We start from the raw sequence: 72089 nt of genomic DNA, 5'->3' as shown, positions 1-72089 counted from the left end.
TTCTTGTGGGAGAACAACTCCATTTGGCTCACTAACTTCACACACCATCAGGCTTCCAAGCAGCTCTCAAGGAAACTCAGATTTCACACTCTATGCTTAGTGCCCTTTGAGTGCCTAGGACTGAAATGAAGCTTGGTGAGCATCCCACACAAACGAATGCTCCACATGCGGGTTTCACATTGCCCAACTCCACATTCACATTCACAGGCAACTTCAGCGCCACAGGTTTGTTTTTTTTGTTTGTGTCAATGCAAAGGCTCTAGACGCAAATGTGGGTGTGTGGTGCTGTTTCTGTCTGGAAGGAAACACTGCATGTTGGTGAAGGGCATATTGAAGAAGGATCAGCCGGGTTGGAGGTGGTTCTTGTGGAGAACAACTCCATTTGGCTCACTACTGTCACCACCATCAGGCTTCTAGAGCTTAGGACTCTGTTACACTCTATGGCTTAGTGCCCTTTGAGTGCCTAGGACTGAAATGAAGCTTGGTGAGCATCCCACACAACGAATGCTCCACATGTGGGGTTTCACATGCCACCAACTCACATTCAACAGGCTACTTAGCCACAGAATTGTTGAGATCTAATTCTAGGTTGAGGACACATATTGTGAGAGCTATTCAATCAAGGAAACACTGCATATTGGTGATTGGGAGGACATATCCGATTGGATCAGAAGAATTGAGAACTCATTTGGCTCACTAACTTCACACACCATCAGGCTTCCAAGCAGCTCTCAAGGAAACTCAGTTTTCACACTCTATGCTTAGTGCCCTTTGAGTGCCTAGGACTGAAATGAAGCGTGGTGAGCATCCCACACAAACGAATGCTCCACATGCGGGTTTCACATGCCACCAACTCCACATTCACAGGCAAATTCAGCACCACAGCCGTTTTCAGATAGCCCTCAATGCAAAGGCTCTAGATACAAATATTGGTGTGAGAGCTAATTCAATCAAGGAAACACTGCATATTGGTGAAGGGCATATTGAAGAAGGATCAGCCGAGTGGTTCTTGTGGGAGAACAACTCCATTTGGCTCACTAACTTCACACACCATCAGGCTTCCAAGCAGCTCTCAAGGAAACTCAGTTTTCACACTCTATGCTTAGTGCCCTTTGAGTGCCTAGGACTGAAATGAAGCTTGGTGAGCATCCCACACAAACGAATGCTCCACATGCGGGTTTCACATGCCACCAACTCCACATTCACAGGCAACTTCAGTGCCACAGCCGTTTTCAGATAGCCCTCAATGCAAAGGCTCTAGACGCAAATATTTGTGTGAGAGCTAATTCAATCAAGGAAACAGTGCATGTTGGTGAAGGGCATATTGAAGAAGGATCAGCCGAGTGGTTCTTGTGGCAGAACAACTCCATTTGGCTCACTAACTTCACACACCATCAGGCTTCCAAGCAGCTCTCAAGGAAACTCAGTTTTCACACTCTATGCTTAGTGCCCTTTGAGTGCATTATCTAGGAATGAATCTGGTAGAGCATCCCACACAAACGAATGCTCCACATGCGGGTTTCACATGCCACCAACTCCACATTCACAGGCAACTTCAGCGCCACAGCCGTTTTCAGATAGCCCTCAATGCAAAGGCTCTAGACGCAAACATTGGTGTGAGAGCTAATTCAATCAAGGAAACACTGCATGTTGGTGAAGGGCATATTGAAGAAGGATCAGCCGAGGGGTTCTTGTGGGAGAACAACTCCATTTGGCTCACTAACTTCACACACCATCAGGCTTCCAAGCAGCTCTCAAGGAAACTCAGTTTTCACACTCTATGCTTAGTGCCCTTTGAGTGCCTAGGACTGAAAGGAAGCTTGGTGAGCATCCCACACAAACGAATGCTCCACATGCGGGTTTCACATGCCACCAACTCCACATTCACAGGCAACTTCAGCGCCACAGCCGTTTTCAGATAGCCCTCAATGCAAAGGCTCGAGACGCAAATATTGGTGTGAGAGCTAATTCAATCAAGGAAACACTGCATGTTGGTGAAGGGCATATTGAAGAAGGATCAGCCGAGTGGTTCTTGTGGGAGAACAACTCCATTTGGCTCACTAACTTCACACACCATCAGGCTTCCAAGCAGCTCTCAAGGAAACTCAGATTTCACACTCTATGCTTAGTGCCCTTTGAGTGCCTAGGACTGAAATGAAGCGTGGTGAGCATCCCACACAAACGAATGCTCCACATGCGGGTTTCACATGCCACCAACTCCACATTCACAGGCAACTTCAGCGCCACAGCCGTTTTCAGATAGCCCTCAATGCAAAGGCTCTACACACAAATATTGGTGTGAGAGCTAATTCAATCAAGGAAACACTGCATGTTGGTGAAGGGCATATTGAAGAAGGATCAGCCGAGTGGTTCTTGTGGGAGAACAACTCCATTTGGCTCACTAACTTCACACACCATCAGGCTTCCAAGCAGCTCTCAAGGAAACTCAGTTTTCACACTCTATGCTTAGTGCCCTTTGAGTGCCTAGGACTGAAATGAAGCTTGGTGAGCATCCCACACAAACGAATGCTCCACATGCGGGTTTCACATGCCACCAACTCCACATTCACAGGCAACTTCAGCGCCACAGCCGTTTTCAGATAGCCCTCAATGCAAAGGCTCTAGACGCAAATATTGGTGTGAGAGCTAATTCAATCAAGGAAACACTGCATGTTGATGAAGGGCATATTGAAGAATAATCGGCAGAGTGGTTCTTTTAAGAGAACAACTCCATTTGGCTCACTAACTTCACACACGATCAGGCTTCCAAGCAGCTCTCAAGGAAACTCAGTTTTCACACTCTATGCTTAGTGCCCTTTGAGTGCATTATCTAGGAATGAACCTGGTAGAGCATCCCACACAAACGAATGCTCCACATGCCGGTTTCACATGCCAACAACTCCACATTCACAGGCAACTTCAGCGCCACAGCCGTTTTCAGATAGCCCTCAATGCAAAGGCTCTAGACGCAAATATTGGTGTGAGAGCTAATTCAATCAAGGAAACACTGCATGTTGGTGAAGGGCATATTGAAGAAGGATCAGCCGAGTGGTTCTTGTGGGAGAACAACTCCATTTGGCTCACTAACTTCACACACCATCAGGCTTCCAAGCAGCTCTCAAGGAAACTCAGTTTTCACACTCTATGCTTAGTGCCCTTTGAGTGCCTAGGACTGAAATGAAGCTTGGTGAGCATCCCACACAAACGAATGCTCCACATGCGGGTTTCACATGCCACCAACTCCACATTCACAGGCAACTTCAGCGCCACAGCCGTTTTCAGATAGCCCTCAATGCAAAGGCTCGAGACACAAGTATTGGTGTGAGAGCTAATTCAATCAAGGAAACACTGCATGTTGATGAAGGGCATATTGAAGAAGGATCAGCCGAGTGGTTCTTGTGGGAGAACAACTCCATTTGGCTCACTAACTTCACACACCATCAGGCTTCCAAGCAGCTCTCAAGGAAACTCAGTTTTCACACTCTATGCTTAGTGCCCTTTGAGTGCATTATCTAGGAATGAACCTAGTAGAGCATCCCACACAAACGAATGCTCCACATGCGGGTTTCACATGCCACCAACTCCACATTCACAGGCAACTTCAGCGCCACAGCCGTTTTCAGATAGCCCTCAATGCAAAGGCTCTAGACGCAAATATTGGTGTGAGAGCTAATTCAATCAAGGAAACACTGCATGTTGGTGAAGGGCATATTGAAGAATAATCGGCAGAGTGGTTCTTTTAAGAGAACAACTCCATTTGGCTCACTAACTTCACACACGATCAGGCTTCCAAGCAGCTATCAAGGAAACTCAGTTTTCACACTCTATGCTTAGTGCCCTTTGAGTGCATTATCTAGGAAAGAACCTAGTAGAGCATCCCACACAAACGAATGCTCCACATGCGGGTTTCACATGCCACCAACTCCACATTCACAGGCAACTTCAGCGCCACAGCCGTTTTCAGATAGCCCTCAATGCAAAGGCTCTAGACGCAAATATTGGTGTGAGAGCTAATTCAATCAAGGAAACACTGCATGTTGGTGAAGGGCATATTGAAGAAGGATCAGCCGAGGGGTTCTTGTGGGAGAACAACTCCATTTGGCTCACTAACTTCACACACCATCAGGCTTCCAAGCAGCTCTCAAGGAAACTCAGTTTTCACACTCTATGCTTAGTGCCCTTTGAGTGCATTATCTAGGAATGAACCTAGTAGAGCATCCCACACAAACGAATGCTCCACATGCGGGTTTCACATGCCACCAACTCCACATTCACAGGCAACTTCAGCGCCACAGCCGTTTTCAGATAGCCCTCAATGCAAAGGCTCTAGACGCAAATATTGGTGTGAGAGCTAATTCAATCAAGGAAACACTGCATGTTGGTGAAGGGCATATTGAAGAAGGATCAGCCGAGGGGTTCTTGTGGCAGAACAACTCCATTTGGCTCACTAACTTCACACACCATCAGGCTTCCAAGCAGCTCTCAAGGAAACTCAGTTTTCACACTCTATGCTTAGTGCCCTTTGAGTGCCTAGGACTGAAATGAAGCTTGGTGAGCATCCCACACAAACGAATGCTCCACATGCGGGTTTCACATGCCACCAACTCCACATTCACAGGCAACTTCAGCGCCACAGCCGTTTTCAGATAGCCCTCAATGCAAAGGCTCGAGACGCAAATATTGGTGTGAGAGCTAATTCAATCAAGGAAACACTGCATGTTGGTGAAGGGCATATTGAAGAATAATCGGCAGAGTGGTTCTTTTAAGAGAACAACTCCATTTGGCTCACTAACTTCACACACGATCAGGCTTCCAAGCAGCTCTCAAGGAAACTCAGTTTTCACACTCTATGCTTAGTGCCCTTTGAGTGCATTATCTAGGAATGAACCTGGTAGAGCATCCCACACAAACGAATGCTCCACATGCGGGTTTCACATGCCACCAACTCCACATTCACAGGCAACTTCAGCGCCACAGCCGTTTTCAGATAGCCCTCAATGCAAAGGCTCTAGACGCAAATATTGGTGTGAGAGCTAATTCAATCAAGGAAACACTGCATGTTGGTGAAGGGCATATTGAAGAAGGATCAGCCGAGTGGTTCTTGTGGGAGAACAACTCCATTTGGCTCACTAACTTCACACACCATCAGGCTTCCAAGCAGCTCTCAAGGAAACTCAGTTTTCACACTCTATGCTTAGTGCCCTTTGAGTGCCTAGGACTGAAAGGAAGCTTGGTGAGCATCCCACACAAACGAATGCTCCACATGCGGGTTTCACATGCCACCAACTCCACATTCACAGGCAACTTCAGCGCCACAGCCGTTTTCAGATAGCCCTCAATGCAAAGGCTCTAGACACAAGTATTGGTGTGAGAGCTAATTCAATCAAGGAAACACTGCATGTTGATGAAGGGCATATTGAAGAAGGATCAGCCGAGTGGTTCTTGTGGGAGAACAACTCCATTTGGCTCACTAACTTCACACACCATCAGGCTTCCAAGCAGCTCTCAAGGAAACTCAGATTTCACACTCTATGCTTAGTGCCCTTTGAGTGCCTAGGACTGAAATGAAGCTTGGTGAGCATCCCACACAAACGAATGCTCCACATGCGGGTTTCACATGCCACCAACTCCACATTCACAGGCAACTTCAGCGCCACAGCCGTTTTCAGATAGCCCTCAATGCAAAGGCTCTAGACGCAAATATTGGTGTGAGAACTAATTCAATCAAGGAAACACTGCATGTTGGTGAAGGGCATATTGAAGAAGGATCAGCCGAGTGGTTCTTGTGGGAGAACAACTCCATTTGGCTCACTAACTTCACACACCATCAGGCTTCCAAGCAACTCTCAAGGAAACTCAGTTTTCACACTCTATGCTTAGTGCCCTTTGAGTGTCTAGGACTGAAATGAAGCTTGGTGAGCATCCTACACAAACGAATGCTCCACATGCGGGTTTCACATGCCACCAACTCCACATTCACAGGCAACTTCAGCGCCACAGCCGTTTTCATATAGCCCTCAATGCAAAGGCTCTAGACGCAAATATTGGTGTGAGAGCTAATTCAATCAAGGAAACACTGCATGTTGGTGGAGGGCATATTGAAGAACGATCAGCCGAGTGGTTCTTGTGGGAGAACAACTCCATTTGGCTCACTAACTTCACACACGATCAGGCTTCCAAGCAGCTCTCAAGGAAACTCAGTTTTCACACTCTATGCTTAGTGCCCTTTGAGTGCCTAGGACTGAAATGAAGCTTGGTGAGCATCCCACACAAACGAATGCTCCACATGCGGGTTTCACATGCCACCAACTCCACATTCACAGGCAACTTCAGCGCCACAGCCGTTTTCAGATAGCCCTCAATGCAAAGGCTCTAGACGCAAATATTGGTGTGAGAACTAATTCAATCAAGGAAACACTGCATGTTGGTGAAGGGCATATTGAAGAAGGATCAGCCGAGTGGTTCTTGTGGGAGAACAACTCCATTTGGCTCACTAACTTCACACACCATCAGGCTTCCAAGCAACTCTCAAGGAAACTCAGTTTTCACACTCTATGCTTAGTGCCCTTTGAGTGTCTAGGACTGAAATGAAGCTTGGTGAGCATCCTACACAAACGAATGCTCCACATGCGGGTTTCACATGCCACCAACTCCACATTCACAGGCAACTTCAGCGCCACAGCCGTTTTCAGATAGCCCTCAATGCAAAGGCTCTAGACGCAAATATTGGTGTGAGAGCTAATTCAATCAAGGAAACACTGCATGTTGGTGAAGGGCATATTGAAGAAGGATCAGCCGAGGGGTTCTTGTGGCAGAACAACTCCATTTGGCTCACTAACTTCACACACCATCAGGCTTCCAAGCAGCTCTCAAGGAAACTCAGTTTTCACACTCTATGCTTAGTGCCCTTTGAGTGCCTAGGACTGAAATGAAGCTTGGTGAGCATCCCACACAAACGAATGCTCCACATGCGGGTTTCACATGCCACCAACTCCACATTCACAGGCAACTTCAGCGCCACAGCCGTTTTCAGATAGCCCTCAATGCAAAGGCTCGAGACGCAAATATTGGTGTGAGAGCTAATTCAATCAAGGAAACACTGCATGTTGGTGAAGGGCATATTGAAGAATAATCGGCAGAGTGGTTCTTTTAAGAGAACAACTCCATTTGGCTCACTAACTTCACACACGATCAGGCTTCCAAGCAGCTCTCAAGGAAACTCAGTTTTCACACTCTATGCTTAGTGCCCTTTGAGTGCATTATCTAGGAATGAACCTGGTAGAGCATCCCACACAAACGAATGCTCCACATGCGGGTTTCACATGCCACCAACTCCACATTCACAGGCAACTTCAGCGCCACAGCCGTTTTCAGATAGCCCTCAATGCAAAGGCTCTAGACGCAAATATTGGTGTGAGAGCTAATTCAATCAAGGAAACACTGCATGTTGGTGAAGGGCATATTGAAGAAGGATCAGCCGAGTGGTTCTTGTGGGAGAACAACTCCATTTGGCTCACTAACTTCACACACCATCAGGCTTCCAAGCAGCTCTCAAGGAAACTCAGTTTTCACACTCTATGCTTAGTGCCCTTTGAGTGCCTAGGACTGAAAGGAAGCTTGGTGAGCATCCCACACAAACGAATGCTCCACATGCGGGTTTCACATGCCACCAACTCCACATTCACAGGCAACTTCAGCGCCACAGCCGTTTTCAGATAGCCCTCAATGCAAAGGCTCTAGACACAAGTATTGGTGTGAGAGCTAATTCAATCAAGGAAACACTGCATGTTGATGAAGGGCATATTGAAGAAGGATCAGCCGAGTGGTTCTTGTGGGAGAACAACTCCATTTGGCTCACTAACTTCACACACCATCAGGCTTCCAAGCAGCTCTCAAGGAAACTCAGTTTTCACACTCTATGCTTAGTGCCCTTTGAGTGCCTAGGACTGAAATGAAGCTTGGTGAGCATCCCACACAAACGAATGCTCCACATGCGGGTTTCACATGCCACCAACTCCACATTCACAGGCAACTTCAGCGCCACAGCCGTTTTCAGATAGCCCTCAATGCAAAGGCTCTAGACGCAAATATTGGTGTGAGAACTAATTCAATCAAGGAAACACTGCATGTTGGTGAAGGGCATATTGAAGAAGGATCAGCCGAGTGGTTCTTGTGGGAGAACAACTCCATTTGGCTCACTAACTTCACACACCATCAGGCTTCCAAGCAACTCTCAAGGAAACTCAGTTTTCACACTCTATGCTTAGTGCCCTTTGAGTGTCTAGGACTGAAATGAAGCTTGGTGAGCATCCTACACAAACGAATGCTCCACATGCGGGTTTCACATGCCACCAACTCCACATTCACAGGCAACTTCAGCGCCACAGCCGTTTTCATATAGCCCTCAATGCAAAGGCTCTAGACGCAAATATTGGTGTGAGAGCTAATTCAATCAAGGAAACACTGCATGTTGGTGGAGGGCATATTGAAGAACGATCAGCCGAGTGGTTCTTGTGGGAGAACAACTCCATTTGGCTCACTAACTTCACACACGATCAGGCTTCCAAGCAGCTCTCAAGGAAACTCAGTTTTCACACTCTATGCTTAGTGCCCTTTGAGTGCATTATCTAGGAATGAAGCTGGTAGAGCATCCCACACAAACGAATGCTCCACATGCGGGTTTCACATGCCACCAACTCCACATTCACAGGCAACTTCAGAGCCACAGCCATTTTCAGATAGCCCTCAATGCAAAGGTTCTAGACGCAAATATTGGTGTGAGAGCTAATTCAATCAAGGAAACACTGCATGTTGATGAAGGGCATATTGAAGAAGGATCAGCCGAGTGGTTCTTGTGGGAGAACAACTCCATTTGGCTCATTAACTTCACACACCATCAGGCTTCCAAGCAGCTCTCAAGGAAACTCAGTTTTCACACGCTATTCTTAGTGCCTTTGACTGCCTAGTACTGAAAGGAAGCTTGGTGAGCATCCCACACAAACGAATGCTCCACATGCGGGTTTCACATGCCACCAACTCCACATTCACAGGCAACTTCAGCGCCACAGCCGTTTTCAGATAGCCCTCAATGCAAAGGCTCTAGACGCAAATATTGGTGTGAGAGCTAATTCAATCAAGGAAACACTGCATGTTGGTGAAGGGCATATTGAAGAAGGATCAGCCGAGTGGTTCTTGTGAGAGAACAACTCCATTTGGCTCACTAACTTCACACACCATCAGGCTTCCAAGCAGCTCTAAAGGAAACTCAGTTTTCACACTCTATGCTTAGTGCCCTTTGAGCGCATTATCTAGGAATGAATCTGGTAGAGCATCCCACACAAACGAATGCTCCACATGCGGGTTTCACATGCCACCAACTCCACATTCACAGGCAACTTCAGCGCCACAGCCGTTTTCAGATAGCCCTCAATGCAAAGGCTCTAGACACAAATATTGGTGTGAGAGCTAATTCAATCAAGGAAACACTGCATGTTGGTGAAGGGCATATTGAAGAAGGATCAGCCGAGGGGTTCTTGTGGGAGAACAACTCCATTTGGCTCACTAACTTCACACACCATCAGGCTTCCAAGCAGCTCTCAAGGAAACTCAGTTTTCACACTCTATGTTTAGTGCCCTTTGAGTGCATTATCTAGGAATGAACCTGGTAGAGCATCCCACACAAACGAATGCTCCACATGCGGGTTTCACATGCCACCAACTCCACATTCACAGGCAACTTCAGCGCCACAGCCGTTTTCAGATAGCCCTCAATGCAAAGGCTCTAGACGCAAATATTGGTGTGAGAGCTAATTCAATCAAGGAAACACTGCATGTTGGTGAAGGGCATATTGAAGAAGGATCAGCCGAGCGGTTCTTGTGGGAGAACAACTCCATTTGGCTCACTAACTTCACACACCATCAGGCTTCCAAGCAGCTCTCAAGGAAACTCAGTTTTCACACTCTATGCTTAGTGCCCTTTGAGTGCCTAGGACTGAAATGAAGCTTGGTGAGCATCCCACACAAACGAATGCTCCACATGTGGGTTTCACATGCCACCAACTGCACATTCACAGGCAACTTCAGCGCCACAGCCGTTTTCAGATAGCCCTCAATGCAAAGGCTCTAGACACAAATATTGGTGTGAGAGCTAATTCAATCAAGGAAACACTGCATATTGGTGAAGGGCATATTGAAGAAGGATCAGCCGAGTGGTTCTTGTGGGAGAACAACTCCATTTGGCTCACTAACTTCACACACCATCAGGCTTCCAAGCAGCTCTCAAGGAAACTCAGTTTTCACACTCTATGCTTAGTGCCCTTTGAGTGCCTAGGACTGAAATGAAGCTTGGTGAGCATCCCACACAAACGAATGCTCCACATGCGGGTTTCACATGCCACCAACTCCACATTCACAGGCAACTTCAGCGCCACAGCCGTTTTCAGATAGCCCTCAATGCAAAGGCTCTAGACGCAAACATTGGTGTGAGAGCTAATTCAATCAAGGAAACACTGCATGTTGGTGAAGGGCATATTGAAGAAGGATCAGCCGAGTGGTTCTTGTGGGAGAACAACTCCATTTGGCTCACTAACTTCACACACCATCAGGCTTCCAAGCAGCTCTCAAGGAAACTCAGTTTTCACACTCTATGCTTAGTGCCCTTTGAGTGCCTAGGACTGAAATGAAGCTTGGTGAGCATCCCACACAAACGAATGCTCCACATGCGGGTTTCACATGCCACCAACTCCACATTCACAGGCAACTTCAGCGCCACAGCCGTTTTCAGATAGCCCTCAATGCAAAGGCTCTAGACGCAAATATTGGTGTGAGAGCTAATTCAATCAAGGAAACACTGCATGTTGGTGAAGGGCATATTGAAGAAGGATCAGCCGAGTGGTTCTTGTGGGAGAACAACTCCATTTGGCTCACTAACTTCACACACCATCAGGCTTCCAAGCAGCTCTCAAGGAAACTCAGTTTTCACACTCTATGCTTAGTGCCCTTTGAGTGCCTAGGACTGAAATGAAGCTTGGTGAGCATCCCACACAAACGAATGCTCCACATGTGGGTTTCACATGCCACCAACTCCACATTCACAGGCAACTTCAGCGCCACAGCCGTTTTCAGATAGCCCTCAATGCAAAGGCTCTAGACACAAATATTGGTGTGAGAGCTAATTCAATCAAGGAAACACTGCATATTGGTGAAGGGCATATTGAAGAAGGATCAGCCGAGTGGTTCTTGTGGGAGAACAACTCCATTTGGCTCACTAACTTCACACACCATCAGGCTTCCAAGCAGCTCTCAAGGAAACTCAGTTTTCACACTCTATGCTTAGTGCCCTTTGAGTGCCTAGGACTGAAATGAAGCTTGGTGAGCATCCCACACAAACGAATGCTCCACATGCGGGTTTCACATGCCACCAACTCCACATTCACAGGCAACTTCAGCGCCACAGCCGTTTTCAGATAGCCCTCAATGCAAAGGCTCTAGACGCAAATATTGGTGTGAGAGCTAATTCAATCAAGGAAACACTGCATGTTGGTGAAGGGCATATTGAAGAAGGATCAGCCGAGTGGTTCTTGTGGGAGAACAACTCCATTTGGCTCACTAACTTCACACACCATCAGGCTTCCAAGCAGCTCTCAAGGAAACTCAGATTTCACACTCTATGCTTAGTGCCCTTTGAGTGCCTAGGACTGAAATGAAGCTTGGTGAGCATCCCACACAAACGAATGCTCCACATGCGGGTTTCACATGCCACCAACTCCACATTCACAGGCAACTTCAGCGCCACAGCCGTTTTCAGATAGCCCTCAATGCAAAGGCTCTAGACGCAAATATTGGTGTGAGAGCTAATTCAATCAAGGAAACACTGCATGTTGGTGAAGGGCATATTGAAGAAGGATCAGCCGAGTGGTTCTTGTGGGAGAACAACTCCATTTGGCTCACTAACTTCACACACCATCAGGCTTCCAAGCAGCTCTCAAGGAAACTCAGTTTTCACACTCTATGCTTAGTGCCCTTTGAGTGCCTAGGACTGAAATGAAGCTTGGTGAGCATCCCACACAAACGAATGCTCCACATGTGGGTTTCACATGCCACCAACTCCACATTCACAGGCAACTTCAGCGCCACAGCCGTTTTCAGATAGCCCTCAATGCAAAGGCTCTAGACACAAATATTGGTGTGAGAGCTAATTCAATCAAGGAAACACTGCATATTGGTGAAGGGCATATTGAAGAAGGATCAGCCGAGTGGTTCTTGTGGGAGAACAACTCCATTTGGCTCACTAACTTCACACACCATCAGGCTTCCAAGCAGCTCTCAAGGAAACTCAGTTTTCACACTCTATGCTTAGTGCCCTTTGAGTGCCTAGGACTGAAATGAAGCGTGGTGAGCATCCCACACAAACGAATGCTCCACATGCGGGTTTCACATGCCACCAACTCCACATTCACAGGCAAATTCAGCACCACAGCCGTTTTCAGATAGCCCTCAATGCAAAGGCTCTAGATACAAATATTGGTGTGAGAGCTAATTCAATCAAGGAAACACTGCATATTGGTGAAGGGCATATTGAAGAAGGATCAGCCGAGTGGTTCTTGTGGGAGAACAACTCCATTTGGCTCACTAACTTCACACACCATCAGGCTTCCAAGCAGCTCTCAAGGAAACTCAGTTTTCACACTCTATGCTTAGTGCCCTTTGAGTGCCTAGGACTGAAATGAAGCTTGGTGAGCATCCCACACAAACGAATGCTCCACATGCGGGTTTCACATGCCACCAACTCCACATTCACAGGCAACTTCAGTGCAACAGCCGTTTTCAGATAGCCCTCAATGCAAAGGCTCTAGACGCAAATATTTGTGTGAGAGCTAATTCAATCAAGGAAACAGTGCATGTTGGTGAAGGGCATATTGAAGAAGGATCAGCCGAGTGGTTCTTGTGGCAGAACAACTCCATTTGGCTCACTAACTTCACACACCATCAGGCTTCCAAGCAGCTCTCAAGGAAACTCAGTTTTCACACTCTATGCTTAGTGCCCTTTGAGTGCATTATCTAGGAATGAATCTGGTAGAGCATCCCACACAAACGAATGCTCCACATGCGGGTTTCACATGCCACCAACTCCACATTCACAGGCAACTTCAGCGCCACAGCCGTTTTCAGATAGCCCTCAATGCAAAGGCTCTAGACGCAAACATTGGTGTGAGAGCTAATTCAATCAAGGAAACACTGCATGTTGGTGAAGGGCATATTGAAGAAGGATCAGCCGAGGGGTTCTTGTGGGAGAACAACTCCATTTGGCTCACTAACTTCACACACCATCAGGCTTCCAAGCAGCTCTCAAGGAAACTCAGTTTTCACACTCTATGCTTAGTGCCCTTTGAGTGCCTAGGACTGAAAGGAAGCTTGGTGAGCATCCCACACAAACGAATGCTCCACATGCGGGTTTCACATGCCACCAACTCCACATTCACAGGCAACTTCAGCGCCACAGCCGTTTTCAGATAGCCCTCAATGCAAAGGCTCGAGACGCAAATATTGGTGTGAGAGCTAATTCAATCAAGGAAACACTGCATGTTGGTGAAGGGCATATTGAAGAAGGATCAGCCGAGTGGTTCTTGTGGGAGAACAACTCCATTTGGCTCACTAACTTCACACACCATCAGGCTTCCAAGCAGCTCTCAAGGAAACTCAGATTTCACACTCTATGCTTAGTGCCCTTTGAGTGCCTAGGACTGAAATGAAGCGTGGTGAGCATCCCACACAAACGAATGCTCCACATGCGGGTTTCACATGCCACCAACTCCACATTCACAGGCAACTTCAGCGCCACAGCCGTTTTCAGATAGCCCTCAATGCAAAGGCTCTACACACAAATATTGGTGTGAGAGCTAATTCAATCAAGGAAACACTGCATGTTGGTGAAGGGCATATTGAAGAAGGATCAGCCGAGTGGTTCTTGTGGGAGAACAACTCCATTTGGCTCACTAACTTCACACACCATCAGGCTTCCAAGCAGCTCTCAAGGAAACTCAGTTTTCACACTCTATGCTTAGTGCCCTTTGAGTGCCTAGGACTGAAATGAAGCTTGGTGAGCATCCCACACAAACGAATGCTCCACATGCGGGTTTCACATGCCACCAACTCCACATTCACAGGCAACTTCAGCGCCACAGCCGTTTTCAGATAGCCCTCAATGCAAAGGCTCTAGACGCAAATATTGGTGTGAGAGCTAATTCAATCAAGGAAACACTGCATGTTGGTGAAGGGCATATTGAAGAATAATCGGCAGAGTGGTTCTTTTAAGAGAACAACTCCATTTGGCTCACTAACTTCACACACCATCAGGCTTCCAAGCAGCTCTCAAGGAAACTCAGTTTTCACACTCTATGCTTAGTGCCCTTTGAGTGCATTATCTAGGAATGAACCTGGTAGAGCATCCCACACAAACGAATGCTCCACATGCCGGTTTCACATGCCAACAACTCCACATTCACAGGCAACTTCAGTGCCACAGCCGTTTTCAGATAGCCCTCAATGCAAAGGCTCTAGACGCAAATATTGGTGTGAGAGCTAATTCAATCAAGGAAACACTGCATGTTGGTGAAGGGCATATTGAAGAAGGATCAGCCGAGTGGTTCTTGTGGGAGAACAACTCCATTTGGCTCACTAACTTCACACACCATCAGGCTTCCAAGCAGCTCTCAAGGAAACTCAGTTTTCACACTCTATGCTTAGTGCCCTTTGAGTGCCTAGGACTGAAATGAAGCTTGGTGAGCATCCCACACAAACGAATGCTCCACATGCGGGTTTCACATGCCACCAACTCCACATTCACAGGCAACTTCAGCGCCACAGCCGTTTTCAGATAGCCCTCAATGCAAAGGCTCTAGACACAAGTATTGGTGTGAGAGCTAATTCAATCAAGGAAACACTGCATGTTGATGAAGGGCATATTGAAGAAGGATCAGCCGAGGGGTTCTTGTGGGAGAACAACTCCATTTGGCTCACTAACTTCACACACCATCAGGCTTCCAAGCAGCTCTCAAGGAAACTCAGTTTTCACACTCTATGCTTAGTGCCCTTTGAGTGCATTATCTAGGAATGAACCTAGTAGAGCATCCCACACAAGGAATGCTCCACATGCGGGTTTCACATGCCACCAACTCCACATTCACAGGCAACTTCAGCGCCACAGCCGTTTTCAGATAGCCCTCAATGCAAAGGCTCTAGACGCAAATATTGGTGTGAGAGCTAATTCAATCAAGGAAACACTGCATGTTGGTGAAGGGCATATTGAAGAATAATCGGCAGAGTGGTTCTTTTAAGAGAACAACTCCATTTGGCTCACTAACTTCACACACGATCAGGCTTCCAAGCAGCTATCAAGGAAACTCAGTTTTCACACTCTATGCTTAGTGCCCTTTGAGTGCATTATCTAGGAAAGAACCTAGTAGAGCATCCCACACAAACGAATGCTCCACATGCGGGTTTCACATGCCACCAACTCCACATTCACAGGCAACTTCAGCGCCACAGCCGTTTTCAGATAGCCCTCAATGCAAAGGCTCTAGACGCAAATATTGGTGTGAGAGCTAATTCAATCAAGGAAACACTGCATGTTGGTGAAGGGCATATTGAAGAAGGATCAGCCGAGGGGTTCTTGTGGGAGAACAACTCCATTTGGCTCACTAACTTCACACACCATCAGGCTTCCAAGCAGCTCTCAAGGAAACTCAGTTTTCACACTCTATGCTTAGTGCCCTTTGAGTGCATTATCTAGGAATGAGCCTAGTAGAGCATCCCACACAAACGAATGCTCCACATGCGGGTTTCACATGCCACCAACTCCACATTCACAGGCAACTTCAGCGCCACAGCCGTTTTCAGATAGCCCTCAATGCAAAGGCTCTAGACGCAAATATTGGTGTGAGAGCTAATTCAATCAAGGAAACACTGCATGTTGGTGAAGGGCATATTGAAGAAGGATCAGCCGAGGGGTTCTTGTGGGAGAACAACTCCATTTGGCTCACTAACTTCACACACCATCAGGCTTCCAAGCAGCTCTCAAGGAAACTCAGTTTTCACACTCTATGCTTAGTGCCCTTTGAGTGCCTAGGACTGAAATGAAGCTTGGTGAGCATCCCACACAAACGAATGCTCCACATGCGGGTTTCACATGCCACCAACTCCACATTCACAGGCAACTTCAGCGCCACAGCCGTTTTCAGATAGCCCTCAATGCAAAGGCTCGAGACGCAAATATTGGTGTGAGAGCTAATTCAATCAAGGAAACACTGCATGTTGGTGAAGGGCATATTGAAGAATAATCGGCAGAGTGGTTCTTTTAAGAGAACAACTCCATTTGGCTCACTAACTTCACACACGATCAGGCTTCCAAGCAGCTCTCAAGGAAACTCAGTTTTCACACTCTATGCTTAGTGCCCTTTGAGTGCATTATCTAGGAATGAACCTGGTAGAGCATCCCACACAAACGAATGCTCCACATGCGGGTTTCACATGCCACCAACTCCACATTCACAGGCAACTTCAGCGCCACAGCCGTTTTCAGATAGCCCTCAATGCAAAGGCTCTAGACGCAAATATTGGTGTGAGAGCTAATTCAATCAAGGAAACACTGCATGTTGGTGAAGGGCATATTGAAGAAGGATCAGCCGAGTGGTTCTTGTGGGAGAACAACTCCATTTGGCTCACTAACTTCACACACCATCAGGCTTCCAAGCAGCTCTCAAGGAAACTCAGTTTTCACACTCTATGCTTAGTGCCCTTTGAGTGCCTAGGACTGAAAGGAAGCTTGGTGAGCATCCCACACAAACGAATGCTCCACATGCGGGTTTCACATGCCACCAACTCCACATTCACAGGCAACTTCAGCGCCACAGCCGTTTTCAGATAGCCCTCAATGCAAAGGCTCTAGACACAAGTATTGGTGTGAGAGCTAATTCAATCAAGGAAACACTGCATGTTGATGAAGGGCATATTGAAGAAGGATCAGCCGAGGGGTTCTTGTGGGAGAACAACTCCATTTGGCTCACTAACTTCACACACCATCAGGCTTCCAAGCAGCTCTCAAGGAAACTCAGTTTTCACACTCTATGCTTAGTGCCCTTTGAGTGCCTAGGACTGAAATGAAGCTTGGTGAGCATCCCACACAAACGAATGCTCCACATGCGGTTTTCACATGCCACCAACTCCACATTCACAGGCAACTTCAGCGCCACAGCCGTTTTCAGATAGCCCTCAATGCAAAGGCTCTAGACGCAAATATTGGTGTGAGAACTAATTCAATCAAGGAAACACTGCATGTTGGTGAAGGGCATATTGAAGAAGGATCAGCCGAGTGGTTCTTGTGGGAGAACAACTCCATTTGGCTCACTAACTTCACACACCATCAGGCTTCCAAGCAACTCTCAAGGAAACTCAGTTTTCACACTCTATGCTTAGTGCCCTTTGAGTGTCTAGGACTGAAATGAAGCTTGGTGAGCATCCTACACAAACGAATGCTCCACATGCGGGTTTCACATGCCACCAACTCCACATTCACAGGCAACTTCAGCGCCACAGCCGTTTTCATATAGCCCTCAATGCAAAGGCTCTAGACGCAAATATTGGTGTGAGAGCTAATTCAATCAAGGAAACACTGCATGTTGGTGGAGGGCATATTGAAGAACGATCAGCCGAGTGGTTCTTGTGGGAGAACAACTCCATTTGGCTCACTAACTTCACACACGATCAGGCTTCCAAGCAGCTCTCAAGGAAACTCAGTTTTCACACTCTATGCTTAGTGCCCTTTGAGTGCATTATCTAGGAATGAAGCTGGTAGAGCATCCCACACAAACGAATGCTCCACATGCGGGTTTCACATGCCACCAACTCCACATTCACAGGCAACTTCAGAGCCACAGCCATTTTCAGATAGCCCTCAATGCAAAGGTTCTAGACGCAAATATTGGTGTGAGAGCTAATTCAATCAAGGAAACACTGCATGTTGATGAAGGGCATATTGAAGAAGGATCAGCCGAGTGGTTCTTGTGGGAGAACAACTCCATTTGGCTCATTAACTTCACACACCATCAGGCTTCCAAGCAGCTCTCAAGGAAACTCAGTTTTCACACGCTATTCTTAGTGCCTTTGACTGCCTAGTACTGAAAGGAAGCTTGGTGAGCATCCCACACAAACGAATGCTCCACATGCGGGTTTCACATGCCACCAACTCCACATTCACAGGCAACTTCAGCGCCACAGCCGTTTTCAGATAGCCCTCAATGCAAAGGCTCTAGACGCAAATATTGGTGTGAGAGCTAATTCAATCAAGGAAACACTGCATGTTGGTGAAGGGCATATTGAAGAAGGATCAGCCGAGTGGTTCTTGTGAGAGAACAACTCCATTTGGCTCACTAACTTCACACACCATCAGGCTTCCAAGCAGCTCTAAAGGAAACTCAGTTTTCACACTCTATGCTTAGTGCCCTTTGAGCGCATTATCTAGGAATGAATCTGGTAGAGCATCCCACACAAACGAATGCTCCACATGCGGGTTTCACATGCCACCAACTCCACATTCACAGGCAACTTCAGCGCCACAGCCGTTTTCAGATAGCCCTCAATGCAAAGGCTCTAGACACAAATATTGGTGTGAGAGCTAATTCAATCAAGGAAACACTGCATGTTGGTGAAGGGCATATTGAAGAAGGATCAGCCGAGGGGTTCTTGTGGGAGAACAACTCCATTTGGCTCACTAACTTCACACACCATCAGGCTTCCAAGCAGCTCTCAAGGAAACTCAGTTTTCACACTCTATGTTTAGTGCCCTTTGAGTGCATTATCTAGGAATGAACCTGGTAGAGCATCCCACACAAACGAATGCTCCACATGCGGGTTTCACATGCCACCAACTCCACATTCACAGGCAACTTCAGCGCCACAGCCGTTTTCAGATAGCCCTCAATGCAAAGGCTCTAGACGCAAATATTGGTGTGAGAGCTAATTCAATCAAGGAAACACTGCATGTTGGTGAAGGGCATATTGAAGAAGGATCAGCCGAGTGGTTCTTGTGGGAGAACAACTCCATTTGGCTCACTAACTTCACACACCATCAGGCTTCCAAGCAGCTCTCAAGGAAACTCAGTTTTCACACTCTATGCTTAGTGCCCTTTGAGTGCCTAGGACTGAAATGAAGCTTGGTGAGCATCCCACACAAACGAATGCTCCACATGCGGGTTTCACATGCCACCAACTCCACATTCACAGGCAACTTTATCGGCACAGCCGTTTTCAGATAGCCCTCAATGCAAAGGCTCTAGACACAAATATTGGTGTGAGAGCTAATTCAATCAAGGAAACACTGCATGTTGGTGAAGGGCATATTGAAGAAGGATCAGCCGAGTGGTTCTTGTGGGAGAACAACTCCATTTGGCTCACTAACTTCACACACCATCAGGCTTCCAAGCAGCTCTCAAGGAAACTCAGATTTCACACTCTATGCTTAGTGCCCTTTGAGTGCATTATCTAGGAATGAACCTGGTAGAGCATCCCACACAAACGAATGCTCCACATACGGGTTTCACATGCCACCAACTCCACATTCACAGGCAACTTCAGCGCCACAGCCGTTTTCAGATAGCCCTCAATGCAAAGGCTCGAGACGCAAATATTGGTGTGAGAGCTAATTCAATCAAGGAAACAATGCATGTTGGTGAAGGGCATATTGAAGAAGGATCAGCCGAGTGGTTCTTGTGGGAGAACAACTCCATTGGGCTCACTAACTTCACACACCATCAGGCTTCCAAGCAGCTCTCAAGGAAACTCAGTTTTCACACTCTATGCTTAGTGCCCTTTGAGTGCCTTATCTAGGAATGAACCTGGTAGAGCATCCCACACAAACGAATGCTCCACATGCGGGTTTCACATGCCACCAACTCCACATTCACAGGCAACTTCAGCGCCACAGCCGTTTTCAGATAGCCCTCAATGCAAAGGCTATAGACGCAAATATTGGTGTGAGAGCTAATTCAATCAAGGAAACACTGCATGTTGGTGAAGGGCATATTGAAGAAGGATCAGCCGAGTGGTTCTTGTGGGAGAACAACTCCATTTGGCTCACTAACTTCACACACCATCAGGCTTCCAAGCAGCTCTCAAGGAAACTCAGTTTTCACACTCTATGCTTAGTGCCCTTTGAGTGCCTAGGACTGAAATGAAGCTTGGTGAGCATCCCACACAAACGAATGCTCCACATGCGGGTTTCACATGCCACCAACTCCACATTCACAGGCAACTTTATCGGCACAGCCGTTTTCAGATAGCCCTCAATGCAAAGGCTCTAGACACAAATATTGGTGTGAGAGCTAATTCAATCAAGGAAACACTGCATGTTGGTGAAGGGCATATTGAAGAAGGATCAGCCGAGTGGTTCTTGTGGGAGAACAACTCCATTTGGCTCACTAACTTCACACACCATCAGGCTTCCAAGCAGCTCTCAAGGAAACTCAGATTTCACACTCTATGCTTAGTGCCCTTTGAGTGCATTATCTAGGAATGAACCTGGTAGAGCATCCCACACAAACGAATGCTCCACATACGGGTTTCACATGCCACCAACTCCACATTCACAGGCAACTTCAGCGCCACAGCCGTTTTCAGATAGCCCTCAATGCAAAGGCTCGAGACGCAAATATTGGTGTGAGAGCTAATTCAATCAAGGAAACACTGCATGTTGGTGAAGGGCATATTGAAGAAGGATCAACCGAGTGGTTCTTGTGGGAGAACAACTCCATTTGTCTCACTAACTTCACACACCATCAGGCTTCCAAGCAGCTCTCAAGGAAACTCAGATTTCACACTCTATGCTTAGTGCCCTTTGAGTGCATTGTCTAGGAATGAACCTGGTAGAGCATCATACACAAACGAATGCTCCACATGCGGGTTTCACATGCCACCAACTCCACATTCACAGGCAACTTCAGCGCCACAGCCGTTTTCAGATAGCCCTCAATGCAAAGGCTCGAGACGCAAATATTGGTGTGAGAGCTAATTCAATCAATGAAACACTGCATGTTGGTGAAGGGCATATTGAAGAATAATCGGCCGAGTGGTTCTTTTAAGAGAACAACTCCATTTGGCTCACTAACTTCACACACCATCAGGCTTCCAAGCAGCTCTCAAGGAAACTCAGTTTTCACACTCTATGCTTAGTGCCCTTTGAGTGCCTAGGACTGAAATGAAGCTTGGTGAGCATCCCACACAAACGATGCTCCACATGCGGGTTTCACATGCCACCAACTCCACATTCACAGGCAACTTCAGCGCCACAGCCGTTTTCAGATAGCCCTCAATGCAAAGGCTCGAGACGCAAATATTGGTGTGAGAGCTAATTCAATCAAGGAAACACTGCATGTTGGTGAAGGGCATATTGAAGAAGGATCAGCCGAGTGGTTCTTGTGGGAGAACAACTCCACTTGGCTCATTAACTTCACACACCATCAGGCTTCTAAGCAGCTCTCAAGGAAACTCAGTTTTCACACTCTATGCTTAGTGCCCTTTGAGTGCCTAGGACTGAAATGAAGCTTGGTGAGCATCCCACACAAACGAATGCTCCACATGCGGGTTTCACATGCTACCAACTCCACATTCACAGGCAACTTCAGCGCCACAGCCGTTTTCAGATAGCCCTCAATGCAAAGGCTCGAGACGCAAATATTGGTGTGAGAGCTAATTCAATCAAGGAAACACTGCATGTTGGTGAAGGGCATATTGAAGAAGGATCAGCCGAGTGGTTCTTGTGGGAGAACAACTCCATTTGGCTCATTAACTTCACACACCATCAGGCTTCCAAGCAGCTCTCAAGGAAACTCAGTTTTCACACTCTATTCTTAGTGCCCTTTGACTGCCTAGTACTGAAAGTAAGCTTGGTGAGCATCCCACACAAACGAATGCTCCACATGCGGGCTTCACATGCCACCAACTCCACATTCACAGGCAACTTCAGCGCCACAGCCGTTTTCAGATAGCCCTCAATGCAAAGGCTCTAGACGCAAATATTGGTGTGAGAGCTAATTCAATCAAGGAAACACTGCATGTTGGTCAAGGGCATATTGAAGAAGGATCAGCCGAGTGGTTCTTGTGGGAGAACAACTCCATTTGGCTCACTAACTTCACACACCATCAGGCTTCCAAGCAGCTCTCAAGGAAACTCAGTTTTCACACTCTATGCTTAGTGCCCTTTGAGTGCATTATCTAGGAATGAATCTGGTAGAGCATCCCACACAAACGAATGCTCCACATGCGGGTTTCACATGCCACCAACTCCACATTCACAGGCAACTTCAGCGCCACAGCCGTTTTCAGATAGCCCTCAATGCAAAGGCTCTAGACGCAAATATTGGTGTGAGAGCTAATTCAATCAAGGAAACACTGCATGTTGGTGAAGGGCATATTGAAGAAGGATCAGCCGAGTGGTTCTTGTGGGAGAACAACTCCATTTGGCTCACTAACTTCACACACCATCAGGCTTCCAAGCAGCTCTCAAGGAAACTCAGTTTTCACACTCTATGCTTAGTGCCCTTTGAGTGCCTAGGACTGAAATGAAGCTTGGTGAGCATCCCACACAAACGAATGCTCCACATGCGGGTTTCACATGCCACCAACTCCACATTCACAGGCAACTTCAGCGCCACAGCCGTTTTCAGATAGCCCTCAATGCAAAGGCTCTAGACGCAAATATTGGTGTGAGAGCTAATTCAATCAAGGAAACACTGCATGTTGGTCAAGGGCATATTGAAGAAGGATCAGCCGAGTGGTTCTTGTGGGAGAACAACTCCATTTGGCTCACTAACTTCACACACCATCAGGCTTCCAAGCAGCTCTCAAGGAAACTCAGATTTCACACTCTATGCTTAGTGCCCTTTGAGTGCATTATTTAGGAATGAACCTGGTAGAGCATCCCACACAAACGAATGCTCCACATGCGGGTTTCACATGCCACCAACTCCACATTCACAGGCAACTTCAGCGCCACAGCCGTTTTCAGATAGCCCTCAATGCAAAGGCTATAGACGCAAATATTGGTGTGAGAGCTAATTCAATCAAGGAAACACTGCATGTTGGTGAAGGGCATATTGAAGAAGGATCAGCCGAGTGGTTCTTGTGGGAGAACAACTCCATTTGGCTCACTAACTTCACACACCATCAGGCTTCCAAGCAGCTCTCAAGGAAACTCACTTTTCACACTCTATGCTTAGTGCCCTTTGAGTGCCTAGTACTGAAATGAAGCTTGGTGAGCATCCCACACAAACGAATGCTCCACATGCGGGTTTCACATGCCACCAACTCCACATTCACAGGCAACTTCAGCGCCACAGCCGTTTTCAGATAGCCCTCAATGCAAAGGCTCTAGACACAAATATTGGTGTGAGAGCTAATTCAATCAAGGAAACACTGCATGTTGGTGAAGGGCATATTGAAGAAGGATCAGCCGAGTGGTTCTTGTGGGAGAACAACTCCATTTGGCTCACTAACTTCACACACCATCAGGCTTCCAAGCAGCTCTCAAGGAAACTCAGATTTCACACTCTATGCTTAGTGCCCTTTGAGTGCATTATCTAGGAATGAACCTGGTAGAGCATCCCACACAAACGAATGCTCCACATGCGGGTTTCACATGCCACCAACTCCACATTCACAGGCAACTTCAGCGCCACAGCCGTTTTCAGATAGCCCTCAATGCAAAGGCTCGAGACGCAAATATTGGTGTGAGAGCTAATTCAATCAAGGAAACACTGCATGTTGGTGAAGGGCATATTGAAGAAGGATCAGCCGAGTGGTTCTTGTGGGAGAACAACTCCATTTGGCTCACTAACTTCACACACCATCAGGCTTATAAGCAGCTCTCAAGGAAATTCAGTTTTCGCACTCTATGCTTAGTGCCCTTTGAGTGCATTATCTAGGAATGAATCTGGTAGAGCATCCCACACAAACGAATGCTCCACATGCGGGTTTCACATGCCACCAACTCCACATTCACAGGCAACTTCAGCGCCACAGCCGTTTTCAGATAGCCCTCAATGCAAAGGCTCTAGACGCAAATATTGGTGTGAGAGCTAATTCAATCAAGGAAACACTGCATGTTGGTGAAGGGCATATTGAAGAAGGATTGGCCGAGTGGTTCTTGTAAGAGAACAACTCCATTTGGCTCACTAACTTCACACACCATCAGGCTTCCAAGCAGCTCTCAAGGAAACTCAGTTTTCACACTCTATGCTTAGTGCCCTTTGAGTGCCTAGGACTGGAATGATGATTGGTGAGCATCCCACACAAACGATGCTCCACATGCGGGTTTCACATGCCACCAACTCCACATTCACAGGCAACTTCAGCGCCACAGCCGTTTTCAGATAGCCCTCAATGCAAAGGCTCTAGACGCAAATATTGGTGTGAGAGCTAATTTAATCAAGGAAACACTGCATGTTGGTGAAGGGCATATTGAAGAAGGATCAGCCGAGTGGTTCTTGTGGGAGAACAACTCCATTTGGCTCACTAACTTCACACACCATCAGGCTTCCAAGCAGCTCTCAAGGAAACTCAGTTTTCACACTCTATGCTTAGTGCCCTTTGAGTGCCTAGGACTGAAATGAAGCTTGGTGAGCATCCCACACAAACGAATGCTCCACATGCGGGTTTCACATGCTACCAACCCCACATTCACAGGCAACTTCAGCGCCACAGCCATTTTCAGATAGCCCTCAATGCAAAGGCTCTAGACGCAAATATTGGTGTGAGAGCTAATTCAATCAAGGAAACACTGCATGTTGGTGAAGGGCATATTGAAGAAGGATTAGCCGAGTGGTTCTTGTGGGAGAACAACTCCATTTGGCTCACTAACTTCACACACCATCAGGCTTCCAAGCAGCTCTCAAGGAAACTCAGTTTTCACACTCTATGCTTAGTGCCATTTGAGTGCCTAGGACTGAAATGAAGCTTGGTGAGCATCCCACACAAACAAATGCTCATCATGCGGGAGTCACATGCCACCAAACCCACATTCACAGGCAACTTCAGCGCCACAGCCGTTTTCAGATAGCCCTCAATGCAAAGGCTCGAGACGCAAATATTGGTGTGAGAGCTAATTCAATCAAGGAAACACTGCATGTTGGTGAAGGGCATATTGAAGAAGGATTAGCCGTGTGGTTCTTGTGGGAGAACAACTCCATTTGGCTCATTAACTTCACACACCATCAGGCTTCCAAGCAGCTCTCAAGGAAACTCAGTTTTCACACTCTATGCTTAGTGCCCTTTGACTGCCTAGTACTGAAAGGAAGCTTGGTGGGCATCCCACACAAATGAATGCTCCACATGCAGGTTTCACATGCCACCAACTCCACATTCACAGGCAACTTCAGCGCCACAGCCGTTTTCAGATAGCCCTCAATGCAAAGGCTCTAGACGCAAATATTGGTGTGAGAGCTAATTCAATCAAGGAAACACTGCATGTTGGTGAAGGGCATATTGAAGAAGGATCAGCCGAGTGGTTCTTGTGGGAGAACAACTCCATTTGGCTCACTAACTTCACACACCATCAGGCTTCCAAGCAGCTCTCAAGGAAACTCAGTTTTCACACTCTATGCTTAGTGCCCTTTGAGTGGCTAGGACTGAAATGAAGCTTGGTGAGCATCCCACACAAACGAATGCTCCACATGCGGGTTTCACATGCCACCAACTCCACATTCACAGGCAACTTCAGCGCCACAGCCTTTTTCAGATAGCCCTCAATGCAAAGGCTCTAGAAACAAATATTGGTGTGAGAGCTAATTCAATCAAGGAAACACTGCATGTTGGTCAAGGGCATATTGAAGAAGGATCAGCCGAGTGGTTCTTGTGGGAGAACAACTCCATTTGGCTCACTAACTTCACACACCATCAGGCTTCCAAGCAGCTCTCAAGGAAACTCAGATTTCACACTCTATGCTTAGTGCCCTTTGAGTGCATTGTCTAGGAATGAACCTGGTAGAGCATCCCACACAAACGTATCCTCCACATGCGGGTTTCACATGCCACCAACTCCACATTCACAGGCAACTTCAGCGCCACAGCCGTTTTCAGATAGCCCTCAATGCAAAGGCTCTAGACGCAAATATTGGTGTGAGAGCTAATTCAATCAAGGAAACACTGCATGTTGGTGAAGGGCATATTGAAGAAGGATTGGCCGAGTGGTTCTTGTAAGAGAACAACTCCATTTGGCTCACTAACTTCACACACCATCAGGCTTCCAAGCAGCTCTCAAGGAAACTCAGTTTTCACACTCTATGCTTAGTGCCCTTTGAGTGCCTAGGACTGGAATGATGATTGGTGAGCATCCCACACAAACGATGCTCCACATGCGGGTTTCACATGCTACCAACTCCACATTCACAGGCAACTTCAGCGCCACAGCCGTTTTCAGATAGCCCTCAATGCAAAGGCTCTAGACGCAAATATTGGTGTGAGAGCTAATTTAATCAAGGAAACACTGCATGTTGGTGAAGGGCATATTGAAGAAGGATCAGCCGAGTGGTTCTTGTGGGAGAACAACTCCATTTGGCTCATTAACTTCACACACCATCAGGCTTCCAAGCAGCTCTCAAGGAAACTCAGTTTTCACACTCTATGCTTAGTGCCCTTTGAGTGCCTAGGACTGAAATGAAGCTTGGTGAGCATCCCACACAAACGAATCCTCCACATGCGGGTTTCACATGCTACCAACTCCACATTCACAGGCAACTTCAGTGCCACAGCCTTTTTCAGATAGCCCTCAATGCAAAGGCTCTAGACGCAAATATTGGTGTGAGAGCTAATTCAATCAAGGAAACACTGCATGTTGGTGAAGGGCATATTGAAGAAGGATTAGCCGAGTGGTTCTTGTGGGAGAACAACTCCATTTGGCTCACTAACTTCACACACCATCAGGCTTCCAAGCAGCTCTCAAGGAAACTCAGTTTTCACACTCTATGCTTAGTGCCATTTGAGTGCCTAGGACTGAAATGAAGCTTGGTGAGCATCCTACACAAACGAATGCTCCACATGCGGGAGTCACATGCCACCAACTCCACATTCACAGGCAACTTCAGCGCCGCAGCCGTTTTCAGATAGCCCTCAATGCAAAGGCTCGAGACGCAAATATTGGTGTGAGAGCTAATTCAATCAAGGAAACACTGCATGTTGGTGAAGGGCATATTGAAGAAGGATCAGCCGAGTGGTTCTTGTGAGAGAACAACTCCATTTGGCTCACTAACTTCACACACCATCAGGCTTCCAAGCAGCTCTCAAGGAAACTCAGATTTCACACTCTATGCTTAGTGTCCTTTGAATGCATTGTCTAGGAATGAACCTGGTAGAGCATCCCACACAAACGAATGCTCCACATGCCGGTTTCACATGCCACCAACTCCACATTCACAGGCAACTTCAGCGCCACAGCCGTTTTCAGATAGCCCTCAATGCAAAGGCTCTAGACGCAAATATTGGTGTGAGAGCTAATTCAATCAAGGAAACACTGCATGTTGGTGAAGGGTATATGGAAGAAGGATCAGCCGAGTGGTTCTTGTGGGAGAACAACTCCATTTGGCTCACTAACTTCACACACCATCAGGCTTCCAAGCAGTTCTCAAGGAAACTCAGATTTCACACTCTATGCTTAGTGCCCTTTGAGTGCATTGTCTAGGAATGAACCTGGTAGAGCATCCCACACAAACGAATGCTCCACATGCGGGTTTCACATGCCACCAACTCCACATTCACAGGCAACTTCAGCGCCACAGCCGTTTTCAGATAGCCCTCAATGCAAAGGCTCTAGACGCAAATATTGGTGTGAGAGCTAATTCAATCAAGGAAACACTGCATGTTGGTGAAGGGCATATTGAAGAAGGATCAGCCGAGTGGTTCTTGTGGGAGAACAACTCCATTTGGCTCACTAACTTCACACACCATCAGGCTTCCAAGCAGCTCTCAAGGAAACTCAGTTTTCACACTCTATGCTTAGTGCCCTTTGACTGCCTAGTACTGAAAGGAAGCTTGGTGGGCATCCCACACAAATGAATGCTCCACATGCAGGTTTCACATGCCACCAACTCCACATTCACAGGCAACTTCAGCGCCACAGCCGTTTTCAGATAGCCCTCAATGCAAAGGCTCTAGACGCAAATATTGGTGTGAGAGCTAATTCAATCAAGGAAACACTGCATGTTGGTGAAGGGCATATTGAAGAAGGATCAGCTGAGTGGTTCTTGTGGGAGAACAACTCCATTTGGCTCACTAACTTCACACACCATCAGGCTTCCAAGCAGCTCTCAAGGAAATTCAGTTTTCACACTCTATGCTTAGTGCCCTTTGAGTGCATTATCTAGGAATGAATCTGGTAGAGCATCCCACACAAATGAATGCTCCACATGCGGGTTTCACATGCCACCAACTCCACATTCACAGGCAACTTCAGCGCCACAGCCGTTTTCAGATAGCCCTCAATGCAAAGGCTCGAGACGCAAATATTGGTGTGAGAGCTAATTCAATCAAGGAAACACTGCATGTTGGTGAAGGGCATATTGAAGAAGGATCAGCCGAGTGGTTCTTGTGGGAGAACAACTCCATTTGGCTCACTAACTTCACACACCATCAGGCTTCCAAGCAGCTCTCAAGGAAACTCAGTTTTCACACTCTATGCTTAGTGCCCTTTGAGAGCCTAGGACTGAAATGAAGCTTGGTGAGCATCCTACACAAACGAATGCTCCACATGCGGGTTTCACATGCCACCAACTCCACATTCACAGGCAACTTCAGCGCCACAGCCGTTTTCAGATGGCCCTCAATGCAAAGGCTCTAGACGCAAATATTGGTGTGAGAGCTAATTCAATCAAGGAAACACTGCATGTTGATGAAGGGCATATTGAAGAAGGATCAGCCGAGTGGTTCTTGTGGGAGAACAACTCCATTTGGCTCATTAACTTCACACACCATCAGGCTTCCAAGCAGCTCTCAAGGAAATTCAGTTTTCACACTCTATGCTTAGTGCCCTTTGAGTGCATTATCTAGGAATGAATCTGGTAGAGCATCCCACACAAACGAATGCTCCACATGCGGGTTTCACATGCCACCAACTCCACATTCACAGGCAACTTCAGCGCCACAGCCGTTTTCAGATAGCCTTCAATGCAAAGGCTCGAGACGCAAATATTGGTGTGAGAGCTAATTCAATCAAGGAAACACTGCATGTTGGTGAAGGGCATATTGAAGAAGGATCAGCCGAGTGGTTCTTGTGGGAGAACAACTCCATTTGGCTCACTAACTTCACACACCATCAGGCTTCCAAGCAGCTCTCAAGGAAACTCAGATTTCACACTCTATGCTTAGTGCCCTTTGAGTGCATTGTCTAAGAATGAACCTGGTAGAGCATCCCACACAAACGAATGCTCCACATGCGGGTTTCACATGCCACCAACTCCACATTCACAGGCAACTTCAGCGCCACAGCCGTTTTCAGATAGCCCTCAATGCAAAGGCTCTAGACGCAAATATTGGTGTGAGAGCTAATTCAATCAAGGAAACACTGCATGTTGGTGAAGGGCATATTGAAGAAGGATCAGCCGAGTGGTTCTTGTGGGAGAACAACTCCATTTGGCTCACTAACTTCACACACCATCAGGCTTCCAAGCAGCTCTCAAGGAAACTCAGTTTTCACACTCTATGCTTAGTGCCCTTTGAGTGGCTAGGACTGAAATGAAGCTTGGTGAGCATCCCACACAAACGAATGCTCCACATGCGGGTTTCACATGCCACCAACTCCACATTCACAGGCAACTTCAGCGCCACAGCCGTTTTCAGATAGCCCTCAATGCAAAGGCTCTAGAAACAAATATTGGTGTGAGAGCTAATTCAATCAAGGAAACACTGCATGTTGGTCAAGGGCATATTGAAGAAGGATCAGCCGAGTGGTTCTTGTGGGAGAACAACTCCATTTGGCTCACTAACTTCACACACCATCAGGCTTCCAAGCAGCTCTCAAGGAAACTCAGATTTCACACTCTATGCTTAGTGCCCTTTGAGTGCATTGTCTAGGAATGAACCTGGTAGAGCATCCCACACAAACGAATCCTCCACATGCGGGTTTCACATGCCACCAACTCCACATTCACAGGCAACTTCAGCGCCACAGCCGTTTTCAGATAGCCCTCAATGCAAAGGCTCTAGACGCAAATATTGGTGTGAGAGCTAATTCAATCAAGGAAACACTGCATGTTGGTGAAGGGCATATTGAAGAAGGATTGGCCGAGTGGTTCTTCTAAGAGAACAACTCCATTTGGCTCACTAACTTCACACACCATCAGGCTTCCAAGCAGCTCTCAAGGAAACTCAGTTTTCACACTCTATGCTTAGTGCCCTTTGAGTGCCTAGGACTGGAATGATGATTGGTGAGCATCCCACACAAACGATGCTCCACATGCGGGTTTCACATGCCACCAACTCCACATTCACAGGCAACTTCAGCGCCACAGCCGTTTTCAGATAGCCCTCAATGCAAAGGCTCTAGACGCAAATATTGGTGTGAGAGCTAATTTAATCAAGGAAACACTGCATGTTGGTGAAGGGCATATTGAAGAAGGATCAGCCGAGTGGTTCTTGTGGGAGAACAACTCCATTTGGCTCACTAACTTCACACACCATCAGGCTTCCAAGCAGCTCTCAAGGAAACTCAGTTTTCACACTCTATGCTTAGTGCCCTTTGAGTGCCTAGGACTGAAATGAAGCTTGGTGAGCATCCCACACAAACGAATGCTCCACATGCGGGTTTCACATGATACCAACTCAACATTCACAGGCAACTTCAGCGCCACAGCCTTTTTCAGATAGCCCTCAATGCAAAGGCTCTAGACGCAAATATTGGTGTGAGAGCTAATTCAATCAAGGAAACACTGCATGTTGGTGAAGGGCATATTGAAGAAGGATTAGCCGAGTGGTTCTTGTGGGAGAACAACTCCATTTGGCTCACTAACTTCACACACCATCAGGCTTCCAAGCAGCTCTCAAGGAAACTCAGTTTTCACACTCTATGCTTAGTGCCATTTGAGTGCCTAGGACTGAAATGAAGCTTGGTGAGCATCCTACACAAACGAATGCTCCACATGCGGGTTTCACATGCCACCAACTCCACATTCACAGGCAACTTCAGCGCCACAGCCGTTTTCAGATAGCCCTCAATGCAAAGGCTCGAGACGCAAATATTGGTGTGAGAGCTAATTCAATCAAGGAAACATTGCATGTTGGTCAAGGGCATATTGAAGAAGGATCAGCCGAGTGGTTCTTGTGAGAGAACAACTCCATTTGGCTCACTAACTTCACACACCATCAGGCTTCCAAGCAGCTCTCAAGGAAACTCAGATTTCACATTCTATGCTTAGTGTCCTTTGAGTGCATTGTCTAGGAATGAACCTGGTAGAGCATCCCACACAAACGAATGCTCCACATGCGGGTTTCACATGCCACCAACTCCACATTCACAGGCAACTTCAGCGCCACAGCCGTTTTCAGATAGCCCTCAATGCAAAGGCTCTAGACGCAAATATTGGTGTGAGAGCTAATTCAATCAAGGAAACACTGCATGTTGGTGAAGGGTATATGGAAGAAGGATCAGCCGAGTGGTTCTTGTGGGAGAACAACTCCATTTGGCTCACTAACTTCACACACCATCAGGCTTCCAAGCAGTTCTCAAGGAAACTCAGATTTCACACTCTATGCTTAGTGCCCTTTGAGTGCATTGTCTAGGAATGAACCTGGTAGAGCATCCCACACAAACGAATGCTCCACATGCGGGTTTCACATGCCACCAACTCCACATTCACAGGCAACTTCAGCGCCACAGCCGTTTTCAGATAGCCCTCAATGCAAAGGCTCTAGACGCAAATATTGGTGTGAGAGCTAATTCAATCAAGGAAACACTGCATGGTGGTGAAGGGCATATTGAAGAAGGATCAGCCGAGTGGTTCTTGTGGGAGAACAACTCCATTTGGCTCACTAACTTCACACACCATCAGGCTTCCAAGCAGCTCTCAAGGAAACTCAGTTTTCACACTCTATGCTTAGTGCCCTTTGACTGCCTAGTACTGAAAGGAAGCTTGGTGGGCATCCCACACAAATGAATGCTCCACATGCAGGTTTCACATGCCACCAACTCCACATTCACAGGCAACTTCAGCGCCACAGCCGTTTTCAGATAGCCCTCAATGCAAAGGCTCGAAACGCAAATATTGGTGTGAGAGCTAATTCAATCAAGGAAACACTGCATGTTGGTGAAGGGCATATTGAAGAAGGATCAGCTGAGTGGTTCTTGTGGGAGAACAACTCCATTTGGCTCACTAACTTCACACACCATCAGGCTTCCAAGCAGCTCTCAAGGAAATTCAGTTTTCACACTCTATGCTTAGTGCCCTTTGAGTGCATTATCTAGGAATGAATCTGGTAGAGCATCCCACACAAACGAATGCTCCACATGCGGGTTTCACATGCCACCAACTCCACATTCACAGGCAACTTCAGCGCCACAGCCGTTTTCAGATAGCCCTCAATGCAAAGGCTCCAGACGCAAATATTGGTGTGAGAGCTAATTCAATCAAGGAAACACTGCATGTTGGTGAAGGGCATATTGAAGAAGGATCAGCCGAGTGGTTCTTGTGGGAGAACAACTCCATTTGGCTCACTAACTTCACACACCATCAGGCTTCCAAGCAGCTCTCAAGGAAACTCAGATTTCACACTCTATGCTTAGTGCCCTTTGAGTGCATTGTCTAAGAATGAACCTGGTAGAGCATCCCACACAAACGAATGCTCCACATGCGGGTTTCACATGCCACCAACTCCACATTCACAGGCAACTTCAGCGCCACAGCCGTTTTCAGATAGCCCTCAATGCAAAGGCTCTAGACGCAAATATTGGTGTGAGAGCTAATTCAATCAAGGAAACACTGCATGTTGATGAAGGGCATATTGAAGAAGGATCAGCCGAGTGGTTCTTGTGGGAGAACAACTCCATTTGGCTCACTAACTTCACACACCATCAGGCTTCCAAGCAGCTCTCAAGGAAACTCAGTTTTCACACTCTATGCTTAGTGCCCTTTGAGAGCCTAGGACTGAAATGAAGCTTGGTGAGCATCCTACACAAACGAATGCTCCACATGCGGGTTTCACATGCCACCAACTCCACATTCACAGGCAACTTCAGCGCCACAGCCGTTTTCAGATGGCCCTCAATGCAAAGGCTCTAGACGCAAATATTGGTGTGAGAGCTAATTCAATCAAGGAAACACTGCATGTTGATGAAGGGCATATTGAAGAAGGATCAGCCGAGTGGTTCTTGTGGGAGAACAACTCCATTTGGCTCATTAACTTCACACACCATCAGGCTTCCAAGCAGCTCTCAAGGAAATTCAGTTTTCACACTCTATGCTTAGTGCCCTTTGAGTGCATTATCTAGGAATGAATCTGGTAGAGCATCCCACACAAACGAATGCTCCACATGCGGGTTTCACATGCCACCAACTCCACATTCACAGGCAACTTCAGCGCCACAGCCGTTTTCAGATAGCCCTCAATGCAAAGGCTCGAGACGCAAATATTGGTGTGAGAGCTAATTCAATCAAGGAAACACTGCATGTTGGTGAAGGGCATATTGAAGAAGGATCAGCCGAGTGGTTCTTGTGGGAGAACAACTCCATTTGGCTCACTAACTTCACACACCATCAGGCTTCCAAGCAGCTCTCAAGGAAACTCAGATTTCACACTCTATGCTTAGTGCCCTTTGAGTGCATTGTCTAAGAATGAACCTGGTAGAGCATCCCACACAAACGAATGCTCCACATGCGGGTTTCACATGCCACCAACTCCACATTCACAGGCAACTTCAGCGCCACAGCCGTTTTCAGATAGCCCTCAATGCAAAGGCTCTAGACGCAAATATTGGTGTGAGAGCTAATTCAATCAAGGAAACACTGCATGTTGGTGAAGGGCATATTGAAGAAGGATCAGCCGAGTGGTTCTTGTGGGAGAACAACTCCATTTGGCTCACTAACTTCACACACCATCAGGCTTCCAAGCAGCTCTCAAGGAAACTCAGTTTTCACACTCTATGCTTAGTGCCCTTTGAGTGCCTAGGACTGAAATGAAGCTTGGTGAGCATCCTACACAAACGAATGCTCCACATGCGGGTTTCACATGCCACCAACTCCACATTCACAGGCAACTTCAGCGCCACAGCCGTTTTCAGATGGCCCTCAATGCAAAGGCTCTAGACGCAAATATTGGTGTGAGAGCTAATTCAATCAAGGAAACACTGCATGTTGATGAAGGGCATATTGAAGAAGGATCAGCCGAGTGGTTCTTGTGGGAGAACAACTCCATTTGGCTCATTAACTTCACACACCATCAGGCTTCCAAGCAGCTCTCAAGGAAACTCAGTTTTCACACTCTATGCTTAGTGCCTTTGACTGCCTAGTACTGAAAGGAAGCTTGGTGAGCATCCCACACAAACGAATGCTCCACATGCGGGTTTCACATGCCACCAACTCCACATTCACAGGCAACTTCAGCGCCACAGCTGTTTTCAGATAGCCCTCAATGCAAAGGCTCGAGACGCAAATATTGGTGTGAGAGCTAATTCAATCAAGGAAACACTGCATGTTGGAGAAGGGCATATTGAAGAAGGATCAGCCGAGTTGTTCTTGTGGGAGAACAACTCCATTTGGCTCATTAACTTCACACACCATCAGGCTTATAAGCATCTCTCAAGGAAATTCAGTTTTCACACTCTATGCTTAGTGCCCTTTGAGTGCATTATCTAGGAATGAATCTGGTAGAGCATCCCACACAAACGAATGCTCCACATGCGGGTTTCACAGGCTACCAACTCCACATTCACAGGCAACTTCAGCGACACAGCCGTTTTCAGATAGCCCTCAATGCAAAGGCTCGAGACGCAAATATTGGTGTGAGAGCTAATTCAATCAAGGAAACACTGCATGTTGGTGAAGGGCATATTGAAGAAGGATCAGCCGAGTGGTTCTTGTGGGAGAACAACTCCATTTGGCTCACTAACTTCACACACCATCAGGCTTCCAAGCAGCTCTCAAGGAAACTCAGATTTCACACTCTATGCTTAGTGCCCTTTGAGTGCATTGTCTAAGAATGAACCTGGTAGAGCATCCCACACAAACGAATGCTCCACATGCGGGTTTCACATGCCACCAACTCCACATTCACAGGCAACTTCAGCGCCACAGCCGTTTTCAGATAGCCCTCAATGCAAAGGCTCTAGACGCAAATATTGGTGTGAGAGCTAATTCAATCAAGGAAACACTGCATGTTGGTGAAGGGCATATTGAAGAAGGATCAGCCGAGTGGTTCTTGTGGGAGAACAACTCCATTTGGCTCACTAACTTCACACACCATCAGGCTTCCAAGCAGCTCTCAAGGAAACTCAGTTTTCACACTCTATGCTTAGTGCCCTTTGAGTGCCTAGGACTGAAATGAAGCTTGGTGAGCATCCTACAAAAACGAATGCTCCACATGCGGGTTTCACATGCCACCAACTCCACATTCACAGGCAACTTCAGCGCCACAGCCGTTTTCAGATGGCCCTCAATGCAAAGGCTCTAGACGCAAATATTGGTGTGAGAGCTAATTCAATCAAGAAAACACTGCATGTTGATGAAGGGCATATTGAAGAAGGATCAGCCGAGTGGTTCTTGTGGGAGAACAACTCCATTTGGCTCATTAACTTCACACACCATCAGGCTTCCAAGCAGCTCTCAAGGAAACTCAGTTTTCACACTCTATGCTTAGTGCCTTTGACTGCCTAGTACTGAAAGGAAGCTTGGTGAGCATCCCACACAAACGAATGCTCCACATGCGGGTTTCACATGCCACCAACTCCACATTCACAGGCAACTTCAGCGCCACAGCCTTTTTCAGATAGCCCTCAATGCAAAGGCTCGAGACGCAAATATTGGTGTGAGAGCTAATTCAATCAAGGAAACACTACATGTTGGTGAAGGGCATATTGAAGAAGGATCAGCCGAGTGGTTCTTGTGGGAGAACAACTCCATTTGGCTCACTAACTTCACACACCATCAGGCTTCCAAGCAGCTCTCAAGGAAACTCAGTTTTCACACTCTATGCTTAGTGCCCTTTGAGTGCATTATCTAGGAATGAATCTGGTAGAGCATCCCACACAAACGAATGCTCCACATGCGGGTTTCACATGCCACCAACTCCACATTCACAGGCAACTTCAGCGCCACAGCCGTTTTCAGATAGCCCTCAATGCAAAGGCTCTAGACGCAAATATTGGTGTGAGAGCTAATTCAATCAAGGAAACACTGCATGTTGGTGAAGGGCATATTGAAGAAGGATCAGCCGAGTGGTTCTTGTAATAGAACAACTCCATTTGGCTCACTAACTTCACACACCATCAGGCTTCCAAGCAGCTCTCAAGGAAACTCAGTTTTCACACTCTATGCTTAGTGCCCTTTGAGCGCCTAGGACTGGAATGAAGCTTGGTGAGCATCCCACACAAACGAATGCTCCACATGCGGGTTTCACATGCCACCAACTCCACATTCACAGGCAACTTCAGTGCCACAGCCGTTTTCAGATAGCCCTCAATGCAAAGGCTCGAGACGCAAATATTGGTGTGAGAGCTAATTCAATCAAGGAAACACTGCATGTTGGTGAAGGGCATATTGAAGAAGGAGCAGCCGAGTTGTTCTTGTGGGAGAACAACTCCATTTGGCTCATTGACTTCACACACCATCAGGCTTATAAGCAGCTCTCAAGGAAATTCAGTTTTCACACTCTATGCTTAGTGCCCTTTGAGTGCATTATCTAGGAATGAATCTGGTAGAGCATCCCACACAAACGAATGCTCCACATGCGGGTTTCACATGCTACCAACTCCACATTCACAGGCAACTTCAGCGCCACAGCCGTTTTCAGATAGCCCTCAATGCAAAGGCTCTAGACGCAAATATTGGTGTGAGAGCTAATTCAATCAAGGAAACACTGCATGTTGGTGAAGGGCATATTGAAGAAGGATCAGCCGAGTGGTTCTTGTGGGAGAACAACTCCATTTGGCTCACTAACTTCACACACCATCAGGCTTCCAAGCAGCTCTCAAGGAAACTCAGTTTTCACACTCTATGCTTAGTGCCCTTTGAGTGCCTAGGACTGGAATGAAGCTTGGTGAGCATCCCACACAAACGAATGCTCCACATGCGGGTTTCACATGCCACCAACTCCACATTCACAGGCAACTTCAGTGCCACAGCCGTTTTCAGATAGCTCTCAATGCAAAGGCTCTAGACGCAAATATTGGTGTGAGAGCTAATTCAATCAAGGAAACACTGCATGTTGGTCAAGGGCATATTGAAGAAGGATCAGCCGAGTGGTTCTTGTGGGAGAACAACTCCATTTGGCTCATTATCTTCACACACCATCAGGCTTCTAAGCAGCTCTCAAGGAAACTCAGTTTTCACACTCTATGCTTAGTGCCCTTTGAGTGCCTAGGACTGGAATGAAGCTTGGTGAGCATCCCACACAAACGAATGCTCCACATGCGGGTTTCACATGCCACCAACTCCACATTCACAGGCAACTTCAGCGCCACAGCCGTTTTCAGATAGCCCTCAATGCAAAGGCTCGAGACGCAAATATTGGTGTGAGAGCTAATTCAATCAAGGAAACACTGCATGTTGGTGAAGGGCATATTGAAGAAGGATCAGCCGAGTGGTTCTTGTGGGAGAACAACTCCATTTGGCTCACTAACTTCACACACCATCAGGCTTCCAAGCAGCTCTCAAGGAAACTCAGTTTTCACACTCTATGCTTAGTGCCCTTTGAGTGCATTATCTAGGAATGAATCTGGTAGAGCATCCCACACAAACGAATGCTCCACATGCGGGTTTCACATGCCACCAACTCCACATTCACAGGCAAATTCAGCGCCACAGCTGTTTTCAGATAGCCCTCAATGCAAAGGCTCTAGACACAAATATTGGTGTGAGAGCTAATTCAATCAAGGAAACAGTGCATGTTGGTGAAGGGCTTATTGAAGAAGGATCAGCCGAGTGGTTCTTGTGGGAGAACAACTCCATTTGGCTCACTAACTTCACACACCATCAGGCTTCCAAGCAGCTCTCCAGGAAACTCAGATTTCACACTCTATGCTTAGTGCCCTCTGAGTGCATTATCTAGGAATGAACCTGGTAGAGCATCCCACACAAACGAATGCTCCACATGCGGGTTTCACATGCCACCAACTCCACATTCACAGGCAACTTCAGCGCCCCAGCCGTTTTCAGATAGCCCTCAATGCAAAGGCTCTAGACGCAAATATTGGTGTGAGAGCTAATTCAATCAAGGAAACAGTGCATGTTGGTGAAGGGCATATTGAAGAAGGATCAGCCGAGTGGTTCTTGTGGGAGAACAACTCCATTTGGCTCACTAACTTCACACACCATCAGGCTTCCAAGCAGCTCTCAAGGAAACTCAGTTTTCACACTCTATGCTTAGTGCCCTTTGAGTGCCTAGGACTGAAATGAAGCTTGGTGAGCATCCAAAACAAACGAATGCTCCACATGCGGGTTTCACATGCCACCAACTCCACATTCACAGGCAACTTCAGCGCCACAGCCGTTTTCAGATAGCCCTCAATGCAAAGGCTCGAGACGCAAATATTGGTGTGAGAGCTAATTCAATCAAGGAAACACTGCATGTTGGTGAAGGGCATATTGAAGAAGGATCAGCCGAGTGGTTCTTGTAAGAGAACAACTCCATTTGGCTCACTAACTTCACACACCATCAGGCTTCCAAGCAGCTCTCAAGGAAACTCAGTTTTCACACTCTATGCTTAGTGCCCTTTGAGTGCCTAGGACTGGAATGAAGCTTGGTGAGCATCCCACACAAACGAATGCTCCACATGCGGGTTTCACATGCCACCAACTCCACATTCACAGGCAACTTCAGCGCCACAGCCGTTTTCAGATAGCCCTCAATGCAAAGGCTCTAGACGCAAATATTGGTGTGAGAGCTAATTCAATCAAGGAAACACTGCATGTTGGTGAAGGGCATATTGAAGAAGGATCAGCCGAGTGGTTCTTGTGGGAGAACAACTCCATTTGGCTCATTATCTTCACACACCATCAGGCTTCCAAGCAGCTCTCAAGGATACTCAGTTTTCACACTCTATGCTTAGTGCCCTTTGAGTGCCTAGGACTGAAATGAAGCTTGGTGAGCATCCCACACAAACGAATGCTCCACATGCGGGAGTCACATGCCACCAACTCCACATTCACAGGCAACTTCAGCGCCACAGCCGATTTCAGATAGCCCTCAATGCAAAGGCTCCAGACGCAAATATTGGTGTGAGAGCTAATTCAATCAAGGAAACACTGCATGTTGGTGAAGGGCATATTGAAGAAGGATCAGCCGAGTGGTTCTTGTGGGAGAACAACTCCATTTGGCTCACTAACTTCACACACCATCAGGCTTCCAAGCAGCTCTCAAGGAAACTCAGATTTCACACTCTATGCTTAGTGCCCTTTGAGTGCATTGGCTAGGAATGAACCTGGTAGAGCATCCCACACAAACGAATGCTCCACATGCGGGTTTCACATGCCACCAACTCCACATTCACAGGCAACTTCAGCGCCACAGCCGTTTTCAGATAGCCCTCAATGCAAAGGCTCTAGACGCAAATATTGGTGTGAGAGCTAATTCAATCAAGGAAACACTGCATGTTGGTGAAGGGCATATTGAAGAAGGATCAGCCGAGTGGTTCTTGTGGGAGAACAACTCCATTTGGCTCACTAACTTCACACACCATCAGGCTTCCAAGCAGCTCTCAAGGAAACTCAGTTTTCACACTCTATGCTTAGTGCCCTTTGAGTGCCTAGGACTGGAATGAAGCTTGGTGAGCATCCCACACAAACGAATGCTCCACATGCGGGTTTCACATGCCACCAACTCCACATTCACAGGCAACTTCAGCGCCACAGCCGTTTTCAGATAGCCCTCAATGCAAAGGCTCTAGACGCAAATATTGGTGTGAGAGCTAATTCAATCAAGGAAACACTGCATGTTGGTGAAGGGCATATTGAAGAAGGATCAGCCGAGTGGTTCTTGTGGGAGAACAACTCCATTTGGCTCACTAACTTCACACACCATCAGGCTTCCAAGCAGCTCTCAAGGAAACTCAGTTTTCACACTCTATGCTTAGTGCCCTTTGAGTGCCTAGGACTGAAATGAAGCTTGGTGAGCATCGCACACAAACGAATGCTCCACATGCGGGAGTCACATGCCACCAACTCCACATTCACAGGCAACTTCAGCGCCACAGACGTTTTCAGATAGCCCTCAATGCAAAGGCTCTAGACGCAAATATTGGTGTGAGAGCTAATTCAATCAAGGAAACACTGCATGTTGATGAAGGGCATATTGAAGAAGGATCAGCCGAGTGGTTCTTGTGGGAGAACAACTCCATTTGGCTCATTAACTTCACACACCATCAGGCTTCCAAGCAGCTCTCAAGGAAACTCAGTTTTCACACTCTATGCTTAGTGCCCTTTGAGTGCCTTATCTAGGAATGAACCTGGTAGAGCATCCCACACAAACGAATGCTCCACATGCGGGTTTCACATGCCACCAACTCCACATTCACAGGCAACTTCAGCGCCACAGCCGTTTTCAGATAGCCCTCAATGCAAAGGCTCTAGACGCAAATATTGGTGTGAGAGCTAATTCAATCAAGGAAACACTGCATGTTGGTGAAGGGCATATTGAAGAAGGATCAGCCGAGTGGTTCTTGTGGGAGAACAACTCCATTTGGCTCACTAACTTCACACACCATCAGGCTTCCAAGCAGCTCTCAAGGAAACTCAGTTTTCACACTCTATGCTTAGTGCCCTTTGAGTGCCTAGGACTGGAATGAAGCTTGGTGAGCATCCCACACAAACGAATGCTCCACATGCGGGTTTCACATGCCACCAACTCCACATTCACAGGCAACTTCAGCGCCACAGCCGTTTTCAGATAGCCCTCAATGCAAAGGCTCTAGACGCAAATATTGGTGTGAGAGCTAATTCAATCAAGGAAACACTGCATGTTGGTGAAGGGCATATTGAAGAAGGATCAGCCGAGTGGTTCTTGTGGGAGAACAACTCCATTTGGCTCACTAACTTCACACACCATCAGGCTTCCAAGCAGCTCTCAAGGAAACTCAGTTTTCACACTCTATGCTTAGTGCCCTTTGAGTGCATTAACTAAGAATGAATCTGGTAGAGCATCCCACACAAACGAATGCTTTACTTGCGGGTTTCACATGCCACCAACTCCACATTCACAGGCAACTTCAGCGCCACAGCCGTTTTCAGATAGCCCTCAATGCAAAAGCTCTAGACGCAAATATTGGTGTGAGAGCTAATTCAATCAAGGAAACACTGCATGTTGGTGAAGGGCATATTGAAGAAGGATCAGCCGAGTGGTTCTTGTGGGAGAACAACTCCATTTGGCTCACTAACTTCACACACCATCAGGCTTCCAAGCAGCTCTCAAGGAAACTCAGTTTTCACACTCTATGCTTAGTGCCCTTTGAGTGCCTAGGACTGAAATGAAGCTTGGTCAGCATCCCACACAAACGAATGCTCCACATGCGGGTTTCACATGCCACCAACTCCACATTCACAGGCAACTTCAGCGCCACAGCCGTTTTCAGATAGCCCTCAATGCAAAGGCTCCAGACGCAAATATCGGTGTGAGAGCTAATTCAATCAAGGAAACACTGCATGTTGGTGAAGGGCATATTGAAGAAGGATCAGCCGAGTGGTTCTTGTGGGAGAACAACTCCATTTGGCTCACTAACTTCACACACCATCAGGCTTCCAAGCAGCTCTCAAGGAAACTCAGTTTCCACACTCTATGCTTAGTGCCCTTTGAGTGCCTAGGACTGAAATGAAGCTTGGTGAGCATTCCACACAAACGAATGCTCCACATGCGGGAGTCATATGCCACCAACTCCACATTCACAGGCAACTTCAGCACCACAGCCGTTTTCAGATAGCCCTCAATGCAAAGGCTCTAGACGCAAATATTGGTGTGAGAGCTAATTCAATCAAGGAAACACTGCATGTTGGTGAAGGGCATATTGAAGAAGGATCTGCCAAGTGGTTCTTGTGGGAGAACAACTCCATTTGGCTCATTAACTTCACACACCATCAGGCTTCCAAGCAGCTCTCAAGGAAACTCAGTTTTCACACTCTATGCTTAGTGCCATTTGAGTGCCTAGGACTGAAATGAAGCTTGGTGAGCATCCCACACAAACGAATGCTCCACATGCGGGTTTCACATGCCACCAACTCAACATTCACAGGCAACTTCAGCGCCACAGCCGTTTTCAGATAGCCCTCAATGCAAAGGCTCTAGACGCAAATATTGGTGTGAGAGCTAATTCAATCAAGGAAACACTGCATGTTGGTGAAGGGCATATTGAAGAAGGATCAGCCGAGTGGTTCTTCTAAGAGAACAACTCCATTTGGCTCACTAACTTCACACACCATCAGGCTTCCAAGCAGCTCTCAAGGAAACTCAGCTTTCACACTCTATGCTTAGTGCCCTTTGAGTGCCTAGGACTGGAATGAAGCTTGGTGAGCATCCCACACAAACGAATGCTCCACATGCGGGTTTCACATGCCACCAACTCCACATTCACAGGCAACTTCAGCGCCACAGCCTTTTTCAGATAGCCCTCAATGCAAAGGCTCCAGATGCAAATATTGGTGTGAGAGCTAATTCAATCAAGGAAACACTGCATGTTGGTGAAGGGCATATTGAAGAAGGATCAGCCGAGTGGTTCTTGTGGGAGAACAACTCCATTTGGCTCACTAACTTCACACACCATCAAGCTTCCAAGCAGCTCTCAAGGAAACTCAGTTTTCACACTCTATGCTTAGTGCCCTTTGAGTGCCTAGGACTGAAATGAAGCTTGGTGAGCATCCCACACAAACGAATGCTCCACATGCGGGTTTCACATGCCACCAACTCCACATTCACAGGCAACTTCAGCGCCACAGCCGTTTTCAGATAGCCCTCAATGCAAAGGCTCCAGACGCAAATATTGGTGTGAGAGCTAATTCAATCAAGGAAACACTGCATGTTGGTGAAGGGCATATTGAAGAAGGATCAGCCGAGTGGTTCTTGTGGGAGAACAACTCCATTTGGCTCACTAACTTCACACACCATCAGGCTTCCAAGCAGCTCTCAAGGAAACTCAGTTTCCACACTCTATGCTTAGTGCCCTTGGAGTGCCTAGGACTGAAATGAAGCTTGGTGAGCATTCCACACAAACGAATGCTCCACATGCGGGAGTCACATGCCACCAACTCCACATTCACAGGCAACTTCAGCGCCACAGCCGTTTTCAGATAGCCCTCAATGCAAAGGCTCTAGACGCAAATATTGGTGTGAGAGCTAATTCAATCAAGGAAACACTGCATGTTGGTGAAGGGCATATTGAAGAAGGATCAGCCAAGTGGTTCTTGTGGGAGAACAACTCCATTTGGCTCATTAACTTCACACACCATCAGGCTTCCAAGCAGCTCTCAAGGAAACTCAGTTTTCACACTCTATGCTTAGTGCCCTTTGAGTGCCTAGGACTGAAATGAAGCTTGGTGAGCATCCCACACAAACGAATGCTCCACATGCGGGTTTCACATGCCACCAACTCAACATTCACAGGCAACTTCAGCGCCACAGCCGTTTTCAGATAGCCCTCAATGCAAAGGCTCTAGACGCAAATATTGGTGTGAGAGCTAATTCAATCAAGGAAACACTGCATGTTGATGAAGGGCATATTGAAGAAGGATCAGCCAAGTGGTTCTTGTGGGAGAACAACTCCATTTGGCTCATTAACTTCACACACCATCAGGCTTCCAAGCAGCTCTCAAGGAAACTCAGTTTTCATACTCTATGCTTAGTGCCCTTTGACTGCCTAGTACTGAAATGAAGCTTGGTGAGCATCCCACACAAACGAATGCTCCACATGCGGGTTTCACATGCCACCAACTCCACATTCACAGGCAACTTCAGCGCCACAGCCGTTTTCAGATAGCCTTCAATGCAAAGGCTCTAGACGCAAATATTGGTGTGAGAGCTAATTCAATCAAGGAAACACTGCATGTTGGTGAAGGGCATATTGAAGAAGGATCAGCCGAGTGGTTCTTGTGGGAGAACAACTCCATTTGGCTCACTAACTTCACACACCATCAGGCTTCCAAGCAGCTCTCAAGGAAACTCAGTTTTCACACTCTATGCTTAGTGCCATTTGAGTGCCTAGGACTGAAATGAAGCTGGGTGAGCATCCCACACAAACGAATGCTCCACATGCGGGTTTCACATGCCACCAACTCCACATTCACAGGCAACTTCAGCACCACAGCCGTTTTCAGATAGCCCTCAATGCAAAGGCTCTAGACGCAAATATTGGTGTGAGAGCTAATTCAATCAAGGAAACACTGCATGTTGGTGAAGGGCATATTGAAGAAGGATCAGCCGAGTGGTTCTTGTGGGAGAACAACTCCATTTGGCTCATTAACTTCACACACCATCAGGCTTCCAAGCAGCTCTCAAGGATACTCAGTTTTGACACTCTATGCTTAGTGCCCTTTGAGTGCCTCTGACTGAAATGAAGCTTGGTGAGCATCCCACACAAACGAATGCTCCACATGCGGGAGTCACATGCCACCAACTCCACATTCACAGGCAACTTCAGCGCCACAGCCGTTTTCAGATAGCCCTCAATGCAAAGGCTCGAGACGCAAATATTGGTGTGAGAGCTAATTCAATCAAGGAAACACTGCATGTTGGTGAAGGGCATATTGAAGAAGGATCAGCCGAGTGGTTCTTGTGGGAGAACAACTCCATTTGGCTCACTAACTTCACACACCATCAGGCTTCCAAGCAGCTCTCAAGGAAACTCAGTTTTCACACTCTATGCTTAGTGCCCTTTGAGTGCATTGGCTAGGAATGAACCTGGTAGAGCATCCCACACAAACGAATGCTCCACATGCGGGTTTCACATGCCACCAACTCCACATTCACAGGCAACTTCAGCACCACAGCCGTTTTCAGATAGCCCTCAATGCAAAGGCTCTAGACGCAAATATTGGTGTGAGAGCTAATTCAATCAAGGAAACACTGCATGTTGGTGAAGGGCATATTGAAGAAGGATCAGCCGAGTGGTTCTTGTGGGAGAACAACTCCATTTGGCTCACTAACTTCACACACCATCAGGCTTCCAAGCAGCTCTCAAGGAAACTCAGTTTTCACACTCTATGCTTAGTGCCCTTTGAGTGCATTAACTAGGAATGAATCTGGTAGAGCATCCCACAAAAACGAATGCTTCTCATGCGGGTTTCACATGCCACCAACTCCACATTCACAGGCAACTTCAGCGCCACAGCCGTTTTCAGATAGCCCTCAATGCAAAGGCTCTAGACGCAAATATTGGTGTGAGAGCTAATTCAATCAAGGAAACACTGCATGTTGGTGAAGGGCATATTGAAGAAGGATCAGCCGAGTGGTTCTTGTGGGAGAACAACTCCATTTGGCTCACTAACTTCACACACCATCAGGCTTCCAAGCAGCTCTCAAGGAAACTCAGTTTTCACACTCTATGCTTAGTGCCCTTGGAGTGCCTAGGACTGAAATGAATCTTGGTGAGCATTCCACACAAACGAATGCTCCACATGCGGGAGTCACATGCCACCAACTCCACATTCACAGGCAACTTCAGCGCCACAGCCGTTTTCAGATAGCCCTCAATGCAAAGGCTCGAGACGCAAATATTGGTGTGAGAGCTAATTCAATCAAGGAAACACTGCATGTTGGTGAAGGGCATATTGAAGAAGGATCAGCCAAGTGGTTCTTGTGGGAGAACAACTCCATTTGACTCATTAACTTCACACACCATCAGGCTTCCAAGCAGCTCTCAAGGAAACTCAGTTTTCACACTCTATGCTTAGTGCCCTTTGAGTGCCTAGGACTGAAATGAAGCTTGGTGAGCATCCCACACAAACGAATGCTCCACATGCGGGAGTCACATGCCACCAACTCCACATTCACAGGCAACTTCAGCGCCACAGACGTTTTCAGATAGCCCTCAATGCAAAGGCTCTAGACGCAAATATTGGTGTGAGAGCTAATTCAATCAAGGAAACACTGCATGTTGATGAAGGGCATATTGAAGAAGGATCAGCCGAGTGGTTCTTGTGGGAGAACAACTCCATTTGGCTCATTAACTTCACACACCATCAGGCTTCCAAGCAGCTCTCAAGGAAACTCAGTTTTCATACTCTAGGCTTAGTGCCCTTTGACTGCCTAGTACTGAAAGGAGCTTGGTGAGCATCCCACACAAACGAATGCTCCACATGCGGGTTTCACATGCCACCAACTCCACATTCACAGGCAACTTCAGCGCCACAGCCGTTTTCAGATAGCCCTCAATGCAAAGGCTCTAGACGCAAATATTGGTGTGAGAGCTAATTCAATCAAGGAAACACTGCATGTTGGTGAAGGGCATATTGAAGAAGGATCAGCCGAGTGGTTCTTGTGGGAGAACAACTCCATTTGGCTCACTAACTTCACACACCATCAGGCTTCCAAGCAGCTCTCAAGGAAACTCAGTTTTCACACTCTATGCTTAGTGCCCTTTGAGTGCATTAACTAGGAATGAATCTGGTAGAGCATCCCACACAAACGAATGCTTCTCATGCGGGTTTCACATGCCACCAACTCCACATTCACAGGCAACTTCAGCGCCACAGCCGTTTTCAGATAGCCCTCAATGCAAAGGCTCTAGACGCAAATATTGGTGTGAGAGCTAATTCAATCAAGGAAACACTGCATGTTGGTGAAGGGCATATTGAAGAAGGATCAGCCGAGTGGTTCTTGTGGGAGAACAACTCCATTTGGCTCACTAACTTCACACACCATCAGGCTTCCAAGCAGCTCTCAAGGAAACTCAGTTTTCACACTCTATGCTTAGTGCCCTTTGAGTGCCTAGGACTGAAATGAAGCTTGGTCAGCATCCCACACAAACGAATGCTCCACATGCGGGTTTCACATGCCACCAACTCCACATTCACAGGCAACTTCAGCACCACAGCCGTTTTCAGATAGCCCTCAATGCAAAGGCTCGAGACGCAAATATTGGTGTGAGAGCTAATTCAATCAAGGAAACACTGCATGTTGGTGAAGGGCATATTGAAGAAGGATCAGCCGAGTGGTTCTTGTGGGAGAACAACTCCATTTGGCTCACTAACTTCACACACCATCAGGCTTCCAAGCAGCTCTCAAGGAAACTCAGTTTTCACACTCTATGCTTAGTGCCCTTTGAGTGCATTAACTAGGAATGAATCTGGTAGAGCATCCCACAAAAACGAATGCTTCTCATGCGGGTTTCACATGCCACCAACTCCACATTCACAGGCAACTTCAGCGCCACAGCCGTTTTCAGATAGCCCTCAATGCAAAGGCTCTAGACGCAAATATTGGTGTGAGAGCTAATTCAATCAAGGAAACACTGCATGTTGGTGAAGGGCATATTGAAGAAGGATCAGCCGAGTGGTTCTTGTGGGAGAACAACTCCATTTGGCTCACTAACTTCACACACCATCAGGCTTCCAAGCAGCTCTCAAGGAAACTCAGTTTTCACACTCTATGCTTAGTGCCCTTGGAGTGCCTAGGACTGAAATGAATCTTGGTGAGCATTCCACACAAACGAATGCTCCACATGCGGGAGTCACATGCCACCAACTCCACATTCACAGGCAACTTCAGCGCCACAGCCGTTTTCAGATAGCCCTCAATGCAAAGGCTCTAGACGCAAATATTGGTGTGAGAGCTAATTCAATCAAGGAAACACTGCATGTTGGTGAAGGGCATATTGAAGAAGGATCAGCCGAGTGGTTCTTGTGGGAGAACAACTCCATTTGGCTCACTAACTTCACACACCATCAGGCTTCCAAGCAGCTCTCAAGGAAACTCAGTTTTCACACTCTATGCTTAGTGCCCTTTGAGTGCATTAACTAGGAATGAATCTGGTAGAGCATCCCACACAAACGAATGCTTCTCATGCGGGTTTCACATGCCACCAACTCCACATTCACAGGCAACTTCAGCGCCACAGCCGTTTTCAGATAGCCCTCAATGCAAAGGCTCTAGACGCAAATATTGGTGTGAGAGCTAATTCAATCAAGGAAACACTGCATGTTGGTGAAGGGCATATTGAAGAAGGATCAGCCGAGTGGTTCTTGTGGGAGAACAACTCCATTTGGCTCACTAACTTCACACACCATCAGGCTTCCAAGCAGCTCTCAAGGAAACTCAGTTTTCACACTCTATGCTTAGTGCCCTTTGAGTGCCTAGGACTGAAATGAAGCTTGGTCAGCATCCCACACAAACGAATGCTCCACATGCGGGTTTCACATGCCACCAACTCCACATTCACAGGCAACTTCAGCACCACAGCCGTTTTCAGATAGCCCTCAATGCAAAGGCTCGAGACGCAAATATTGGTGTGAGAGCTAATTCAATCAAGGAAACACTGCATGTTGGTGAAGGGCATATTGAAGAAGGATCAGCCGAGTGGTTCTTGTGGGAGAACAACTCCATTTGGCTCACTAACTTCACACACCATCAGGCTTCCAAGCAGCTCTCAAGGAAACTCAGTTTCCACACTCTATGCTTAGTGCCCTTGGAGTGCCTAGGACTGAAATGAAGCTTGGTGAGCATCCCACACAAACGAATGCTCCACATGCGGGAGTCACATGCCACCAACTCCACATTCACAGGCAACTTCAGCGCCACAGCCGTTTTCAGATAGCCCTCAATGCAAAGGCTCTAGACGCAAATATTGGTGTGAGAGCTAATTCAATCAAGGAAACACTGCATGTTGGTGAAGGGCATATTGAAGAAGGATCAGCCAAGTGGTTCTTGTGGGAGAACAACTCCATTTGGCTCATTAACTTCACACACCATCAGGCTTCCAAGCAGCTCTCAAGGAAACTCAGTTTTCACACTCTATGCTTAGTGCCATTTGAGTGCCTAGGACTGAAATGAAGCTTGGTGAGCATCCCACACAAACGAATGCTCCACATGCGGGTTTCACATGCCACCAACTCAACATTCACAGGCAACTTCAGCGCCACAGCCGTTTTCAGATAGCCCTCAATGCAAAGGCTCTAGACGCAAATATTGGTGTGAGAGCTAATTCAATCAAGGAAACACTGCATGTTGGTGAAGGGCGTATTGAAGAAGGATCAGCCGAGTGGTTCTTCTAAGAGAACAACTCCATTTGGCTCACTAACTTCACACACCATCAGGCTTCCAAGCAGCTCTCAAGGAAACTCAGTTTTCACACTCTATGCTTAGTGCCCTTTGAGTGCCTAGGACTGAAATGAAGCTTGGTCAGCATCCCTCACAAACGAATGCTCCACATGCGGGTTTCACATGCCACCAACTCCACATTCACAGGCAACTTCAGCGCCACAGCCGTTTTCAGATAGCCCTCAATGCAAAGGCTCCAGACGCAAATATTGGTGTGAGAGCTAATTCAATCAAGGAAACACTGCATGTTGGTGAAGGGCATATTGAAGAAGGATCAGCCGAGTGGTTCTTGTGGGAGAACAACTCCATTTGGCTCACTAACTTCACACACCATCAGGCTTCCAAGCAGCTCTCAAGGAAACTCAGTTTCCACACTCTATGCTTAGTGCCCTTGGAGTGCCTAGGACTGAAATGAAGCTTGGTGAGCATTCCACACAAACGAATGCTCCACATGCGGGAGTCACATGCCACCAACTCCACATTCACAGGCAACTTCAGCGCCACAGCCGTTTTCAGATAGCCCTCAATGCAAAGGCTCTAGACGCAAATATTGGTGTGAGAGCTAATTCAATCAAGGAAACACTGCATGTTGGTGAAGGGCATATTGAAGAAGGATCAGCCGAGTGGTTCTTGTGGGAGAACAACTCCATTTGGCTCATTAACTTCACACACCATCAGGCTTCCAAGCAGCTCTCAAGGAAACTCAGTTTTCACACTCTATGCTTAGTGCCATTTGAGTGCCTAGGACTGAAATGAAGCTTGGTGAGCATCCCACACAAACGAATGCTCCACATGCGGGTTTCACATGCCACCAACTCCACATTCACAGGCAACTTCAGCGCCACAGACGTTTTCAGATAGCCCTCAATGCAAAGGCTCTAGACGCAAATATTGGTGTGAGAGCTAATTCAATCAAGGAAACACTGCATGTTGATGAAGGGCATATTGAAGAAGGATCAGCCGAGTGGTTCTTGTGGGAGAACAACTCCATTTGGCTCATTAACTTCACACACCATCAGGCTTCCAAGCAGCTCTCAAGGAAACTCAGTTTTCATACTCTATGCTTAGTGCCCTTTGAGTGCCTAGGACTGAAAGGAAGCTTGGTGAGCATCCCACACAAACGAATGCTCCACATGCGGGTTTCACATGCCACCAACTCCACATTCACAGGCAACTTCAGCGCCACAGCCGTTTTCAGATAGCCCTCAATGCAAAGGCTCTAGACGCAAATATTGGTGTGAGAGCTAATTCAATCAAGGAAACACTGCATGTTGGTGAAGGGCATATTGAAGAAGGATCAGCCGAGTGGTTCTTGTGGGAGAACAACTCCATTTGGCTCACTAACTTCACACACCATCAGGCTTCCAAGCAGCTCTCAAGGAAACTCAGTTTTCACACTCTATGCTTAGTGCCATTTGAGTGCCTAGGACTGAAATGAAGCTGGGTGAGCATCCCACACAAACGAATGCTCCACATGCGGGTTTCACATGCCACCAACTCCACATTCACAGGCAACCTCAGCACCACAGCCGTTTTCAGATAGCCCTCAATGCAAAGGCTCTAGACGCAAATATTGGTGTGAGAGCTAATTCAATCAAGGAAACACTGCATGTTGGTGAAGGGCATATTGAAGAAGGATCAGCCGAGTGGTTCTTGTGGGAGAACAACTCCATTTGGCTCATTAACTTCACACACCATCAGGCTTCCAAGCAGCTCTCAAGGAAACTCAGTTTTCACACTCTATGCTTAGTGCCCTTTGAGTGCCTAGGACTGAAATGAAGCTTGGTGAGCATCCCACACAAACGAATGCTCCACATGCGGGAGTCACATGCCACCAACTCCACATTCACAGGCAACTTCAGCGCCACAGCCGTTTTCAGATAGCCCTCAATGCAAAGGCTCGAGACGCAAATATTGGTGTGAGAGCTAATTCAATCAAGGAAACACTGCATGTTGGTGAAGGGCATATTGAAGAAGGATCAGCCGAGTGGTTCTTGTGGGAGAACAACTCCATTTGGCTCACTAACTTCACACACCATCAGGCTTCCAAGCAGCTCTCAAGGAAACTCAGATTTCACACTCTATGCTTAGTGCCCTTTGAGTGCATTGGCTAGGAATGAACCTGGTAGAGCATCCCACACAAACGAATGCTCCACATGCGGGTTTCACATGCCACCAACTCCACATTCACAGGCAACTTCAGCACCACAGCCGTTTTCAGATAGCCCTCAATGCAAAGGCTCTAGACGCAAATATTGGTGTGAGAGCTAATTCAATCAAGGAAACACTGCATGTTGGTGAAGGGCATATTGAAGAAGGATCAGCCGAGTGGTTCTTGTGGGAGAACAACTCCATTTGGCTCACTAACTTCACACACCATCAGGCTTCCAAGCAGCTCTCAAGGATACTCAGTTTTCACACTCTATGCTTAGTGCCCTTTGAGTGCCTAGGACTGAAATGAAGCTTGGTGAGCATCCCACACAAACGAATGCTCCACATGCGGGAGTCACATGCCACCAACTCAACATTCACAGGCAACTTCAGCGCCACAGCCGTTTTCAGATAGCCCTCAATGCAAAGGCTCTAGACGCAAATATTGGTGTGAGAGCTAATTCAATCAAGGAAACACTGCATGTTGGTGAAGGGCATATTGAAGAAGGATCAGCCGAGTGGTTCTTGTGGGAGAACAACTCCATTTGGCTCACTAACTTCACACACCATCAGGCTTCCAAGCAGCTCTCAAGGAAACTCAGTTTTCACACTCTTTGCTTAGTGCCCTTTGAGTGCATTAACTAGGAATGAATCTGGTAGAGCATCCCACACAAACGAATGCTTCCCATGCGGGTTTCACATGCCACCAACTCCACATTCACAGGCAACTTCAGCGCCACAGCCGTTTTCAGATAGCCCTCAATGCAAAGGCTCTAGACGCAAATATTGGTGTGAGAGCTAATTCAATCAAGGAAACACTGCATGTTGGTGAAGGGCATATTGAAGAAGGATCAGCCGAGTGGTTCTTGTGGGAGAACAACTCCATTTGGCTCACTAACTTCACACACCATCAGGCTTCCAAGCAGCTCTCAAGGAAACTCAGTTTTCACACTCTATGCTTAGTGCCCTTTGAGTGCATTAACTAGGAATGAATCTGGTAGAGCATCCCACACAAACGAATGCTTTACTTGCGGGTTTCACATGCCACCAACTCCACATTCACAGGCAACTTCAGCGCCACAGCCGTTTTCAGATAGCCCTCAATGCAAAAGCTCTAGACGCAAATATTGGTGTGAGAGCTAATTCAATCAAGGAAACACTGCATGTTGGTGAAGGGCATATTGAAGAAGGATCAGCCGAGTGGTTCTTCTAAGAGAACAACTCCATTTGGCTCACTAACTTCACACACCATCAGGCTTCCAAGCAGCTCTCAAGGAAACTCAGCTTTCACACTCTATGCTTAGTGCCCTTTGAGTGCCTAGGACTGGAATGAAGCTTGGTGAGCATCCCACACAAACGAATGCTCCACATGCGGGTTTCACATGCCACCAACTCCACATTCACAGGCAACTTCAGCGCCACAGCCGTTTTCAGATAGCCCTCAATGCAAAGGCTCCAGACGCAAATATTGGTGTGAGAGCTAATTCAATCAAGGAAACACTGCATGTTGGTGAAGGGCATATTGAAGAAGGATCAGCCAAGTGGTTCTTGTGGGAGAACAACTCCATTTGGCTCATTAACTTCACACACCATCAGGCTTCCAAGCAGCTCTCAAGGAAACTCAGTTTTCACACTCTATGCTTAGTGCCATTTGAGTGCCTAGGACTGAAATGAAGCTTGGTGAGCATCCCACACAAACGAATGCTCCACATGCGGGTTTCACATGCCACCAACTCAACATTCACAGGCAACTTCAGCGCCACAGCCGTTTTCAGATAGCCCTCAATGCAAAGGCTCTAGACGCAAATATTGGTGTGAGAGCTAATTCAATCAAGGAAACACTGCATGTTGATGAAGGGCATATTGAAGAAGGATCAGCCGAGTGGTTCTTGTGGGAGAACAACTCCATTTGGCTCATTAACTTCACACACCATCAGGCTTCCAAGCAGCTCTCAAGGAAACTCAGTTTTCATACTCTATGCTTAGTGCCCTTTGACTGCCTAGTACTGAAAGGAAGCTTGGTGAGCATCCCACACAAACGAATGCTCCACATGCGGGTTTCACATGCCACCAACTCCACATTCACAGGCAACTTCAGCGCCACAGCCGTTTTCAGATAGCCCTCAATGCAAAGGCTCTAGACGCAAATATTGGTGTGAGAGCTAATTCAATCAAGGAAACACTGCATGTTGGTGAAGGGCATATTGAAGAAGGATCAGCCGAGTGGTTCTTGTGGGAGAACAACTCCATTTGGCTCACTAACTTCACACACCATCAGGCTTCCAAGCAGCTCTCAAGGAAACTCAGTTTTCACACTCTATGCTTAGTGCCATTTGAGTGCCTAGGACTGAAATGAAGCTTGGTGAGCATCCCACACAAACGAATGCTCCACATGCGGGTTTCACATGCCACCAACTCCACATTCACAGGCAACTTCAGCGCCACAGCCGTTTTCAGATAGCCCTCAATGCAAAGGCTCTAGACGCAAATATTGGTGTGAGAGCTAATTCAATCAAGGAAACACTGCATGTTGGTGAAGGGCATATTGAAGAAGGATCAGCCGAGTGGTTCTTGTGGGAGAACAACTCCATTTGGCTCACTAACTTCACACACCATCAGGCTTCCAAGCAGCTCTCAAGGATACTCAGTTTTCACACTCTATGCTTAGTGCCCTTTGAGTGCCTAGGACTGAAATGAAGCTTGGTGAGCATCCCACACAAACGAATGCTCCACATGCGGGAGTCACAGGCCACCAACTCAACATTCACAGGCAACTTCAGCGCCACAGCCGTTTTCAGATAGCCCTCAATGCAAAGGCTCGAGACGCAAATATTGGTGTGAGAGCTAATTCAATCAAGGAAACACTGCATGTTGGTGAAGGGCATATTGAAGAAGGATCAGCCGAGTGGTTCTTGTGGGAGAACAACTCCATTTGGCTCACTAACTTCACACACCATCAGGCTTCCAAGCAGCTCTCAAGGAAACTCAGATTTCACACTCTATGCTTAGTGCCCTTTGAGTGCATTGGCTAGGAATGAACCTGGTAGAGCATCCCACACAAACGAATGCTCCACATGCGGGTTTCACATGCCACCAACTCCACATTCACAGGCAACTTCAGCACCACAGCCGTTTTCAGATAGCCCTCAATGCAAAGGCTCTAGACGCAAATATTGGTGTGAGAGCTAATTCAATCAAGGAAACACTGCATGTTGGTGAAGGGCATATTGAAGAAGGATCAGCCGAGTGGTTCTTGTGGGAGAACAACTCCATTTGGCTCATTAACTTCACACACCATCAGGCTTCCAAGCAGCTCTCAAGGATACTCAGTTTTCACACTCTATGCTTAGTGCCCTTTGAGTGCCTAGGACTGAAATGAAGCTTGGTGAGCATCCCACACAAACGAATGCTCCACATGCGGGAGTCACATGCCACCAACTCAACATTCACAGGCAACTTCAGCGCCACAGCCGTTTTCAGATAGCCCTCAATGCAAAGGCTCTAGACGCAAATATTGGTGTGAGAGCTAATTCAATCAAGGAAACACTGCATGTTGGTGAAGGGCATATTGAAGAAGGATCAGCCGAGTGTTCTTGTGGGAGAACAACTCCATTTGGCTCACTAACTTCACACACCATCAGGCTTCCAAGCAGCTCTCAAGGAAACTCAGTTTTCACACTCTATGCTTAGTGCCCTTTGAGTGCATTAACTAGGAATGAATCTGGTAGAGCATCCCACACAAACGAATGCTTCCCATGCGGGTTTCACATGCCACCAACTCCACATTCACAGGCAACTTCAGCGCCACAGCCGTTTTCAGATAGCCCTCAATGCAAAGGCTCTAGACGCAAATATTGGTGTGAGAGCTAATTCAATCAAGGAAACACTGCATGTTGGTGAAGGGCATATTGAAGAAGGATCAGCCGAGTGGTTCTTGTGGAGAACAACTCCATTTGGCTCACTAACTTCACACACCATCAGGCTTCCAAGCAGCTCTCAAGGAAACTCAGTTTTCACACTCTATGCTTAGTGCCCTTTGAGTGCATTAACTAGGAATGAATCTGGTAGAGCATCCCACACAAACGAATGCTTTACTTGCGGGTTTCACATGCCACCAACTCCACATTCACAGGAAACTTCAGCGCCACAGCCGTTTTCAGATAGCCCTCAATGCAAAAGCTCTAGACGCAAATATTGGTGTGAGAGCTAATTCAATCAAGGAAACACTGCATGTTGGTGAAGGGCATATTGAAGAAGGATCAGCCGAGTGGTTCTTCTAAGAGAACAACTCCATTTGGCTCACTAACTTCACACACCATCAGGCTTCCAAGCAGCTCTCAAGGAAACTCAGCTTTCACACTCTATGCTTAGTGCCCTTTGAGTGCCTAGGACTGGAATGAAGCTTGGTGAGCATCCCACACAAACGAATGCTCCACATGCGGGTTTCACATGCCACCAACTCCACATTCACAGGCAACTTCAGCGCCACAGCCGTTTTCAGATAGCCCTCAATGCAAAGGCTCCAGACGCAAATATTGGTGTGAGAGCTAATTCAATCAAGGAAACACTGCATGTTGGTGAAGGGCATATTGAAGAAGGATCAGCCAAGTGGTTCTTGTGGGAGAACAACTCCATTTGGCTCATTAACTTCACACACCATCAGGCTTCCAAGCAGCTCTCAAGGGAAACTCAGTTTTCACACTCTATGCTTAGTGCCATTTGAGTGCCTAGGACTGAAATGAAGCTTGGTGAGCATCCCACACAAACGAATGCTCCACATGCGGGTTTCACATGCCACCAACTCAACATTCACAGGCAACTTCAGCGCCACAGCCGTTTTCAGATAGCCCTCAATGCAAAGGCTCTAGACGCAAATATTGGTGTGAGAGCTAATTCAATCAAGGAAACACTGCATGTTGATGAAGGGCATATTGAAGAAGGATCAGCCGAGTGGTTCTTGTGGGAGAACAACTCCATTTGGCTCATTAACTTCACACACCATCAGGCTTCCAAGCAGCTCTCAAGGAAACTCAGTTTTCATACTCTATGCTTAGTGCCCTTTGACTGCCTAGTACTGAAAGGAAGCTTGGTGAGCATCCCACACAAACGAATGCTCCACATGCGGGTTTCACATGCCACCAACTCCACATTCACAGGCAACTTCAGCGCCACAGCCGTTTTCAGATAGCCCTCAATGCAAAGGCTCGAGACGCAAATATTGGTGTGAGAGCTAATTCAATCAAGGAAACACTGCATGTTGGTGAAGGGCATATTGAAGAAGGATCAGCCGAGTGGTTCTTGTGGGAGAACAACTCCATTTGGCTCACTAACTTCACACACCATCAGGCTTCCAAGCAGCTCTCAAGGAAACTCAGTTTTCACACTCTATGCTTAGTGCCATTTGAGTGCCTAGGACTGAAATGAAGCTGGGTGAGCATCCCACACAAACGAATGCTCCACATGCGGGTTTCACATGCCACCAACTCCACATTCACAGGCAACTTCAGCACCACAGCCGTTTTCAGATAGCCCTCAATGCAAAGGCTCGAGACGCAAATATTGGTGTGAGAGCTAATTCAATCAAGGAAACACTGCATGTTGGTGAAGGACATATTGAAGAAGGATCAGCCGAGTGGTTCTTGTGGGAGAACAACTCCATTTGGCTCACTAACTTCACACACCATCAGGCTTCCAAGCAGCTCTCAAGGATACTCAGTTTTCACACTCTATGCTTAGTGCCCTTTGAGTGCCTAGGACTGAAATGAAGCTTGGTGAGCATCCCACACAAACGAATGCTCCACATGCGGGAGTCACAGGCCACCAACTCCACATTCACAGGCAACTTCAGCGCCACAGCCGTTTTCAGATAGCCCTCAATGCAAAGGCTCTAGACGCAAATATTGGTGTGAGAGCTAATTCCATCAAGGAAACACTGCATGTTGGTGAAGGGCATATTGAAGAAGGATCAGCCGAGTGGTTCTTGTGGGAGAACAACTCCATTTGGCTCACTAACTTCACACACCATCAGGCTTCCAAGCAGCTCTCAAGGAAACTCAGATTTCACACTCTATGCTTAGTGCCCTTTGAGTGCATTGGCTAGGAATGAACCTGGTAGAGCATCCCACACAAACGAATGCTCCACATGCGGGTTTCACATGCCACCAACTCCACATTCACAGGCAACTTCAGCGCCACAGCCGTTTTCAGATAGCCCTCAATGCAAAGGCTCTAGACGCAAATATTGGTGTGAGAGCTAATTCAATCAAGGAAACACTGCATGTTGGTGAAGGGCATATTGAAGAAGGATCAGCCGAGTGGTTCTTGTGGGAGAACAACTCCATTTGGCTCACTAACTTCACACACCATCAGGCTTCCAAGCAGCTCTCAAGGAAACTCAATTTTCACACTCTATGCTTAGTGCCCTTTGAGTGCATTAACTAGGAATGAATCTGGTAGAGCATCCCACACAAACGAATGCTTTACTTGCGGGTTTCACATGCCACCAACTCCACATTCACAGGAAACTTCAGCGCCACAGCCGTTTTCAGATAGCCCTCAATGCAAAAGCTCTAGACGCAAATATGGTGTGAGAGCTAATTCAATCAAGGAAACACTGCATGTTGGTGAAGGGCATATTGAAGAAGGATCAGCCGAGTGGTTCTTCTAAGAGAACAACTCCATTTGGCTCACTAACTTCACACACCATCAGGCTTCCAAGCAGCTCTCAAGGAAACTCAGCTTTCACACTCTATGCTTAGTGCCCTTTGAGTGCCTAGGACTGGAATGAAGCTTGGTGAGCATCCCACACAAACGAATGCTCCACATGCGGGTTTCACATGCCACCAACTCCACATTCACAGGCAACTTCAGCGCCACAGCCGTTTTCAGATAGCCCTCAATGCAAAGGCTCCAGACGCAAATATTGGTGTGAGAGCTAATTCAATCAAGGAAACACTGCATGTTGGTGAAGGGCATATTGAAGAAGGATCAGCCAAGAGGTTCTTGTGGGAGAACAACTCCATTTGGCTCATTAACTTCACACACCATCAGGCTTCCAAGCAGCTCTCAAGGAAAACTCAGTTTTCACACTCTATGCTTAGTGCCATTTGAGTGCCTAGGACTGAAATGAAGCTTGGTGAGCATCCCACACAAACGAATGCTCCACATGCGGGTTTCACATGCCACCAACTCAACATTCACAGGCAACTTCAGCGCCACAGCCGTTTTCAGATAGCCCTCAATGCAAAGGCTCTAGACGCAAATATTGGTGTGAGAGCTAATTCAATCAAGGAAACACTGCATGTTGATGAAGGGCATATTGAAGAAGGATCAGCCGAGTGGTTCTTGTGGGAGAACAACTCCATTTGGCTCATTAACTTCACACACCATCAGGCTTCCAAGCAGCTCTCAAGGAAACTCAGTTTTCATACTCTATGCTTAGTGCCCTTTGACTGCCTAGTACTGAAAGGAAGCTTGGTGAGCATCCCACACAAACGAATGCTCCACATGCGGGTTTCACATGCCACCAACTCCACATTCACAGGCAACTTCAGCGCCACAGCCGTTTTCAGATAGCCCTCAATGCAAAGGCTCTAGACGCAAATATTGGTGTGAGAGCTAATTCAATCAAGGAAACACTGCATGTTGGTGAAGGGCATATTGAAGAAGGATCAGCCGAGTGGTTCTTGTGGGAGAACAACTCCATTTGGCTCACTAACTTCACACACCATCAGGCTTCCAAGCAGCTCTCAAGGAAACTCAGTTTTCACACTCTATGCTTAGTGCCATTTGAGTGCCTAGGACTGAAATGAAGCTGGGTGAGCATCCCACACAAACGAATGCTCCACATGCGGGTTTCACATGCCACCAACTCCACATTCACAGGCAACTTCAGCACCACAGCCGTTTTCAGATAGCCCTCAATGCAAAGGCTCGAGACGCAAATATTGGTGTGAGAGCTAATTCAATCAAGGAAACACTGCATGTTGGTGAAGGGCATATTGAAGAAGGATCAGCCGAGTGGTTCTTGTGGGAGAACAACTCCATTTGGCTCACTAACTTCACACACCATCAGGCTTCCAAGCAGCTCTCAAGGATACTCAGTTTTCACACTCTATGCTTAGTGCCCTTTGAGTGCCTAGGACTGAAATGAAGCTTGGTGAGCATCCCACACAAACGAATGCTCCACATGCGGGAGTCACAGGCCACCAACTCCACATTCACAGGCAACTTCAGCGCCACAGCCGTTTTCAGATAGCCCTCAATGCAAAGGCTCGAGACGCAAATATTGGTGTGAGAGCTAATTCAATCAAGGAAACACTGCATGTTGGTGAAGGGCATATTGAAGAAGGATCAGCCGAGTGGTTCTTGTGGGAGAACAACTCCATTTGGCTCACTAACTTCACACACCATCAGGCTTCCAAGCAGCTCTCAAGGAAACTCAGATTTCACACTCTATGCTTAGTGCCCTTTGAGTGCATTGGCTAGGAATGAACCTGGTAGAGCATCCCACACAAACGAATGCTCCACATGCGGGTTTCACATGCCACCAACTCCACATTCACAGGCAACTTCAGCGCCACAGCCGTTTTCAGATAGCCCTCAATGCAAAGGCTCTAGACGCAAATATTGGTGTGAGAGCTAATTCAATCAAGGAAACACTGCATGTTGGTGAAGGGCATATTGAAGAAGGATCAGCCGAGTGGTTCTTGTGGGAGAACAACTCCATTTGGCTCACTAACTTCACACACCATCAGGCTTCCAAGCAGCTCTCAAGGAAACTCAGTTTTCACACTCTATGCTTAGTGCCCTTTGAGTGCATTAACTAGGAATGAATCTGGTAGAGCATCCCACACAAACGAATGCTTCTCATGCGGGTTTCACATGCCACCAACTCCACATTCACAGGCAACTTCAGCGCCACAGCCGTTTTCAGATAGACCTCAATGCAAAGGCTCTAGACGCAAATATTGGTGTGAGAGCTAATTCAATCAAGGAAACACTGCATGTTGGTGAAGGGCATATTGAAGAAGGATCAGCCAAGTGGTTCTTGTGGGAGAACAACTCCATTTGGCTCACTAACTTCACACACCATCAGGCTTCCAAGCAGCTCTCAAGGAAACTCAGTTTTCACACTCTATGCTTAGTGCCCTTTGAGTGCCTAGGACTGAAAAGAAGCTTGGTCATAATCCCACACAAACGAATGCTTTACTTGCGGGTTTCACATGCCACCAACTCCACATTCACAGGCAACTTCAGCGCCACAGCCGTTTTCAGATAGCCCTCAATGCAAAGGCTCGAGACGCAAATATTGGTGTGAGAGCTAATTCAATCAAGGAAACACTGCATGTTGGTGAAGGGCATATTGAAGAAGGATCAGCCGAGTGGTTCTTGTGGGAGAACAACTCCATTTGGCTCACTAACTTCACACACCATCAGGCTTCCAAGCAGCTCTCAAGGAAACTCAGATTTCACATTCTATGCTTAGTGCCCTTTGAGTGCATTGGCTAGGAATGAACCTGGTAGAGCATCCCACACAAACGAATGCTCCACATGCGGGTTTCACATGCCACCAACTCCACATTCACAGGCAACTTCAGCGCCACAGCCGTTTTCAGATAGCCCTCAATGCAAAGGCTCTAGACGCAAATATTGGTGTGAGAGCTAATTCAATCAAGGAAACACTGCATGTTGGTGAAGGGCATATTGAAGAAGGATCAGCCGAGTGGTTCTTGTGGGAGAACAACTCCATTTGGCTCACTAACTTCACACACCATCAGGCTTCCAAGCAGCTCTCAAGGAAACTCAGTTTTCACACTCTATGCTTAGTGCCCTTTGAGTGCATTAACTAGGAATGAATCTGGTAGAGCATCCCACACAAACGAATGCTTCTCATGCGGGTTTCACATGCCACCAACTCCACATTCACAGGCAACTTCAGCGCCACAGCCGTTTTCAGATAGCCCTCAATGCAAAGGCTCTAGACGCAAATATTGGTGTGAGAGCTAATTCAATCAAGGAAACACTGCATGTTGGTGAAGGGCATATTGAAGAAGGATCAGCCAAGTGGTTCTTGTGGGAGAACAACTCCATTTGGCTCACTAACTTCACACACCATCAGGCTTCCAAGCAGCTCTCAAGGAAACTCAGTTTTCACACTCTATGCTTAGTGCCCTTTGAGTGCATTGTCTAGGAAAGAACCTGGTAGAGCATCCCACACAAACGAATGCTCCACATGCGGGTTTCACATGCCACCAACTCCACATTCACAGGCAACTTCAGCGCCACAGCCGTTTTCAGATAGCCCTCAATGCAAAGGCTCTAGACGCAAATATTGGTGTGAGAGCTAATTCAATCAAGGAAACACTGCATGTTGGTGAAGGGCATATTGAAGAAGGATCAGCCAAGTGGTTCTTGTGGGAGAACAACTCCATTTGGCTCACTAACTTCACACACCATCAGGCTTCCAAGCAGCTCTCAAGGAAACTCAGATTTCACACTCTATGCTTACTGCCCTTTGAGTGCCTAGGACTGAAATGAAGCTTGGTGAGCATCCCACACAAACGAATGCTCCACATGCGGGTTTCACATGCCACCAACTCCACATTCACAGGCAACTTCAGCGCCACAGCCGTTTTCAGATAGCCCTCAATGCAAAGGCTCTAGACGCAAATATTGGTGTGAGAGCTAATTCAATCAAGGAAACACTGCATGTTGGTGAAGGGCATATTGAAGAAGGATCAGCCGAGTGGTTCTTGTGAGAGAACAACTCCATTGGGCTCACTAACTTCACACACCATCAGGCTTCCAAGCAGCTCTCAAGGAAACTCAGATTTCACACTCTATGCTTAGTGCCCTTTGAGTGCATTGTCTAGGAATGAACCTGGTAGAGCATCCCACACAAACGAATGCTCCACATGCGGGAGTCACATGCCACCAACTCCACATTCACAGGCAACTTCAGCGCCACAGCCGTTTTCAGATAGCCCTCAATGCAAAGGCTCTAGACGCAAATATTGGTGTGAGAGCTAATTCAATCAAGGAAACACTGCATGTTGGTGAAGGGCATATTGAAGAAGGATCAGCCGAGTGGTTCTTGTGGGAGAACAACTCCATTTGGCTCACTAACTTCACACACCATCAGGCTTCCAAGCAGCTCTCAAGGAAACTCAGTTTTCACACTCTATGCTTAGTGCCCTTTGAGTGCCTAGGACTGGAATGAAGCTTGGTGAGCATCCCACACAAACGAATGCTCCACATGCGGGTTTCACATGCCACCAACTAGACATTCACAGGCAACTTCAGCGCCACAGCTGTTTTCAGATAGCCCTCAATGCAAAGGCTCTAGACGCAAATATTGGTGTGAGAGCTAATTCCATCAAGGAAACACTGCATGTTGGTGAAGGGCATATTGAAGAAGGATCAGCCAAGTGGTTCTTGTGGGAGAACAACTCCATTTGGCTCACTAACTTCACACACCATCAGGCTTCCAAGCAGCTCTCAAGGAAACTCAGTTTTCACACTCTATGCTTAGTGCCCTTTGAGTGCATTGTCTAGGAAAGAACCTGGTAGAGCATCCCACACAAACGAATGCTCCACATGCGGGTTTCACATGCCACCAACTCCACATTCACAGGCAACTTCAGCGCCACAGCCGTTTTCAGATAGCCCTCAATGCAAAGGCTCTAGACGCAAATATTGGTGTGAGAGCTAATTCAATCAAGGAAACACTGCATGTTGATGAAGGGCATATTGAAGAAGGATCAGCCGAGTGGTTCTTGTGGGAGAACAACTCCATTTGGCTCATTAACTTCACACACCATCAGGCTTCCAAGCAGCTCTCAAGGAAACTCAGTTTTCACACTCTATTCTTAGTGCCCTTTGACTGCCTAGTACTGAAAGGAAGCTTGGTGAGCATCCCACACAAACGAATGCTCCACATGCGGGTTTCACATGCCACCAACTCCACATTCACAGGCAACTTCAGCGCCACAGCCGTTTTCAGATAGCCCTCAATGCAAAGGCTCTAGACGCAAATATTGGTGTGAGAGCTAATTCAATCAAGGAAACACTGCATGTTGGTGAAGGGCATATTGAAGAAGGATCAGCCGAGTGGTTCTTGTGGGAGAGCAACTCCATTTGGCTCACTAACTTCACACACCATCATGCTTCCAAGCAGCTCTCAAGGAAACTCAGTTTTCACACTCTATGCTTAGTGCCTTTGAGTGCCTAGGACTGTAATGAAGCTTGGTGAGCATCCCACACAAACGAATGTTCCACATGCGGGTTTCACATGCCACCAACTCCACATTCACAGGCAACTTCAGCGCCACAGCCGTTTTCAGATAGCCCTCAATGCAAAGGCTCTAGACGCAAATATTGGTGTGAGAGCTAATTCCATCAAGGAAACACTGCATGTTGGTGAAGGGCATATTGAAGAAGGATCAGCCGAGTGGTTCTTGTGGGAGAACAACTCCATTTGGCTCACTAACTTCACACACCATCAGGCTTCCAAGCAGCTCTCAAGGAAACTCAGTTTTCACACTCTATGCTTAGTGCCCTTTGAGTGCATTGTCTAGGAAAGAACCTGGTAGAGCATCCCACACAAACGAATGCTCCACATGCGGGAGTCACATGCCACCAACTCCACATTCACAGGCAACTTCAGCGCCACAGCCGTTTTCAGATAGCCCTCAATGCAAAGGCTCTAGACGCAAATATTGGTGTGAGAGCTAATTCAATCAAGGAAACACTGCATGTTGGTGAAGGGCATATTGAAGAAGGATCAGCCGAGTGGTTCTTGTGGGAGAACAACTCCATTTGGCTCACTAACTTCACACACCATCAGGCTTCCAAGCAGCTCTCAAGGAAACTCAGTTTCCACACTCTATGCTTAGTGCCCTTTGAGTGCCTAGGACTGAAAAGAAGCTTGGTCATAATCCCACACAAACGAATGCTCCACATGCGGGTTTCACATGCCACCAACTAGACATTCACAGGCAACTTCAGCGCCACAGCCGTTTTCAGATAGCCCTCAATGCAAAGGCTCTAGACGCAAATATTGGTGTGAGAGCTAATTCCATCAAGGAAACACTGCATGTTGGTGAAGGGCATATTGAAGAAGGATCAGCCAAGTGGTTCTTGTGGGAGAACAACTCCATTTGGCTCACTAACTTCACACACCATCAGGCTTATAAGCAGCTCTCAAGGAAACTCAGTTTTCACACTCTATGCTTAGTGCCCTTTGAGTGCATTGTCTAGGAAAGAACCTGGTAGAGCATCCCACACAAACGAATGCTCCACATGCGGGTTTCACATGCCACCAACTCCACATTCACAGGCAACTTCAGCGCCACAGCCGTTTTCAGATAGCCCTCAATGCAAAGGCTCTAGACGCAAATATTGGTGTGAGAGCTAATTCAATCAAGGAAACACTGCATGTTGGTGAAGGGCATATTGAAGAAGGATCAGCCAAGTGGTTCTTGTGGGAGAACAACTCCATTTGGCTCACTAACTTCACACACCATCAGGCTTCCAAGCAGCTCTCAAGGAAACTCAGTTTTCACACTCTATGCTTAGTGCCCTTTGAGTGCATTGTCTAGGAAAGAACTTGGTAGAGCATCCCACACAAACGAATGCTCCACATGCGGGTTTCACATGCCACCAACTCCACATTCACAGGCAACTTCAGCGCCACAGCCGTTTTCAGATAGCCCTCAATGCAAAGGCTCTAGACGCAAATATTGGTGTGAGAGCTAATTCAATCAAGGAAACACTGCATGTTGGTGAAGGGCATATTGAAGAAGGATCAGCCGAGTGGTTCTTGTGGGAGAACAACTCCATTTGGCTCACTAACTTCACACACCATCAGGCTTCCAAGCAGCTCTCAAGGAAACTCAGTTTTCACACTCTATGCTTAGTGCCCTTTGAGTGCATTGTCTAGGAAAGAACCTGGTAGAGCATCCCACACAAACGAATGCTCCACATGCGGGAGTCACATGCCACCAACTCCACATTCACAGGCAACTTCAGCGCCACAGCCGTTTTCAGATAGCCCTCAATGCAAAGGCTCTAGACGCAAATATTGGTGTGAGAGCTAATTCAATCAAGGAAACACTGCATGTTGGTGAAGGGCATATTGAAGAAGGATCAGCCGAGTGGTTCTTGTGGGAGAACAACTCCATTTGGCTCACTAACTTCACACACCATCAGGCTTCCAAGCAGCTCTCAAGGAAACTCAGTTTTCACACTCTATGCTTAGTGCCCTTTGAGTGCCTAGGACTAAAATGAAGCTTGGTCATAATCCCACACAAACGAATGCTCCACATGCGGGTTTCACATGCCACCAACTCCACATTCACAGGCAACTTCAGCGCCACAGCCGTTTTCAGATAGCCCTCAATGCAAAGGCTCTAGACGCAAATATTGGCGTGAGAGCTAATTCAATCAAGGAAACACTGCATGTTGGTGCAGGGCATATTGAAGAAGGATCAGCCGAGTGGTTCTTGTGAGAGAACAACTCCATTTGGCTCACTAACTTCACACACCCTCAGGCTTCCAAGCAGCTCTCACGGAATCTCAGTTTTCAAACTCTATGCTTAGTGCCCTTTGAGTGCCTAGGACTGAAATGAAGCTTGGTGAGCATCCCACACAAACGAATGCTCCACATGCGGGTTTCACATGCCACCAACTCCACATTCACAGGCAACTTCAGCGCCACAGCCGTTTTCAGATAGCCCTCAATGCAAAGGCTCCAGACGCAAATATTGGTGTGAGAGCTAATTCAATCAAGGAAACACTGCATGTTGGTGAAGGGCATATTGAAGAAGGATCAGCCAAGTGGTTCTTGTGGGAGAACAACTCCATTTGGCTCACTAACTTCACACACCATCAGGCTTCCAAGCAGCTCTCAAGGAAACTCAGTTTTCACACTCTATGCTTAGTGCCCTTTGAGTGCCTAGGACTGAAATGAAGCTTGGTGAGCATCCCACACAAACGAATGCTCCACATGCGGGTTTCACATGCCACCAACTCCACATTCACAGGCAACTTCAGCGCCACAGCCGTTTTCAGATAGCCCTCAATGCAAAGGCTCGAGACGCAAATATTGGTGTGAGAGCTAATTCAATCAAGGAAACACTGCATGTTGGTGAAGGGCATATTGAAGAAGGATCAGCCGAGTGGTTCTTGTGGGAGAACAACTCCATTTGGCTCACTAACTTCACACACCATCAGGCTTCCAAGCAGCTCTCAAGGAAACTCAGTTTTCACACTCTATGCTTAGTGCCCTTTGAGTGCATTAACTAGGAATGAATCTGGTAGAGCATCCCACACAAACGAATGCTTTACTTGCGGGTTTCACATGCCACCAACTCCACATTCACAGGAAACTTCAGCGCCACAGCCGTTTTCAGATAGCCCTCAATGCAAAAGCTCTAGACGCAAATATTGGTGTGAGAGCTAATTCAATCAAGGAAACACTGCATGTTGGTGAAGGGCATATTGAAGAAGCAACAGCCAAGTGGTTCTTGTGGGAGAACAACTCCATTTGGCTCACTAACTTCACACACCATCAGGCTTCCAAGCAGCTCTCAAGGAAACTCAGTTTTCACACTCTATGCTTAGTGCCCTTTGAGTGCATTGTCTAGGAAAGAACCTGGTAGAGCATCCCACACAAACGAATGCTCCACATGCGGGTTTCACATGCCACCAACTCCACATTCACAGGCAACTTCAGCGCCACAGCCGTTTTCAGATAGCCCTCAATGCAAAGGCTCTAGACGCAAATATTGGTGTGAGAGCTAATTCAATCAAGGAAACACTGCATGTTGGTGAAGGGCATATTGAAGAAGGATCAGCCGAGTGGTTCTTGTGGGAGAACAACTCCATTGGGCTCATTAACTTCACACACCATCAGGCTTCCAAGCAGCTCTCAAGGAAACTCAGTTTTCACACTCTATGCTTAGTGCCCTTTGAGTGCCTAGGACTGAAATGAAGCTTGGTGAGCATCCCACACAAACGAATGCTCCACATGCGGGTTTCACATGCCACCAACTCCACATTCACAGGCAGCTTCAGCGCCACAGCCGTTTTCAGATAGCCCTCAATGCAAAGGCTCGAGACGCAAATATTGGTGTGAGAGCTAATTCAATCAAGGAAACACTGCATGTTGGTGAAGGGCATATTGAAGAAGGATCAGCCGAGTGGTTCTTGTGGGAGAACAACTCCATTTGGCTCACTAACTTCACACACCATCAGGCTTCCAAGCAGCTCTCAAGGAAACTCAGTTTTCACACTCTATTCTTAGTGCCCTTTGACTGCCTAGTACTGAAAGGAAGCTTGGTGAGCATCCCACACAAACGAATGCTCCACATGCGGGTTTCACATGCCACCAACTCCACATTCACAGGCAACTTCAGCGCCACAGCCGTTTTCAGATAGCCCTCAATGCAAAGGCTCTAGACGCAAATATTGGTGTGAGAGCTAATTCAATCAAGGAAACACTGCATGTTGGTGAAGGGCATATTGAAGAAGGATCAGCCGAGTGGTTCTTGTGGGAGAGCAACTCCATTTGGCTCACTAACTTCACACACCATCATGCTTCCAAGCAGCTCTCAAGGAAACTCAGTTTTCACACTCTATGCTTAGTGCCTTTGAGTGCCTAGGACTGTAATGAAGCTTGGTGAGCATCCCACACAAACGAATGTTCCACATGCGGGTTTCACATGCCACCAACTCCACATTCACAGGCAACTTCAGCGCCACAGCCGTTTTCAGATAGCCCTCAATGCAAAGGCTCTAGACGCAAATATTGGTGTGAGAGCTAATTCCATCAAGGAAACACTGCATGTTGGTGAAGGGCATATTGAAGAAGGATCAGCCAAGTGGTTCTTGTGGGAGAACAACTCCATTTGGCTCACTAATTTCACACACCATCAGGCTTCCAAGCAGCTCTCAAGGAAACTCAGTTTTCACACTCTATGCTTAGTGCCCTTTGAGTGCATTGTCTAGGAAAGAACCTGGTAGAGCATCCCACACAAACGAATGCTCCACATGCGGGAGTCACATGCCACCAACTCCACATTCACAGGCAACTTCAGCGCCACAGCCGTTTTCAGATAGCCCTCAATGCAAAGGCTCTAGACGCAAATATTGGTGTGAGAGCTAATTCAATCAAGGAAACACTGCATGTTGGTGAAGGGCATATTGAAGAAGGATCAGCCGAGTGGTTCTTGTGGGAGAACAACTCCATTTGGCTCACTAACTTCACACACCATCAGGCTTCCAAGCAGCTCTCAAGAAAACTCAGTTTTCACACTCTATGCTTAGTGCCCTTTGAGTGCCTAGGACTGAAAAGAAGCTTGGTCATAATCCCACACAAACGAATGCTCCACATGCGGGTTTCACATGCCACCAACTAGACATTCACAGGCAACTTCAGCGCCACAGCCGTTTTCAGATAGCCCTATGTGCAAAGGCTCTAGACGCAAATATTGGTGTGAGAGCTAATTCAATCAAGGAAACACTGCATGTTGGTGAAGGGCATATTGAAGAAGGATCAGCCAAGTGGTTCTTGTGGGAGAACAACTCCTTTTGGCTCACTAATTTCACACACCATCAGGCTTCCAAGCAGCTCTCAAGGAAACTCAGTTTTCACACTCTATGCTTAGTGCCCTTTGAGTGCATTATCTAGGAATGAACCTGGTAGAGCATCCCACACAAACGAATGCTCCACATGCGGGTTTCACATGCCACCAACTCCACATTCACAGGCAACTTCAGCGCCACAGCCGTTTTCAGATAGCCCTCAATGCAAAGGCTCTAGACGCAAATATTGGTGTGAGAGCTAATTCCATCAAGGAAACACTGCATGTTGGTGAAGGGCATATTGAAGAAGGATCAGCCAAGTGGTTCTTGTGGGAGAACAACTCCATTTGGCTCACTAACTTCACACACCATCAGGCTTCCAAGCAGCTCTCAAGGAAACTCAGTTTTCACACTCTATGCTTAGTGCCCTTTGAGTGCATTGTCTAGGAAAGAACCTGGTAGAGCATCCCACACAAACGAATGCTCCACATGCGGGTTTCACATGCCACCAACTCCACATTCACAGGCAACTTCAGCGCCACAGCCCTTTTCAGATAGCCCTCAATGCAAAGGCTCTAGACGCAAATATTGGTGTGAGAGCTAATTCAATCAAGGAAACACTGCATGTTGGTGAAGGGCATATTGAAGAAGGATCAGCCGAGTGGTTCTTGTGGGAGAGCAACTCCTTTTGGCTCACTAACTTCACACACCATCATGCTTCCAAGCAGCTCTCAAGGAAACTCAGTTTTCACACTCTATGCTTAGTGCCCTTTGAGTGCCTAGGACTGAAAAGAAGCTTGGTCATAATCCCACACAAACGAATGCTCCACATGCGGGTTTCACATGCCACCAACTAGACATTCACAGGCAACTTCAGCGCCACAGCCGTTTTCAGATAGCCCTCAATGCAAAGGCTCTAGACGCAAATATTGGTGTGAGAGCTAATTCCATCAAGGAAACACTGCATGTTGGTGAAGGGCATATTGAAGAAGGATCAGCCAAGTGGTTCTTGTGGGAGAACAACTCCATTTGGCTCACTAACTTCACACACCATCAGGCTTCCAAGCAGCTCTCAAGGAAACTCAGTTTTCACACTCTATGCTTAGTGCCCTTTGAGTGCATTGTCTAGGAAAGAACCTGGTAGAGCATCCCACACAAACGAATGCTCCACATGCGGGTTTCACATGCCACCAACTCCACATTCACAGGCAACTTCAGCGCCACAGCCGTTTTCAGATAGCCCTCAATGCAAAGGCTCTAGACGCAAATATTGGTGTGAGAGCTAATTCAATCAAGGAAACACTGCATGTTGATGAAGGGCATATTAAAGAAGGATCAGCCGAGTGGTTCTTGTGGGAGAACAACTCCATTTGGCTCATTAACTTCACACACCATCAGGCTTCCAAGCAGCTCTCAAGGAAACTCAGTTTTCACATTCTATTCTTAGTGCCCTTTGACTGCCTACTCCTGAAAGGAAGCTTGGCAGAGCATCCCACACAAACGAATGCTCCACATGCGGGTTTCACATGCCACCAACTCCACATTCACAGGCAACTTCAGCGCCACAGCCGTTTTCAGATAGCCCTCAATGCAAAGGCTCGAGACGCAAATATTGGTGTGAGAGCTAATTCAATCAAGGAAACACTGCATGTTGGTGAAGGGCATATTGAAGAAGCAACAGCCAAGTGGTTCTTGTGGGAGAACAACTCCATTTGGCTCACTAACTTCACACACCATCAGGCTTCCAAGCAGCTCTCAAGGAAACTCAGTTTTCACACTCTATGCTTAGTGCCCTTTGAGTGCATTGTCTAGGAAAGAACCTGGTAGAGCATCCCACACAAACGAATGCTCCACATGCGGGTTTCACATGCCACCAACTCCACATTCACAGGCAACTTCAGCGCCACAGCCGTTTTCAGATAGCCCTCAATGCAAAGGCTCTAGACGCAAATATTGGTGTGAGAGCTAATTCAATCAAGGAAACACTGCATATTGATGAAGGGCATATTGAAGAAGGATCAGCCGAGTGGTTCTTGTGGGAGAACAACTCCATTTGGCTCATTAACTTCACACACCATCAGGCTTCCAAGCAGCTCTCAAGGAAACTCAGTTTTCACACTCTATGCTTAGTGCCCTTTGAGTGCCTAGGACTGAAATGAAGCTTGGTGAGCATCCCACACAAACGAATGCTCCACATGCGAGTTTCACATGCCACCAACTCCACATTCACAGGCAGCTTCAGCACCACAGCCGTTTTCAGATAGCCCTCAATGCAAAGGCTCGAGACGCAAATATTGGTGTGAGAGCTAATTCAATCAAGGAAACACTGCATGTTGGTGAAGGGCATATTGAAGAAGGATCAGCCGAGTGGTTCTTGTGGGAGAACAACTCCATTTGGCTCACTAACTTCACACACCATCAGGCTTCCAAGCAGCTCTCAAGGAAACTCAGTTTTCACACTCTATGCTTAGTGCCCTTTGAGTGGCTAGGACTGAAATGAAGCTTGGTGAGCATCCCACACAAACGAATGCTCCACATGCGGGTTTCACATGCCACCAACTCCACATTCACAGGCAACTTCAGCGCCACAGCCGTTTTCAGATAGCCCTCAATGCAAAGGCTCGAGACGCAAATATTGGTGTGAGAGCTAATTCAATCAAGGAAACACTGCATGTTGGTGAAGGGCATATTGAAGAAGGATCAGCCAAGTGGTTCTTGTGGGAGAACAACTCCATTTGGCTCACTAACTTCACACACCATCAGGCTTCCAAGCAGCTCTCAAGGAAACTCAGTTTTCACACTCTATGCTTAGTGCCCTTTGAGTGGCTAGGACTGAAATGAAGCTTGGTGAGCATCCCACAGAAACGAATGCTCCACAT

This window comes from Ochotona princeps, chromosome 32, assembly GCF_030435755.1.
Source record: "Ochotona princeps isolate mOchPri1 chromosome 32, mOchPri1.hap1, whole genome shotgun sequence".
Taxonomy (NCBI): Eukaryota; Metazoa; Chordata; class Mammalia; order Lagomorpha; family Ochotonidae; genus Ochotona; species Ochotona princeps.
Note: the sequence above shows the minus strand (reverse complement) of the source record.